This window comes from Lynx rufus, unplaced genomic scaffold (assembly GCF_022079265.1).
Source record: "Lynx rufus isolate CCGP_SWC_20201006 ecotype Redwood Valley unplaced genomic scaffold, mLynRuf1.p SCAF_13, whole genome shotgun sequence".
NCBI classification, from domain to species: Eukaryota; Metazoa; Chordata; class Mammalia; order Carnivora; family Felidae; genus Lynx; species Lynx rufus.
The window spans coordinates 47,599,298-47,671,386 of NW_025814827.1; the positions used below are offsets into that span (position 1 = coordinate 47,599,298).

General features: G+C 39.3%; 1 pseudogene; it reads left to right on the top strand.

The window, feature by feature from the left end:
• Nucleotides 1–20,635: 20,635 nt before the first annotated feature.
• On the top strand, nucleotides 20,636–29,275 carry LOC124508302 (60S ribosomal protein L32-like; annotated as a pseudogene).
• Nucleotides 29,276–72,089: the final 42,814 nt, after the last annotated feature.

Below are 72,089 nucleotides of genomic sequence, written 5' to 3' on the forward strand. Positions count from 1 at the left end.
TCCAAATGTATCCCCGTTTGGATGATAAATTATGCAGCCATTCTAGACAAAGGCAACAGCAAGGATTTTACCAGAGCAGCTAGAGGGATGGGTTTGCCATTAACTGGGATGGAGAAGGTGGTGTTTGGAGCAGTTTGCCTGTACCTTTGTGATATGACTTTGTTTTCCTTTCATCAAAGAGTGAAATGTATCTTCCTGCCTCTTGAATATGCGTTGGTCTTGCAACTTGCTTCAACCAACAGACTGGAGATGATATGGCTTTTGAGGCTAAGTCTGTATAGGCCTTTCAGCTTTCCCTTCTACCCTTTTAAGAACACTTCACTGAAACTAATGCGTAAGGAAGCCCAATGTGGCCAATAAGAGGATGAGAGACTACAAGGAGGAGAACCAAAACACCACGGGTGACAGTCAGAACCAACTGCCACACCTATGTAGGAGGCCATCCTGGATCTTCCAAGCTACCTTCCAGCTGAATGTAGCTGTGTGAATGAATCAGGTGTAACCATCCACAGAACCATGAAAGATAATAAATTATTGCTTTACACCACCAAATTTTGGGGTGATTGGTTACAGAGCGCTAGATAACTGTCAGAATATTTAAACAAAGAGATTCATTACAAAATTCCAAAGAATGATGTACAGAAAAGGAATGAAGATCAATGACTAAGCCTTGGGTGCTCTAATATTTAGCCAATACCTAGATTATATTAATATATATTAATATTGCATTAAATTTTGGCTATCCCATTGGAAAACTATATTTGTAGCTAAAAATAGCTACGGAACTGATTCTCTAGTATTTCAAAAATGTTAAGCCAGTGTGATGATTTACAGTGACAATGTAACCCAATGTTTGCATCTTTTGCTTCACAAATTCTATGTGTTTGCAAATGGGAACATGAAATTTTTATTGTTAGAAATACTATATATATATATATATATATATATATCACAAATTTCACAGTGACTAAAGTCATAGTGTGTGTGTGTGTGTGTGTGTGTGTGTGTGTGTGTGTGAGTGTGTGTGTTTACTGATGGCCTACAAGCTCTGTGTTAGGCAACCATGGATGACAATGACAAACAATGCTTCATGCCATAATGAAATTTAGAATCTAGTGGGGGACACAGACAATTAAATGAACAATTACAAGGCAAAGAGAAGTATGACCTGCTGTGAGACAACAGAATGGACAACCTTGACCTCAGACTTGGGAGAAGAACAAGAAGAGAAATTTTCCGAATAAAGTAATTTCTTAAATAAGCCTTGGAAAATATACAAATGCTAACCAAAAGGCCAAAGTTACAAGACATGAAATCGTGAAGGTCAGAGAAGGAGAGACATCGTTGTACATTCTAAGACTTATAAAAAGCTGTGGTGCATAGTGAATGGGGGAGGGGGAACACTGAGAAAGACATGCAGGGCATCAAAATGCAGGGTCCAATTATTATTATTATTATTATTATTATTATTATTTTAAAGTACATTCATTTATTTTGAGGGGGGTAGGGTCAGAGAGAGAGGGAGAGAGAATCCCAAACAGGCTCCGCATGTCAGTGCGCAGCCCAACGTGGGGCTTGATCTGGTAAACTGTGAGATCACGACCCTGAGACGAAATCAAGAGTCAGATGCCTAACTGACTGAGCCACCCAGGTGCCCCAGGATTCGAAATATTGTTACTCATGCTACAAAGTAAGACTTTATTCTAATATTGAGAGTAACCATTACAGTATATTACAGGAGGGAAGCTAGAATATAGTCTTCGACTTACAATAAATTGACATGAGTTTTTTGACTCCATGATACTGCTAAAGTGATAAGAATTCAGTCGGAACCATACTTTAATTTTTCTTTTTATTTTGATCTTTTCCTGGACTAGTCATATGTGGTCCAATACTCTCTTGTGGTGCTGGGCAGAGGCAGCAAGCCACGCCTCCCAATCAGCCCTGCAGTCACAAGAGTAAACACCCCATGCCATCATACCCTTATGACCATTCTGTGCCCATATGATCATTCTGCTTTTCTCTCTCAGTGTTCAATAAATTACATGAGATATCCAACACTTTCTCATAAAATAGGTTTTGTGCTAGATGATTTTGCCCCCCTGCAGGTTAAGGTAAGTACTCTGAGCACATTAAAGGCAGGCTAGGCTAAGCTATGATGTTTAGTGGATTGGGTTTAGCAAATGCGCTTTTGACCTAGGATATTTTCAATTTGCAATGGGTTTATTGGGACATAACCCACTCAGAAGTCAAGGAAGATCTATACAATGGATTGAAGTACGAGTGGGAAGAGAAGAATAACCACCAAAATGGTTAACGTTTCCAAAGTCTGTAACTAGGAAAGGAAGATGGTAAGAAAGTTGGTGGTTGGAGAATAATGTGCTTCCAGAAAGGGTGTTCTAAAGTTAGGCAACACTTGAGCATAGGAAGTACTAATAGGAAGGAAGCTCAAAATAAGGGTAGAGCTAAAGCTACAGGAGAAAGAATCCTCCTCCACTCATCAAAGGAGAATGCTGGAAGGTGAGAAGGAAGGCAAGCCAGAATGCAGGTGGAGAGATTAGCACTAGACAGTTAATTCATGCATGAAAATGAGGAGAGAAAGGAGGAGAGGGGATAAGTGCAGGTACAAATAAACTGCTTTGGTCACATGAAGTTGAGAACATTGCTAGTAGGTTTCTATTTTCTCCTTGAAGTAGGAGGCTAAGGCATATGCTGAGGGGTGAGCAGCAAACTAGCAGGAACAGAGGTTTAAGGAGAAAGGAGAAGGTTGGAAATAGCTGTTATGAATAAATGAGAATGAGAGCTGATTAGGAAATCAATGGCAGCCCAATTGAAGTTGGATATCATGAATTTAGAACAGCATTAATCTGCTAGGTTGTAAGTCTTTCCCCTCAGTGCTCAGCATTAGGGGCATATATTCAAAGAAGACAGGTAACTCAATTCAGTTAGAATTACCTTTTCCAGGTGGATGTTTTAGAAGGACAATGGAGCTATATTGACAACATGCTTCAATATAAGGCAGGTTAGGATAAATGTTACATGAATGATATAAACAATGACGTCTGTAAGACTAGAGAGAAGAGGCAAGTCAGTATTGGATACATTTGTCAAAGAGAACAGTGAGCATTTTCTAAGATGGGAATTGTCAGGGCATTCAGGGTGAGGAAAACTCATAGGTGATGGCTTAGGCATAAAGAGAGCAGTGTTCTTAGAGACAGGGAAAAATTAAAGAAATGGTGGGTCCTTGGTGAGAAGTGATGCGAACTATATTAGAAAGGTAGCCGTGTCTAAATCTAGAAAGTGTGTGTGTGGGTAGGTTTGGAGCCATTATGAATCTTGAGCAAAGCAGTGATACGTTGTGGGCAGGGGTGATGAATGAAATGTGTGATGAATCAATTCATATGCCCTAGTCAACATCACTATTGAAGTAGACACTGATGCTTGAATTTAATTAATGATAGGTGGATACCTTAGGAGTATGAATGAAAATATGATCCTCATATACAACTTTTAATACTCTGTATCCAGCAAAGGTATTTTTGAAAACTCAGTATATTGTTAAGTTCCTAAAAATTTTCAACCAGTATTGATTAAGTACCAGGTACTCTTCCAGGTGGTAGGACTGCAACATGAAACAAAACAGAAAAAAGCAAAAGCCCTGCTCTTAGTGAGTTCACCTTCTATTAGGAAAGACAGACAACAACAACAACAACAAAATAAATAGGTAACATACTTGGTATGCAATGATGTGGTAAGTTCTCTGGAAAAAAGAATAAAGCTTGGAGATAAATTGGTGGTGCTGGGGCTTGGGAGATGTTTTATTACACTTTGCAACTGACTGGTTAGCAAAGACCTCATTATGGAGTTGACATGAGAAAAGGACCTGAAAGATACAATAAAAAAAAAAAGCCATGGGGCAATCTGAGGTGATTGTGAGGACTTTGGCTTTTACTCTGAGTGAAAGGGCAGGTCATTAGTGGGCTTTAAACTGAGGGGGAAATACGATCTGATGTTAAGTTTTAAAAAGATCACTTTAGCAGCTGTACAGAGAGTAGAGTGGGTGGGGGAGAGTAGAAATGGTAAGGTAATAATGAGACCGTTAGTCATTCGAGGAACAGTGGTGCTGCTTTGCACTGTGGGTAGCAATGTTGTTGCGATGAACCTCTGGAATTTGGACATCTTTTGAAAGTAAGGTCAATAGGATTTGATGAGAGATGTATATAAGGTATGTATCAAAGAGTGAAGTAAAAAATGACTCCAAAATTTTTGACCTGAGCCAAAGGATAGATTTACCATTTACAAAAATAGAGAAGACTACAGATTGGAGATGAAGACCAGGAATTTAGTTTTGGACCTGTAAAGCCTGAGATGCTTACTAGACATCCTAATGGAGAGCTTTAGTAAGCAGCTAGATATATAAATCTGGAGTTAAGGTGCAAGTCCACGGTAGAGATACAAAACTTGGGAGTATAGATATCTTATAGATTGTCTTATAGATGAGTATAGATAGAGCATAGGACTGGGCTCTAGAGCTCTGCAGATTCATGGGAAATTGAGGGAAACGATGGTGAGGTAAGAGGAAATTTACTATAAATATAAAGACCCAGAGGGGTTAAAAGTGCAAGGATAGTAAAAAAAATATAACTCCTAAATGCTAATTGAAATAAAGCTGGATTAGTTATTTTAATCTCAAAGTAGAATTCAGAGCAATGACTATGACCAGGGAGTGAGGGGGGTCATTTTGTAATGATAAAGAGGTCAATTCATCAAGTTGTAAAAATCCTCAACATGTATGCATCTAATAAGCTTCAGAATATAAACAAAAACTGAAACATCAGCAAGGAAAAACAGAGAAAGCCACAATTATAGTTGGGCATTTCAACATTCCATTACTAGTAATATATAGGAGAATTACGCCAAAATTCCATAAGCATATAGAAAACACAAACAGTATTACCAAGAAAGTTGACCTCGTTGGTATTTGTAAAACACACGACCTGCCATTTTCCTCCAGTGCATATAAAGCATTCTCTAAGACAAAGCATACTGTCAAAGTCCTCAAAACAGCTCTCAATAACTTTACAGTGATCAAATTTTACAGGCTATGTTCTCTGGCCACATTCTAATTAATTTGGAAATAACAGAAAGATATCTGAAAACTCCCAAATACATTGTAACCGAAAAACACACTTATAAATGACTTGTGGTTCAAAGAGGAAATCACAAGAGAAATTAGAATATATTTGGAGTTGAATGAAAATGGTAATACAATATACCAAAATTTGGGGTATGCATTTTATTCGGTGCTTAAAGGAAAATCTCTCGCATTCAACATTTATGTTAGTAAAGTAGGAAGGTGTCCAATCAATGTCCTGAGCTTTCTCCTGAAGAAAATAAAAAAGATAACAAAACCCAAAGTAAAACGAAGAAGGAAATAATACAGATAAGAGCAAAAATCCATTGAATAAAAAACTAAAGACAGAGAAGGGGAGAGAGAGTATCAATAAAACAAAAACCGATTCTTTTTAAACATTAGCAAAAATGATAAACCTCTAGCAAGACTGAACAGGAAAAAAGGAGGAAGATGCATAAGTTCCGAACATCTGAATGAAAAAGAAACTATCACTACCGATATTCAAGATACTAAATACATAGATAATGAAAGAATATTCTGAACAATATTATACTAATTAATATGACAATTTAGATGAAAATGAAAAAAATTAAGACAGACTACCAAAGCTCACTCAAGAAGAAACAGATAACCTGAATATCTGTGTACCAGAGAAATTGAATTTCTAGTTAGATCTCTTTCAACAAAGAAAAGTTCAAACCCAGATGGCTTCACAGGTGAATCCTACCAAAAATGTAAAGAATTGGTGATACTACTTTTATACAAACTCTTTTCAAAAATAAAGAGGGAGCACTTTCCAAATCATTTGGTGAAGCTAACATTGCCCTGATACCAAAACAAGACAAAATCATTACAATAAAACAGGTCTACACATTAGTATTCTTCATGAACAGAGATGTACAAATTATTAATAAAATTTTAGCTACTGAATCTAAAAATACATCAAAACAGGAAGGCATTTTGATCACATTGGGCGATGTGGTCTCAGTCACAGATATTCAACATAACACAAAGGCAGCCACGGATGATACATAAATGAATGTGTGGGACTGTGTTTTAATAAAACTTTATTTATAGACACTAAAGTCAAAGTTCTCATAATTCTTACATTTTACAAAATGTTATTGTTCTTCTGATTTTTTTTCCAACCACTTGAAAATGTAAAAAACATTCCTAGCTCATGGGCCATAGAGAAAGAGATGGAAGGCTGATGGGACATAGTTTGTTGATCTCAGGTAAAGAGCAACTGGAACAGTGACACTCTGCTTGTGGGAATTTAAAAAAGTCCAACCATTTTAAAAACAGTTTGGCCGCTTCTTCAAAAGTTAAACATGTACCTACTATATGATCCAGCCACTCACTCCTAGGTATTTATCTGGGCAAAGAGGAAGCATGTAACCTCATAAAGACTTGGGCATGAATATTCATAGCAGTGTTATTTGTAGTAGTCCCAAACTGGAAACTTGAATCTCCATCAGTTGGTGAATGTATAAATAAATGGTGATAGATCCATGCAGTGGAATCTCAGCTTTGTCCTAGCGTCCTAATGCCCCTGCTTTCATTGGGTGAACCCCAAATGGAAACTCAACCATAGCAAGGAATAAACTATCAAGACATACAACAACATAGGTTGCATCTTAAAATACTTATGCGGAGTGAAAGAAACCAATTAAAGAAGAGTATATGTAGTGTATGTAGTATGGTTCCATTTCTATTAAACTATATTAAATTCTATGTAATGCAAGCACATCTATAGTGACAGAAAGGAAAACAGTGGCTTTCGGGGGATAGTTGGGCATGTGAGAAAGGCTTGGACTCCAAAGGGCCACAAGAAAACTTTTAGGAGGCATAGAAATGTCCACTATGTTGATTGTGACGATGGTGTTAGAAGTACATACACATGTCAAACTCTTTACATTGCGTACTTTAAGTTGTATTTTATGTCAACTGTACCTCGATAACATTCTAAGAGATAAATCGAATCCTCAGAAACAATTTTATAAATTTTACATTCTACCCTAAATTTAAATCAATGACTGCCCCTCTGGGGCCATTGCTTTTTAAATCTTGCATCTAATTATAGAACGGTGGGCTTGAATTCCTTGAATACGTCAGCAGGAGTTAGCAAGTAGATGGGGAATACACCTGGAGAATCAAGCCTATCAAAGGCAATTGTCATGTTTTCTGAGTTGAGGAAAGACTATGTTGTAAAACAAATATGCATATATTGAAGCACTCACATTTTTGACTGTGTGTAAAACCAGTCATTGAGGGGAATGGGAGAGTAGGGTGGGCCCTCCGCCTTTCCAACTTGAAGATCAATTTTGATTTTCTCAAGTCTTAAGATTTCAAATGCGACAAAGTAAGTTTTCTGTGAAGTATACCAACTGGTAGGTTGAGAGTGAGGGGTCCAAGTTGCACCACTCAAAAATCTAAGTGCCGGGTGGGAATTTAGAGATAATCGATCCCACTGCCTTCATTTTGTAGATAAGAAAACTGAGGTGTGGAAAGGTAAAGTGACATTGTAACACATTTACATCAGTTTGTGTTACAAGCCAATCAGATATCAGCCAAGGTACTATGGACAGGTAGTAACAGACAAGCTCATTTAGTTATATTAACAAGAAAAACGTGAGATCGTATCGAAGCTGTTAACGGTCAGTGAATCGCCGTCTTCAACGTTTTTCCTTCCTGTATCAGTATTAAAGTTGTTAATATATGCACATCTGAAATGTGCACAGAGTAAAATTTGGCATAATAGATTGGTGTGTATTTCCTGATATAATCCATTAAAAAGAGTTTGGTAGGCACATACATTTTTAAAAATGTTAGGCACAGATAAATTAACACGTTGGCCCTAAACATCAATTACAGTGGTTTTAGGTTTAGGTATGACCTCACTCTGAGAGGTGAGATTGGCTTGGGAAGATAATGCAGTTTTTTCTATTATACATATGATATTCTTTCAACTCAGCACTGATTAAAGACTGAAATAAGTTTAATGTCCCTGCTTTCATTTATATGGGTGAACCCCAAGTGAAAACTCTGAAGCCCAAATTGATGTACAAAGCCCTATTGTTCTCATGTATTTTTTCCTTGTAAAACTTCTAACCCAGCACGGTATTATTTCACAAACAAAAGCTCTGCAAGGTTATCTTTTTTGTCTGATTTGTCTGGTAGCTCCCTTGTCTCCTAGGCCTGCATTACACATTCTGAATAGGACCCTGTGAACATAATTAAGGGTCACACATATGATATAAAGAGTAGGGGATGAGGAATTAATTTCTCAGTTTTTCTTCCCTGGGCTGCAGATTGGTTTGTAGGTTACTATTCAATTCAGCAACACAGAGCTCAGAGGAAAAGACTGAACTGCTACAGATGCTCTGCATTATAAAGCAAGAGAGAGAGAGAGAGAGAAAGATTAGATTTTATTTGCACACAGAATGAACATCCACAGTCTGTACACCCTGTTGGGGAATAGCTCCGTGTTTTAGGTAGGTAGGTTTTTTTAATGGTCTTTTTCTCTTCCTCCCCAATTCCACTCAGTTCATCACTAAAGCTCAGACACAGTACCCTTCTGGGCCTCATTTATGCAAATTGCGGCCCATTCAAAAGAAGAACATAAAGGGGGATACAAAATGGCCAGGAAACTGTACCCCAAGGGTGATTATTAATGCCATGGAGGAATTTGGGGGACAGGATTAAACCATGTCTACACTGAGCCACTGTCGCAAATATTCTGACACCAAAATGTTTTACTGGGAAGTACCTATGACATTCACAGAGAAGACAAGGATTATAATGCTTTCGTAAAGACAAGAAAACATCAAAACGGGTGGAGCTATCTCCTAGTTGAGAAATTACTGGCATTGATACCGGGGAGATTTGGTAATACATTTAAATAGACATTAATTCCTTCATCATAAAGAAGAGGAGACTTTAGTGGAGTTTGTCATACTTGCTGTCTTGCTCCTCTCCATGGTCAATTAGTTAGATCTCCAGGAAATCAAATAAAACTAGCCCAGCATCTTCTACATAAGTGAATGCACTGGTTGGTTCAGACATATTTGCAAGATCTTAATAATACATCAATGGTACTACCTTAACTTGCAAAGCTCCAAATTAACATTTGGACCTATTTGCTATAGGACATTGGTTGAAAATTTATAGACTTTATTTAGGAATGGCATTGCCATTTCCGCCCTCTTCCCCCAACTGTCAAAGGGCTGTTTGATTTAGTTACCCCGTTTCTAGGTGTCTTCACTTCCTCCCATTCTGTCCCAAATGAGGCGCCACAGGAATCCTAGCAGCTTCTTTTTCTCTTTCCCCTCCTCCCATCAACTTTCCCATTGTTCTCTTCCTTATCTACCTGCCCAAGGAAACAGACTGAGGACTTACCTCTATTTCTTTCCTCTGTAAGAAGAAAATGACAGGAACAATATTTGCAAGTAGAAAGAAACCGCAACAGTTGTGGGAAGGCATAGGTGAGGGGAAGAGCAAAAAGAAGGAATAAAAAGAAAACGTAATTGAAGCACAATGTTGAGAACTTACTGAAAGAAAGACAGTATAGAGAAATGGGGTGAAGAAGAAAAAGCAGAAAGAAACCTTTGGAGGAGACAACTGTCATATGAGTGGATCGTCCTGGTGCCCTGAAAAAGCTCCAAAAACTCAAAGTAACAAAATAAGCAGCAACAATTCACTGCAGGTGGATAATAATATTTTTAAGTTCATTTATTTATTTTTGAGAGAGAGAGAAAGAGACAGAGGAAGACAGAATATCCCAAACACGCTCCGTGCTGTCAGCGCAGAGCCCAACGCAGGGCTCAAACTCACCAACTGTGAGATCATGACCTGAGCCGAAGTCACGAGTCTGATGCTTAACCAACGAAGCCACCCAGGTGCCCCAATAAAAATTCCTGTAAGTTAAAAATATGAGGACAAGTTTTTAATCCAATGAAAGGACAAAATGATTAAATGGGAATCACAATAAGAAGTTGCTAAGAAGGTAAAACAGGAAATTTCCCAGGATGAAATGTTAAAGAGAATGAGTCAGAAAGAATAAAGATTCATTAATGATAGACACAGGAAATATAATACCATTCTTTTAGGAATTATAGAAAAAAAGAGAAGAGAAAGCAAGGGAGAAGAAAAAGCAGTAACATCACATATATAGAGAACAATTTCCCAGAGATAAAGAAAATAACAACCTTCTGGTTGAACAAAATCACTAAGTTTCAAGCAGAAGACACTTTAATGATCCACATTTATAGAGATCCTGGTCCATTTTGAGAATTCAAAGATCCGGAGAAAATTCTAAATCTTTGGAGAGTGAGGGTGCAGGTTCCCTGTGAAGGAAGGAGAAATAAACTGCTGTTAGACTCCTCATTAACAATACGGGATGCCAGAAAACAATAGAACGAAGTCTTCAAAGTATTAAGAAAAAAATTAATTGAAACTTATTTAGGTATTTAGATTTCAAATTTTTTTTTGTAATTAGACTGGGGGGTCGGCCTGCTGCCTCTTTTTCTATGGTCTATGAGTTAAGAATGGTTTTAACATGTTAAAATACTTTTTTTTTTTTCAACGTTTATTTATTTTTGGGACAGAGAGAGACAGAGCATGAACGGGCGAGGGGCAGAGAGAGAGGGAGACACAGAATCGGAAACAGGCTCCAGGCTCTGAGCCATCAGCCCAGAGCCCGACACGGGGCTCGAACTCACAGACCGCGAGATCGTGACCTGGCTGAAGTCGGATGCTTAACCGACTGCGCCACCCAGGCGCCCCTAAAATACTTTTTAAGTTTATTTATTTATTTTGAAAGAGAGAGAGCATGAGCAGGGGAGGGGCAGAGAGAGAGGGAGAGAGAGAATCCCATGCAGGCTCCACGCCGTCAGAGCAGGGCCCCACCCTGTGCTTGATCCCACAAACCATGAGATCATGACCAGAGCCAAAACCGAGAGTCGGATGCTAACTGACTGAGCCGCCCAGGCCCCACTTAAAATAATTTTTTAAATTATTTTCACAACACGTAGAGACTATATGAAACTCAAATTTCAGCGTACATGAATAAAGTTTCTGTGGAACGTGGCCTCGCTTCCTTCTTTATGCATCGCCTATGGCTACTTTTATGCCGCGACAGCAGAGTTGTGATAGACTGTATGGTCTCTCAAACCTAAAATATGTACTCTCTGGCCCTTTCTAGTGCCAGTGCCTATTTTAGAACCTTTGCTTTTTAACCACCTTCAGGTTAATCCTTCATCTCCCCTGCCCCCCAAAATAGAATACAAAATAGAAATACAAAATTTCTATCACCCCGTGTCCCATTTTCTCAGGGCTGCCTAAACCTTCCTGGGTAACATGTGTAGCAACAAACACATTAGCAGGAATCAAATAAACAACCTAAAAGGTAATAGAATTTTAGCTCAAATGCACTCTACAACCAATGTGAAGGCAAAATAAAGGCATTTTTTGATATGCATGGACTCTTAAATTACACAGCCTCTCAAGGCAGCATTCCAAAATAGCAAAGGAGCGATATAAGAAAAAGGGTGATGTGGTACAAAACAAACAAGGCCAGCAGAATATGGTCTGGATAAAATAAAGAAAACAGAAGGGAAATTTGAAGGGAATCCACTGGACCCTTGCACATGAACCATTCCCATTTGAGTGGAGATTTCATGACAGAATTATATTTTCTCCTCCATCCATTCAGTCATACTATAAAGACCAAGAGCGAATAATATTTATAAAACAACAAACGGAAAATATTACTTTTATTCTGTTGAAGCTTTTACACCTAACCCGTAGACAAAGAAAACACGATAACTATTTAGATATGTCGGTCAGAATATAAATTTGATATAAGTTCATAAAGAAATGATAGTATCATAGTTAACAAAAATCAGAGATAAGAAAGTAGGGTTATAATGCCCAAGTCTTGATATTTCTAGGAGGTTATAACTGTCTGAAGTTGGTCAAGAAATAGAACATGAAATAGTAACTACCAGAAATATTAGTTGTGGTTAACTCTGGAAAATGTGAGAAAAACCCATTCTTTAATTTCAATTTTAGATACTTTTTTTGTTTTACTATATGCAGGGTACACCCAGAATGACAAGCACTCAATCTTGTCTCCCATTCTCCCAGGGCTGCTTAATATTTTGATGGATAAGAAGCATATCAACAAACACATCTATTCACATTAGCATGCATCAAATAAGTAAGTTAAAAGGCAGGAGTGCTTGGGTGGCTCAGTTGGTTGAGTGTCCAACTCTTGATTTTGGCTCAGGTCATGATCCCAGGGTCTTGGGATCCAGCCCTGCATCAGGGTCATGGGAACCCCATGTCAGGCTCCATGCTGAGCCTGGAGGCTGCTTAAGATTTTCATTCTCTCTCTCTCTCTCTCTCTCTCTCTCTCTCTCCCTTCCCCCCCAACCCCTGCCTCTCTGCCCTGCTCGCATGTACACTCTGTCTCTCTCTTAAAGAAAAAAAAATGTGTGTGGGGGGGGTGGCACCTGGGTGGCTCAGACAGTTAAAGCGTTGACTTTGGCTCAGGTCATGATCTCAAGGTTTGTGGGTTCAAGCCTCGCGTGGGGCTCTGTGCTGACAGCTCAGTGCCTGGAGCCTGCTTCAAGGTTTGTGTCTCCCTCCCTCTCTGCTCCTCCCCTGTTCACACTCTCTCAAAATAAAATAAACATTAAAAACAAAAGGCAATATAATTCCAGCTAAAATGAACTAGCGTCTGTGTATCTCTTGTAGGCTGGAGCTGGGAATAGAGTTTCACCTCCTGTGATGGCCCAGTGGGAGAAAGAAATCCCCGGTCTATATAGCATTTTGCAGCCCTCCAATGGTATTTGGTAAGTAGGAACAGGTTTCTTTGATTCAAGGCTATTCTGGAGTTAAACAATTACAGAAAAACAATCAATGGGAAGCAGAATATGCTTGGGTCAAATGATTATTTCTGGGTTAAGCCTGTGGATTAAATGTGGGTCTGACAACTCAGGTGGGCATGTAGATAAATGGATGACCTTACATTCTGAGGGTGGAAGTGAATTTGGGTCACTTCTAAGAGTCTGATGCAGATTTTGGCCACTAGATAAAGGCCCCTAAACCCCAATTCATTTCAAATATTCTGCGGCCAGCCAAAGATGTCACACAATAACCTACCTCTTCTAAATGGCCACAGAAGGACTCGAAGCCAACCTCTCTCCTTCAGGTTGTACATCAGGCTGAAGTCAAACTAGTTCCTACTGAGCCCAGGGAAATGGCTCACTCAGCATGAAAAAAGTACAACCCAGCAGGCTTCCTGCCTTCAAGTGTTTTTCTCTGACTAAAGCAACATGAAATGGAAAGAGAATAGCAACCAAAAACAAATAGTTCAACCAAATGTCTTTTGCAGATAAATTACCTGGAGAGCCAGGCCGACTTTCCTGGCCACCCTCCTCTCAACTCTGTAATTTCTCATCTTCACCCAAATCTATGCGATAGGGATCTATCCTGCAGGATTCACGCTTTGTTTATTGTCCATACCTCTGAACAATTTCATGAGAAAGTCTAAATCCTTGAGGGGGTTTTCCCCTGCTTGTTTTTATGGACTTTGGCCTTGCAGTGTTTTAAAAGTCATTTTTATTTCCAATTATCACTGTCACTGACTTACTAGATTCTACTTCCTTCTGCTTTTTCCCACTTCCTCTCCTTCCCTTGAGCAGTTTTTTGTGCTTGAGGAATAAAGTTCTGACTCTTTCTCTCTCTCTCTCTCTCCCTCTCTGTCTCTCTCTCTCCCTTTCACCTCTTCACTCCAGTTAGTTTCCCCCTGCTGGTCCCAACTGCTAATCGGACCATTTCTTCTGCACTAAATTACAGAATTATCCTGAGGCAACAAAACTTCAACATGAATGTTTCTTTGCAGTTCAAAAGTATTTTAGGCACTAGGTGAATGCCTAGTGAGAGTTCATCCCAAAATGTACACAGCAGTATTCTTTGGGGTTTAATTTAAGCTATGAAAGCAAAAAAATAAAGAAGTGTTACTTCACCAACGTGTTTCCCCCTCCTTTGCTTAGTGTTTATCAGCGCTTCAAGGTCACCCTCTGACCATGGCAGATTTAGACTCATTCCAGGGCTTCCTCTATTAACAAATGGCCCAATGACTCCCAGCCCTTAGCTTTGCAGGATCCCTCTTTAACCTTCTGTGAGTGGAAAAACAAGTATGCAGCCTTGCTCCTTCTTTCTGCAGTCTCTAAGATTTGCTCCTGAATCTCTGCTGAATTCTATTTGAATAATTCATCCAACTCAATTTTTACTGAGTGACTAATGTGCTAATTAAAAGAGGAGTCATTTTAAGGTTGGATTGGGTGCTCATTACTAAACATCACCATAAAATATTCATATTATATTTGGGGATTTGGCGGGGGGGGGGGGTGGGAGGGGAAATGTGGAAAGGACAGACATGTGTAAGCATGTTAATACCTTTTCAAAAACCATGATCAAAATCACCATCTTTCTGATTCTGGGAGTGTTGGTGTTATAAATCCTGGGCTCTGCCATTTCTTGCTGGGTAAAAATGCATTTAGGTAATGGATGACACAATTTAAAACAAAAGGATCCAAAAACTGCATCTCTGCCTAAATCGCTCAAGTGTCTAAGTAGCAGTTGGATCCAGTAAACAAGGCTATCTTGATTCCAGGAAGGTCTCTTCATTTTTCAAACCATGCCTTGAATATATCAACACATTTCAGCATTTTATTGTGCCTTCATACGTATCTAGAAATGCCCAATCGCTGAAATAATGTCATTTCTGTCTGACAGAGAAATGAGATTTTAGTGACAATTGTTTAAGATACTATGTGACATTCTGCAGGCAAATGGTCTTTTGACCAGAGATCTTTCCCTAAAAGTCATGGTGTAAAAGCTCTAAAAAAATATATTTGAAATCTTTGGTAAGTGACATTCCAATACACTGACTTCTCAGATAGTCTTGATTAGACTTCCTATCTAAAAGTATAGTAAAACCTTGATAAATGGAAATGCTTGAAGAATGGGATGTTCTGACTAATTTAATTCTGTAATGAGACAGACACCTCTTTCTATTTCAATTCTTATTATTGAAAATCTTTCTCAAATACATGGTTCCTCTTTCCTTAATACCATAGAGATCAGAAAGCATTTTTCTTCTATGATTAAAAATTTTGGAATTACCATTGTGAACACCCAGGATCATTACAAATTCCAATAGATACACAAAATTAAGATTATTATATATGTGTTACAAGTTGTGGATTATATATAAAGTCTCCATGAATTCATTAATCTGACTTTTCACTCTTTTTTCCTTAGAGTATATTTCATTTAAATAATTGAGTTGCATTATCTACTTGATCATGATTTACTGTATGCTATTCTTAGAAATTAGTAATAGACTCATTCTCTCCTGATAAGCCAGTCTTTGGAAGCAGGGCAACACTTAAGGAGGCACAAAAGATGCTTTGAACATTGGAACTGTTTTGCATTACTGGAGACACAATCTAAATGTTTAAAAATTATAGGAATAACAGGGCACCTGGGTGGCTCAGTTGGTTGACTGTCCAACTTTGGCTCAGGTCATGATCTCGCGGTTCATCGGTTCGAGCCCGCATCGGGCTCTGTGCCGACAGCTCAGAGCCTGGAACCTGCTTCAGATTCTGTGTCTCCCTCTCTATGCTCCCCCCCTGCTCACACCCTGTCTCTCTCTCAAGAATAAATAAAGATACATTTTTTTTAATTATAGGAATGAAATTATTTAAATGCAGGTAGAGCCTTCACACAGGGGTCATAAAATGGTTAGATAGTCAAATTTCTCATGGCTCTAGGTGAGAGTATCCGATAAAAAGACTTGTATTTCATAACACCGCAGTATATCATGGGAAGTATCAGAGGGCTTCTTTTTGAAGATTAATATTAACCTAGAAGTTGCTTTCTCCCTGCCAAAAACCCAGAGGACTCTCTATCTCCTCCCACCACAATGGAAATTAGAGAGATACCCACACCCAGCTCTACACTAAATTAGACAAATAATGGTCAAATCAAGATATACAGATATAACGGAAGGGATTTTACAGGGAAGGCAAACCTTCTTGGAAATAAAAAAAGAAAATTCTGAATATGGTATAAACTGGAGGGCATTCCAAACTGGGAGACTGAGAATTTTAACATACATATTATTTAAAAGTCCTACCTGTTCATTACGAGAAAGCAAGAGCCCTAAAAAGTGGAATAGCAAAAAAGTAGAACTTTAGAAACTACAGACCAAGAAAACCTAGCACTGCAAAACCATGATAGTGAGAATAAAGTTTTGGGTGAGGACAGAGTTATTGCCCTTAGTCACAACATTCTGAGTGAATTCCACCAATTCTGTCCTGAGGATGCTCTAGAAGGTCACCTGGTGGAGTGGGAGGGACTAAGGCTTGGGTTCCGCTCCAGGTCCAGACCCTTTCTTTTCTTTTTTTTTTTTTAATGTTTATTTATTTTTGAGAGAGAGAAAGACAGAGCACAAGTGGTGATGGGACAGACAGAAAGAGGGAGACAGAGGATCTGAAGTGGGCTCTGTGCTGACAGTCCAATGTGGGGCTCGAACTCATGAAACATGAGATCATGACCTAAACCAGAGTCGGAGCTTAACTGACTGAGCCATCCAGACCCTTTCTAATTAGAAGGTCTTCAGCAAGTCATTTGCTCCCAGGTTCCCACCAAAATAAAGTTACCTATTTTTTGATATTGTTGCTTCAGAATGAAACGAGAGAAGGCATGTACATTGCAATCACATAAGAAACGTTCAAAGCCTATTACCTATGGGACTGCTGCTGTGCTATAATGACTCTGACTACAGGTATAAACAAAGCACCAAGACAGCTCGGAGCTTTCTCTGCCTGAAAAAGACACGAAGATTTCACATAGGAGATGACCTTTGAGCTGGGTCTTGAAGAATGAGTAGGAGCCTACCAGGTGGAAAAAAAAAAAAATTAAAGCCATGATTTCAAGTGGGAGAGATGTGGGCCTACATCTAAAAGGAATAAAAAGCAAGGAAGGAAGTTGAAAAAGAACAAGGTGCAGTGTTGTTATTCTGGAGACTTGCACATCAGACACATAAGACATTTTACAAAGAAGCCTCACAGAAATTATTTCATCAGATTTTCACAGCTGTTTTGATGAAGGATGTTAGCAGTTTTTACAAATGGCAGAGCTATGGTTCAGAGAAAAACTTTCGCAAGGACAAAATATTTAATAAATAATTATCTGATGCACCTTCTCATGTAGCAGGCCATGATTATAGTCAACGTTGTGACCTAGTTCATCTGAGTTTCACACTGAGGCCATATACCACAGAGAGCCCTAATGAGAACCAACTCTGGACAGGTTAAAGGTCAGCTGAAGGTTGGGGCCTCAATATGAAGAGTTCAAAGCTAAGTGAAATTGAAATAACCCTAGGTATTAACTTCAAATAAGGCTGGTATGCAGGACTGGCATTTGTGGGCGGGCACGTGTATGGTATATGGAATGGTCATGCTCATTTCGAGTTCCAAGGAGGAGACTCAAAGTACTTAAGAGGAGCCTAATGATTGGAATACAGAAATAAACCCTCTAGTGAATGACTTGATAGATTTGAAGTTAAGAATCCTGTAGACCAGTTAAAAATAGAAGGGATCTTAACTATCATCCAATTCAACTCCCACATTTTACAAATGAGAAAGCTCATTTGCCAAGAAGTCAAATAATAGGAAACCTGCAATAAAACCCCAGGCTTCCTGTTTCCTAATCCAATGCTCTGTTGTATCTCAGTAGGAATCACAGATTACAGTATTTTTTGCAGCCTGGATTCTGCCAAGGTGCTCTACATGCAGATACATGCCCCTCCCTTTCCTGCCCCGACCCCCATATTTCTAAGAAGTACAGAAAAGTGAAAATCAAAATGGAGGTTAAAGGACTCTGGCAGAGATAAAGATTAAGAGACTTGGTTAAAATTATTTGAGAATGTTCATAGTCTAGAACTAGGTCTTCCATACCGTGGTGCATGCTATCTACCTTTACCCTACACATCCTTCCTCAAATGCCCACAAGTTTAGCAAGCGAAATTCTGTACCTTGGCTTTGCTGGGTTCCCTGGCTAAGGACATTGTTAAATCGTGCTCTGTATCATCCTAACATATGAAACTATTCTGAATCTCTTCTCTAATTAAGGATTAAGAAATTTATTGCATACAGTAAGGCATTTATAAGATGTGGAATTGTCTCAATTTTCTTTCTGGCAGTGCTCCTTCTATTGATATTTTAAGTAGACTAGAGCAGATTTAAATGTATTTGAAGAATGAGGTGTGCAAATATGAAGTGTAAACATCAATGTCTTTTAACACCTTATATTAAAGTCAATGAAGGAAAAATTGCTATTTGGAATAAAAAGAGAGAGATATCAATTAAACATAGGAAAGATACCAGTAGCATAAGGAGAACGTAATATAGCTAGTAAAGGGACTCAGAGAAAACAAGGGCGTTTTACAAATACTGCAGTGAGAAAAGAAGTACCAGAGAGAAAATAGGTCCACTAATAAATGAGGAGCATGAAATTAATGATGAGTCTAAAATGGTAGAGATAATGAACTCATTTGTAAAATCGGTCCTTAACAAGAAAAATGAAGTTAGGAAGTTTGAACAATTAAGAAGTAATGAAAACCTTGCAAAAATAGCTGTTGACAAAGAAACAGAAAAGAAAAGGCCACTTCTATTTTGGGCTGGATCAAAAGAATTACCTCATGGCCATGAGGGAAGAGGAATTCTATTATGTCAGCGAGAACACACCTTGAATCCTATTCTAGGTTTGTGGCCATCTTCTTCAGCTTCAACCTCACATTCAAGGCGGGGGATGAAGAGGCTAGAACTTATGGAGGTGTCACTTCCAGGTGTGCGCACCTGCAGAAGAAACTAGATGTACCGTGGCTAAAAAGATGATAAGTGGTAGGGTGTCTGTGTTATTTCCACTGACATGCTGCACTGTGAGTAGTTTCAAATAGGTTTTACATATAGAATATGTGCACCATATTTTATTGAATTCAAAATGTGTAAATTGGGGCACCTGGGTGGCCCAGGCTTAGTTAAGTGTCTGACTCCTGATTTCGGCTCAGATCATGATCTCATGGTTCTTAAGTTTGAGCCCCATGTTGGCTTCTGCACTGACCGTGAGGAGCCTGCCTGGGATTCTCTTTCTCTCTCTCCTTCTCTTTGCCCCTCCCCTGCTCGTGCTCTCACTCTCAAAATAAAAATATAAACATTAAAAATGTGTAGACTGACTAAATGTTGATCTATAACCTTAAATAGCACAACAGAAATTAAGAGGTTGTCTGCCCCCATGAATACCTGCTTTCTACTTTTTGATGGGCAATGAAGAGGTCACATGACTACGAAAAATACGGAAATACTTAATGTCTCTGCACTTTCAAAGCTTCCCTTCCTCATGATGTATAGTGTTGTCTAATCACTATGTTATACACCTGAAACTAATATAACATTGTGTGTCAACCATACTTCAATTAAAAAAAAAATTAAGCTTCACTCCCTCTTCCTGATCTAGCCATGACTGACCAGGTTATAGCAATGCTCCAAAAATAGTTACATATCTCTTTACCAAACTGTAATACTGAAGGGGTTCAGAACAAGTCTCCCTAGAATGTGCCACTTTGGTATGTGGACTATTTTTGATAGCTGAAGACAATCAAGGCCCAAAAGACTTAGGAAGAGCTTTTCCTCCCCCTTAAGTCCCTAAAAGAATTTAGATAGAGGACCTGGTCCAGGAAGAGAACTATCTCCAGAGAATAATACAGAGAGTATGGGCTAGGTATGGTAAACTGGGGTGGGGGGTGGTGATGGGGAGGCTCAGCCAGGCCTGTTTGTCCCATTGTCCCTGCATAGCACGACAAACGTTCCTTTACCAAATACGTGCTCTGCTCATCTTCCTGTGAATTGCCTTCCTTCTCTTTGAGGCCCCAGAACCCTACCATTTTTTCATTAGCTCAGCATGGCACATAAGCCTCAATTGCCTGTCTTTGAACCTCTCATGTCTAATGTGAGGCTCCTGTAAGTAGGAAGTTAAATTTTTCTCCTGTTAGTCCATCTTATGTCAATTTAAATGAATAGATCAACTAAAGAACCTAGAAGGGCAAAGGGAAACTATTTCCTCCCCCTCTAATCCCATACATGAGGCTGGAGGTTCCCAAAAGCAGAGCAGCAGGGGAAGTGCAGGATCTGATGGAGCCCGGGGACAATACATAGAATGCGGCAGGCCATTTCAGTGGCCTTTACCTACCTCCCATCAGAAACTTTGGACATGTTTTTTTAATATAAACATACATGGGATGGCATCACCAGTGTCAGCAGAAACAGAAGGTATGCTATATAGAAATTAAATTCATTGACAAACTTTAACTGAGCAATTCAACAAGTATGTACTGACTGTATATCACATGCTAGGGAAGACCTGGAAATGGGATTTGAGCTAAGACAAGAAGAGAAGATACGATTGGTAAGAAGTCAGCCTTTCTGAGCTCTCGGAAAAGAAGCTTCCAGGGAGAGGAAACCACTAGCAGGAACAGCAAAGGCCTTAAGGCAAAAGTGAACTTGGTGGGTCTGGGAACTTTAAAGGACAACGTGCTTGGCCCGTATTAAGTGAGAGAGGATTCGCCTAAATGACAGGAGAGGTAGATAGGGCCCCTATCAAGCAGAAACATATGAACCGTGACCAAGAATGTGGATGATAAGCTGAGTGCAATGAAAGCTGTTGGAGTATTTTAAGGTAAATCACAGTGATGTTATTTACAAAACAGGAAAATTAACCCCATTTTAATAAATAATTTGAGGGTAAAAGAGAGTGTCTTAGATGAGAATTGGAAAACATGCCAAACAGGTAACAACTTGAAATACAAAATTAGGAATCACGGCATGTTAGGGAAACCCTATTTCGAGCAGGTGATGGTGTCCAAGAGGCTGAGAGAAGCCATTGAAAGGGGTTCCAGGTTTAGAACTAAAACCACATGCTCAGCTCAAAGTCCAGGCACTTTACTGGAGTGGTAAATGACCAATCACAAGTAGATAAAGGACTAGATGGGTTTCAAGAGAGAAGAGCAGGGTTCACGGTACTAAATACAATATTAATCCTCCCTCCAGAAAGACGTGATCAAATTCTTCCTGCACTTGCCATTTCCGACCACCAGAATTCTTCATCTGTAAAGAATCCTAACAACAAACAAACAGACAGACAGACAAACAAACATTTGGCTATTCCAGAATAATTCTCAGGGTCATCCTCACCTGTCACCCGCGAAGAGCCCATGTTTTGAGAAAGTCAAAGAAGTTTTGGAGCACCAAGGTGACAGAAGAACTTCGATTTCCACAAGGGTAGATTTGAGACCAGATGCGCCAGGTGCAAGGCCACCTTTCCAAGACGATATGATAGGACAGCCCCCAGAACCGTGAGGAACAGAACACTGTAAGACAGAAAAGGTACTCACACACGAAGATCAAACTGGCTGAGATACCAGAACAGTGCATGGAGACAAAAAAACACATGAGGTGGATAAAAAGAGAATCAGAAGCAGGAGAGGGTCAGGCTATTAAAAACGGGACAACCACAGAGACACTAAAGGTGAGAGGAGAGAACAAAATGGGAGGAAGAAAAGAGGGAGAGACTAGAAGAAGAAAGAAAGATGTACATCCTTTCAATGACAGAAGAGCCAACACACCTCTCTCGGTTCTGTTGCTCTCGAATTCTGCTTTAGAAGAAACACCTCCCAAGGACAATGCCCGTTTCTGCAGACTGAGTTAAAAGGCTGCGGCCACACAGATTCAAAAGGGTCTGGCCGTGAAACCACAACAGGCTGAAAGGAAAGGAGTGGTTAGTGTTCACGTAGATTTTGCTCTTTTAAGAAACAGTAATCAGTCTGTGTATGTAATTTGGAGAGTAATGTAAATTTGGATAGGGTTTGTTTATAATTGGGTACTAATGTGGGAGTATTATGCTAATGAAAGAGTCAAGAGGGAGGCAGAGGCTGCTCTTTAATGGATAGTTTGTAATAGTAGTAATTGTAAGATGCAGCAATTTTGCCTAACAATTAGGCCATTGGTTGGTTTGTGAAGGCCTATTACACTTTTCTATGGCATCTTTTTAATCATGGTGCACCGTGGTGAACTGGCTCAGGTTTTAGTTGGGGGATGGATGCACAGAGTAGCTATTTCTTTCCATGGGTAGGATGTCTCAGGAAACAGGTGCCCTAGGTGATGCCAATGTCACCACACAGCACAGTAACAGTAAAGGGTAATTGCCTCTGTAAATGAGAGGCAGTGGGGAGACGGTAACCCTGGGGGCTGCATTACTAAGGCAGCTTCTGTGTGCATGGGGGTCACTGTTTCTTGCTCTGTGCTTTGCCCTTGGCCAGGAGTGTGGAGGCTTGATCTTGAGGAAAATTGAATGAGACGAAAGTTGGAATTCAGTAAAGGTAGGCAGTGCGGTGTAATGGAAAAAGGCTCAGAATCAGAGTTACAAATGCTGTTCTGGAATACCAGCTCTGCTTCCAACTAGCTGGTACCTGATGTGAATAATTGAAACTCTCTGAGTTTCACAATTAACAATAACATATATCGCCGAATTTTATGAAATTAAATAAATTAATGCGTAAAGTGTTCCGTTTCAGTGCCCAGCTCAGAGGACCAAGCTGTTATTTTTCACTAGCACAGTGTGGAAGAACATTTGAGATGTTTTCATTTTCAAATCTAGACACATACATATAAATCTAAAGAACATGAAGTGGAACAACAAGTTGCCAATGGCCGTATAAAGCATGATAGAATGTACATGGAGATCTAAAAATACAAGCCTGCTTCTACACATTAGTAAAGCATTAGAAAAAAATTACAGAGAATGGTAAATCCCAAATTAGAACAGTGGTTGCTTCTACAGGAGGATGAAAGGAAGAGTGGGAGGAAATGTCTGGAACATAAGTATACAGGATGGGGTAGGGCTCGCTCCAACCATCATTGACACATTTTACTTCTTCAGCTGAGTCGTGGGTATATGGATATACATTATTCTACCTCTTCATAGGTCCGGTAAGTTTTACGTTAATTTATTTAATCGTTCGCTGCTATAGCTTCTATGTTAGAGGAAACAAAGTCACAAAAAACACATAGGAAAACTATCACTGAGCATTAATAGTTGGCCAAGATAGTAATTTACAGATATTTTTGTGTACATGATCTCAAAGGACCCACACACATCAACACATTTAAGCAAATGAGTGTGGTAGAAAAATGCAGCTTTAACTTAGACATGGGCTCAAAACTTTGCTCTGGTGAGTCACTCCATGTGATCTTAGTCAATATCCTTGGCCCCAGTGATTTAGTTTCTGAACCTATAAAACCAGAATAACAATGCTTACTTCATTGGGATATTGTGATGATTAAGTATAACAGCACATAAACCTAGCATATAAAAGGCTCTCAACTAATGTAAGTTCACCTAATACCTACCCTACAGAAACCCACAGGGATACTGTGAAAGTCTGCAGTGTGAATTGTGAATCTGAATTTCTAGTTGTTCAAATACGATTCAGTGAAGCAGTTATAGTATTTTTGAACATCACCAGAGCAGAGGTCCCATGCTGCCTACCCAAAAACCTGAAGGGGGAGCTGGATGTGGGGATTGGGAATGAATTGGAAGACTATCACTAACATTTAGGAAGAATTAAGTTGACTATTTGTTTATGTGACACCTATGCCCTATCGCCAACAGAGGCAGGAATAGAGATGTACTGCATCTAATTAAATACGATGGATCAAATGAAGTCACATAAAAAGCCACATCAACTCTAATTCTGGAACACAAAATTCATTTCCTTTTCTCCGAGAAACCTTCCTACCTCAACAGGATGCTAGCACCAGAGACTTTAACAAGCTAGAGAACTAAGCGTCCTTCTCCTAAAGCCCAGTCATATTTGTAATGCCTTTTTCTCAGTCTCTTCCCTCCTTACCTTTCTCTTTCCCAACCCCCTCCCAGCTTGTAAGAGTCCACCTGGTTTTAGTTCTGCATGAGAAGTACATCAGATAAGGAATCATATGAACTTGAAATACTACAACAATTATTAGACAATCTCTATGCTAATGAAAGTATAACCTATGAAAAAAAGCAAAAGAAAAGTAAAGATAAAACCATGAGTCATAAACCAGTTCATTAAAATAGGTGACCTTTAACTATGCCTCACTGGCATTTTCTCCTCACAAAATATGACCACTTATATAAGACACCATGAAATTACATACCTGTTAGTTTTGCTCTTTGCAAATAGAGTTGCTCACACTGGAAATTAGAATAATGTTTTGTATCCAAGCACATACTTTTAAAGGAACCTAAAAGTATGTTTGAAATTGGAGTCGAGGTATGACACTAGACAAAGAGAATTTGCACACACACACACACGCACACAGACGCTTGCGTGCGTTTTTGTCTAAACTTCCTTCGTGAAGAGTTAAAGGAAACTGATACGTTGAAATGTCCCTTTGACTTATATATCAAACAATAATGTAAGAAGCTACATCCTGACACTATTTGTAACAACACTGGTAAAGTCCCTTTAATAATGTACTACTATTTGATTTCTTTTTTCCTGGTCATCTTTTTGCCTTAGCCTCTTCTGCAAACTTTATTACTAAAGTATAGTTGACACACAATATTAGCATTAGTTTCAGGTGTACAACATGGTTATTCAACGAGTCTAGACATTATGCTGTGCTCATCACAAGTGTAGCTACCATCTGTCATTACAGAACACTATCACAATACCATTGACTTATATCCTACGATGTACCTTTTATTCTTGTGACTTACTCCTTCCACAACTCGAAGCCTGTACCTCCCACTCCCCTTTCTTCATTTTTGTCCATTCCCCTAACCCCTTCCCCTCTGGCAACCACCAGTTTGTTCTCTGTACAAATCTACTACTATTTTTAAAAAAGCGAAAATTTTAAGATCAAAACGTTAAATATTATAGCAGTATTGATAAGGGTATAGAGAAACAGGCATTCTCAAATGTTACTAGGAGGTGCACTCTCTTCGGAAAGCAATTTGACAGTAATTATATGTATCACATTTTAATCACACATACCCATTGATACAGCACATCCACTTTTAGGAATGTAGTCTACAAATGTACTCACTCATCCAAAGGGGATTAGTGAAGCAATATTTCAGTAACAAAAGAATAGACGCAACCTATTGATCAATTAATAGGGGACTGGTCAAATACATTAATACAGCTGTAACATGAAATACATTTCTGCCATTAAAAAGAATGAAATAGACCTCAAATGTACTGTATCGAAAGATCACCAAGATAAATGTTTAAGTGAGAGAAGCAAGATTAAGAAACAATTTATATAGATATGCACACACACACACACACACACACACACACAATTATATATAGAATATTTCTCAAAAAGAAAAAGAAATAACTACAAATAGATTTTGACTCTGGGAAGGCTGATTAGAACCAGAAGAGGGAACTATACTAACTCTTCATTGTATACTTTTTTATATTATTTCATTTTTTATCATATCATGTATTATTTTTTCCCAATTAAAAATACTACTGTTGGTGTTGGGAAAGGAAATGTATATATAATATTATTTGCCTGCCTGAGTTTGAAACAAAATAATAACAAGACAAATAGAAAACTTAGATTTAGGATTATGGACAAACTGTCTTGAGGTCACTCTACTTCTGCAATAGACATACTAAACTATTCAATCACAGACTACCATGGACAGTCATAGGTCTACCTTGCAGAAGCCTGACAACAGAGAAGCCTATACTCTACAGATAGGATGTTTGAAATAGACAAAGATCCCAATAGGGACTGAGCCAGATGGGGTTAGTTCTTTATCCTACATGCTTATTTGAGAAGTCACTCTTCCCACCTACCTGCAGTAAGTTTTCTCCCAATGGAGTTCCCATTAATTACTGATGGAAATGCAACACGGTATAGCCACTTTGGACGATAGTACGGCAGCTTCTTACAAAATAAAAACAACAACAACAAAAACACATTTATTATATAATCCAGCAATCACACTCCTATATATTTACCCAAACAAATGGAAATAAATGAAAACTTGGGTTCAAAAATCAGGGCATGGTGTTTACAGCAACTTTACTTATAATTGCTCAAACTCAGAAGCAACCAAGATGTCCTTCAGTAGAGGAGTGGATAAATAAACTGTGGTGTATTCAGACAATGGACTATTATTCAGCACTAAAAATAAATGGGCTACCAAAAGACATGGAGGAAAACGTTAACACATATTACTAAGTGAAAGAAGCCAATGTGAAAAGGTAACATACTGTAAGATTCCAACTGTATGACATGCTCAAACAGGCAAAAATAAGGAGACAGTAAAAAGATTAATGGTTGCCCGGTGTCAGGAGGGAGTAAGGGGTGAATAGGCAGAGCACAGAGGATTTTTATGGAAAGGAGATTATTCTGCCTGACATTACAATAGTAGATACATATCATTAAACATTTGTGCAAACCTACAGATTATACAACACCAAGAATGAGCCCTACTGTAAACTATGGATGTTAGGTGATAATTATATGTCGGTGAAAGTTCATCACTTGCTTTAAATGTACAATTTTGTTGGAGGATGTTGATGGTGGGAAGACTGTGCATGTGTGGGAACAGGGGTATATGAAAATTCTCTGTACTTTCATTTGGGCTGTGAACCTAAAACTACTCTGAAAATAAAGCTTATTAGCAATAATAGGGGGAAAAAACAACGTTTTCTCCATTAATTATCTGTCTAGCTATAGATACTATTTCACAGATAAAATGAGAACAGTAAATTTTTGCCTATTGATATTTATGACTATTTTATTTTTTAAGTCTAGCACAAAGACAAGTTTCTCAATAACCATTGAATCACCAGCCTAAAAAGAACCATTTATGGTAATTCAGTAAAGAAGGTACAGGGGCATCAGGGTGGCTCAGTTGGTTAAGCATCCTACTCTTCATTTTGGCTCAGGCCATGATCCCAGGGTTGTGATATCGAGCCCCACATCAGGCTCTATGCGTGGAGTCTAAGAGTCTCTCTCCCCTTCTCCCTCTGCCCCTCCCCCACTCATTTGTGTGTGTGCATGCTCTCTCTCTTTCAAAAAAAAAAGTACAAAGAGAACATGGCAAGAGAATACTATAGTTATGTACCATCATTATACTGTCATGTCACTGCTTCAACCTCAATATTGTCTGATAATTGAAAACCTTCAGCATTGAAATCATTCTAGATTATTCGTTTCTTCCTTCTGGTGGTTCAATATGAAGCCTTCTTAAATGCCATCAACTTTCAAGTAATAGGAAAAAATTGTAGTTATGAAAGCAAAAACCATTCCTCTCAACTTGGGTTAATTTTTTAACAAGATGAACATTTAATAAAATGTCACATCACAATAGAAGTGATATAGAGTATAGAAACCCAATGCTGTTGGGCTTTGTTTTGGTGACAGATTGTGTAGGAGAGCATTACCATTTAGATCTTTGCAAGATATTGGTGTAACCTAACACTAACAAATAAACATTGGTGCTTATTACGGTTATTGTTATTTCAAGGTTTCCTGACCTTGAAACAGCAGAGAATACTACTGACTTGGAAACATGACTGCTTATGACTCACCACACTGGGAACCAGAAGGATTTACAAGGTTAGGATGACAGGCATGTCATGTATTTGCATCATGCTTGAAATGTTAGTAGCATATCACACACATGGCCGGCATATTCATTTCACAATATTCATCTCAGTTCTTCCTGTCAAGCATGGGAAGTATAGGCAATATGACTCTCAGATATAGCTGGTAAAAGGGCTTTCCTTTCCAACTCCTCTGCTCAGGGACCATGAATCCATGCTTCCAGAATCCATGACTCTAAAACTTTCAGTGATTCACTGTTATAGCTCAACATACTTTTCCTTCTCCATTTATTGAAACCAGTGGCCATGTTGAAGAGTGAATATAAGCAGGGGTCCCATTGGTCCCCTGCCCTATGTGGTCACATTTCAAGGGTTCATATCTTAAGATTATTTATTATCTCCTAAATCTCTTACTCTTACACATCAGTTAAGAGGAATATATTATATTTTTTTATAAGATAGCTCTTAAATTCTTCAGCTTAGCTAGTTTGGGTAATATGACTTCAGAGGGATCCAAGAAAACAGGGTACAGGTCAGGTAAATTTTCTATTTGGGGAAAGGGAGCATTCTGGAATATAAAATACAGTCCTATAGTATATCTTCAGTCTCATTGATAGCAATAAAAAAGAAGGTGTTGTCTTTTCCTTATCTTAGATTAAGGAAAACAAAGAAATGGTGCCACTCTTCCTCAGTGCTACCTGTAGAAGTGACAGCCATCTCCTACTTGGCATCACGGCCACCCTCAGACCTCTGGTGAAGCCCAAGATTATGAAAAAGGGAACCAAGAAGGGGCACCTGTGTGGCTCAGACAGTTGAGCATCCAACTTTGACTCAGGTCATGATTTCAAGTTCATGAGTTTGAGCCCCACATCAGGCTCTGTGCTGTCAGCACAGAGCCCGCTTCAGATCCTCTGTCCCCCCACCTCTACCCCTCTCCTGCTGGCACTATCTCTCTCAAAAATAAATAAACATTAAACAAAAAGGAACCAGGAAGTTTATCTAGAACCAATCGGACCGATATGTCAAAATTAAGTGCAACTGGAAAAATCCAAGGGTATTGACAATAAGGTGTGCAGAAGATTCAGGGGCCAGATCTTGATGCCCCACATCGGTTATGGGAGCAACAAGAAAGCAAAGCACATGCTGCCCAGTGGCTTCCAGAAGTTCCTAGTCCACAACATCAAGGGGCTGGAAGTGCTGCTGATGTGCAACAAATCTTACTGTGCAGAAATTGCTTATGTCTCCCCCAAGAACTGCAAAGCCACTGTGGAAAGAGCAGCGCAGCTGGCCATCAGAGTCACTGATCCCAATGCCAGGCTGTGTAGTACAGAAAATGAATAGACAGCTTATGTGCATGTCATATTTGTGTTAATAAAACCATAAAACTACCATCTGGCATTTCAAAAAAAGAAAGAAATAGTGCTAAAAATGGGTGAAGAAAGTGAAAAAATTTTTCCTTCTTTTATAATTTTGCTATTTTTTCCAAGGGCTACTCAATACAATGTCAGTGCAAGAATTCTTCAGTTATTTATTTTCCTTTTTTTTTTTTAATGTTTATTTATTTATTTTGAGAGAGTGAGAGAACGAGAAAGCACATGAGCATGGGACGGGCAGAGAGAGAGAGAATCCCAAGCAGGCTCTGCACTGTCAGCACTGAGCCCAACATAGGGCTCAAACTCACGTGCTGTGAAATCATGACCTGAGGTAAAACCAAGAGTTAGACACTCAACCAACTGAGCCACCCAGGCGCCCCAAAGAATCTTATGTTTTAAATATGTCACATCACTCAGTGAAAGACTGGGCATGTAACAGTTATCTGATAAATATTATTTGCCTTGCAACCTGATCAAACTCATTTCTCTTGTCATAGAGAGGAGTCCTAGAAAGCATGCAACAGTCACACGGAAGAAACACAGGGATAGGTGAGGGAGAGAAAACCTGCTTATATTCTTAATTAGTACCACGAGTAACTTGCTTATATGTTATGCTCTTACATATTTATTACAGCAAATTGAACAATTGTAAAACAAATAAAATTGGGAAGAAAGTAATGGGGAAAGAAAATCAGAACAACACCCAGCCTGGGGGAAGGATGATGCCAGCAACATCCCTGTAGTGGGAACAGCAAGTAGTTTTATTCCCTGTGCCAACGAGGATGGGAGGCAGGTGCCTGGCATTTAGGGCAGAAAGAGACTTGGGACTCCTTAAGAAATAAAACTAATACTAATGCTCATGAGTATTAACTAAGATAATGTTGTCTATTACAGATAAATTTCAAATTTTCAGTGGCCTGACACAATTGAAGTTTCTGTACTGCCACTGTAAAGTCTTAAAAATGGGTGTTTCTGCTTGATGGGATCAGGAGAATAGGGCATTCCCTGCTCCATGAAGTCACTCAAGGACCTAGATGGATGGCGATTTATCCATTTTCACTAGGTTTCTTCCAAGGCCGTTCCTGGGTATCAACTGCATTCTGGTTCGTGGGAAGGAGAAAAAAACATGGAGGATCACGCAGAGACGATTTTCCTGTGGTAGGAATGGGAGTAGACTACATCACCTCCAAGTACATCCCATGTGTTCTAGACTTAGCCACGTGGCCTAACAAAGAAATGTAGGAAATGTGATCTAGCTGACCCCAAGAAAGAAAGGGAAATAATTTTGTGATCAGCTAGTCATACTTGCTACAATATGGCTAATCCGTGATGTCACCATGGAGCAAAGAACTCGGTTGTGATAACGTAAGGTATGTATTTGCTGATCCGCAGTGACACAAAAGTAGTCCTTATATGGAGACATCACAGATTCAATGTTGGGTCTTTTGTGCTTGTAGTGTGAGGATTATAAACTAGAGAATCTGGAGAATCTGAGGGTACCTGACCTTCAGGTTTTGACTAAAGTAGATAGAATTTGAGAAGCTCAGAGAGAGAAGAGTATCTTTTGCTTAGAGACTATCTAGCTCTTTTAAAGTAGAGTTCCAGGATGGAATAGGAATAGAAATAGCAAAGAAATTTAAAAAAAAATACTTTTCAGGACTGGCTTCAGACCCAGGAGATACAGCAAAGTAGAAAGTTGAGGTTTCCTTCTAGGTTATGACCTCAATGGAAAATAAAAAGAGTAAAATTGTGTATTGGTCTAGAATGTCAGTTTTTGCTTGTTTCCTTCTCTTAGATGCCTTCACTGTGGAGGTTAGTATGGAAGATTCTTTACCTTTGGTTGCAGGCTCATAAATTAGCCTTAAATAAAGTCTTAAAATATTATTGACTCTGGAATACTTCTAGTCCCTCCACAAAATTTATTTAGCTTACTATTAAAGGAATCATTTTCATTCCTTTTTGGCATTGGTCCAAGCAGGCCAATGAAACAGACGTTTCCTGCCTTGGAAATATTATGAAAGTAATTCCCTTGCATCTGTCCATCCAGTTCACTTACTCCTCCCAAAGGAAAAGACATTGCTTATCTGACTGGTAAGATTAGGAAAAGAGTCTGCTAACACATGGCCTTGGCTTCAAACTCTTATATAGGGTAATCTATTATTATAGTTTCCAACATTGGGGAATAAAATTGGGGTAGGGATGATAAGGCCTGTGGTCCTGACTGTGACTTGGAGAGTTAATTAGTTCCGAGAGAAATGTATCAATAAATCCTATTATGATCATATTTTCAATCCACCTTTTCTGATTCAACTCTTTCATCAACAAAGCTTGTATTTTGGTATTTATTTGTCTAACTCTTGTGCATTTTTCTCAAATAATTCTTCAACACACAGGAAGAAGATGCCATTTACTGGCAGCCAACTCCAATAATGACCAGTATCGCTATTTCTTTTTCAAATTATTTCCGGCTTATTGTATTGCTTCCATGGCTCCTAATAATAATAATAGTAATCCAAACACTGTCAGCAATTTTCAAACTCATCTCACATGTTCTCAGAGAAATGTATAGGGAATATGGGGAAAAGGAGAGTATTGAATATTTCATTTCTGTGAGGTCTTCTATCTTCTAGCTAGATTTCCCCATAGACCTCATTTCTTTCAAACACAGCATATTAGTGCCAGCAGAGTTGAGGTGACAAGAAGATATATTCACATACAGAAAGCCATGATCTACTCAGTGAACATTTCTGGGCAGCTCACCTTCTACCTCCTCCTGCATAAATAAACAAAAGAGGGTTTTGATGAAGTATATATTTCCAACTTAAATTTTTGGTCCCTAGAATGCAACTTGACCCTCCGGCCTACTTCATCAGGGCTATGTCATCATGGCCAGAATGCAAGAAACAGTAATAAAGCTGTAAGAATGAATGAGATGTCTGCTCCAAATAGTCCAATTTGTTGTACGGTTAAAGACAAGTAGCGATTTCATTGATAAAATTACTTGGATGGACAATATTGCAGCTCAGATTGATTCCAACTATTCTATCTTTTTCATATGTGATAAACATAGATCCAAATTTGCAATATGAGGGTTAACCGGCCTTTCTTAAAAGTAATCTTTGGAGGAAAAACATTCTGCCCACACTTATTGTGTAAACTAGCAATCCCATCAACTGAGAACTTCATTTATATCCTTGCTTTGCTTCTCTTCATTAAGCTGTAAATGATCTCACGTGATCTCACAGGCAGAACAAATGGCATAATCTAAGAGTTTCAGGTTATGCTGAAAACAAACCAAGTAAGCATAAATAATTCAATCAGATATTTACATTCTAATGGATTGCAAAATCCAGAGCCTGTCTGTTTCAGCTACAATTTCCCTCAAGGTGGTTGTTGTATTCCAGTTTGACTTAAAAGAGACAAGAGGTACCTGCCTGGGTGTGCGGGGGGAGGGGTGGATTTCTTCCACTGCGGAAGCTAGTCTCCCACTCTACAAGAAGGAAGGAGGGAGGAGAAAATGGCCCTTTTCTATGTGAGTAGCTGCACCCGTTACGTAGATGCTGGTCTAAAGAAAGCTTGTGCCTCTTCAGCTACTGCTTTCCCTAATCCTCTAAAATTTATTTTAAGAATAATTAAACCTAATTAAAACTATCTGCTTTACTGCCAGTGTGGTCCTTCGATGCCCTAGAAAGACACACAGACGGCTCAGAAAGGAACTGGGAAGCAGAAGGAAACGTGGAGCTCCACAGCTCTTCATATGCAAGCAAATAAGCAGGAAGAAAGGTTAATGTTATTGGGGGGAAAAAACAAACAACCCAGAGACTGGAGACAGGTGTTAGGACCTGAGGCAAGATTCGAGACTGTGGGAGATGATGTGCCTGGAATGAGGGTATACGCCGGTCTCCGAAGATCCAGCCAGCAGTCCTGACCTATTTGCTCCACAGGAGTGACCGTGTTATTACTTGCGGTTTAGTGTGTCAGCCTCCATGCTTACTGGACCCTGGATGCTGAAGGGTATTGGCTACGTGGCAAACCTGGCTTACTTAGATTGGTGGTTTAATTTTCCTGCTGCTCTCCAGAGAGACTATTTCTATACTGTAGTGTATTTATTATGAATATTAAGCGATAAAACCAGCCGTATTTGAGAAAAGAGTCATGCCCACTGCAAACTCCATGTTAATTAGCTGCAAACAAAACCCAAACATCTCCAGAAAACATAATGCTTTATATTCTAATTCTCTCAGCTGTTAGGTTTCTGTGTCTCCCTCGCTACAGAACACAGGGGGAAGAGATTTCTCTTTTAATGTATGTAGTCCTATTTTCAAACAGCCTCTTGGTGCCACTACATTCCTCACCTTAAAAACATTTAGGGATGTTCTAGCCATGATGAGGAAATAGGAGCCACAGGAGCACGTTCATCATGAAATTTTGTGGAGGCCCCAAATTTCATTTTAAACCAGAATTTTGATATTTCCCCTCCCAACCAAAACCTCGACATCAGCTTATTAATAAAAAGAAAAATCTTTCCTGTGATTTCGGCTCAATCACAAAAGCCCAGATGATCAAAAGGAAAATAGCAAAGGATGTGATGTGTGCACGTGTGTGTTTCTGGTGGGGGTGCAGGGAGTTTACAAGACGCAAGAGGAAGGGAGGAATATTGGAAGGAGAGAGAAAGAAATGTACTGGGAAACCCACCACCCAGAAATATTGCCTTTGAGTAATAGTAGGCATAAAAATACTGACAAAAGGATTTCACTAACAAGATTTTCCCCTTGAGATCATTTTTCTCTAGAACGTAACATCCTTAAATTAGAGAAGGTAAGAGTATTATAAAAGAGAATACCCAATTGAAAGAGTGAAAACAGGGTAAAAAACAGGCAAAATCAAAACTCTAAAAGAATTCTAATTTGTGTGTCAGCCCTTTTAGAAATCCAGAGACATGGTTAAAACTTCTTGACTCACAAAAACTTTCAGCATAAAATGTTTAATAAGACTTACTTGAGAGCCTCAGAAGTCTGGATTTCCCTGGCTATTATGTGCAAAGTTATAAAGGAGTCCATTTTTCAGTTAGTCAAGTGCAAGTTTGAAAACTCATTTACTGCACACACTCTCCTGAAAGAAATTGCTAAAAATAACTAGTCCCTGTTGCTCAGGTAGTGACAACCTGACAGGTAAAGGCATAGTCAAGTGGTTCTCTTCATCTTCTGGACAATGTCTTTGGTCGTTTGGCCAGTGGGTTGGGTTTTTTTGGTTAAGTTGCTCTCACGTCTTGCTATGCCATATGAAAATAAACATAATCTAAATGGCTGCTGGGCTTCAACTGTTTGTAGGTCCAAATGAAATTCCACTGCTAGAAAAATGGAAGTTCTCTTAGTACCTACCACCCTTGGGCAAGCCAGAAGAGCCCAGATTCTCTTTAACATTCCTTTCCAATCTCAGAACTCCCTGTGTGCCCCAGCCTGGGCCTCTCTTCTCTGTCCTGGGGGTGTTAGGAAGTTTCTTGCTTCCGATCACATCTCTGGCAGCAGGCCAGACCTCCCACCCCCACCCTGGCAAGAGCGTCCTATGGATCGGGACCATAAGAGCTCCCCTGGGCCCGAGCTGTGATGCCATGCCTTGCTCAGGAGCCACTGCTCTTTATTATGTCCCTAGCACTCCCGGCCAAGCTTCTCCTCCTTTCTCCCATATGCACGAGGGACACTATGACTTTTCACAAGACCTGAGCAAAGACCCAGGTATGGGAAGGGAAGGACACACTGAAGTTAATCCGCAGCAGCTACTAGGGATGGCTGTTCTGAGAGGCCCTCGGTTGTGATGTTCCTCAAAGGCTGCCTCCTTGCCTCTCCTTGGGAGGGAGGGAAGTTTTCTCTCCTAGCGTCTCTTCAAGATGCCAGAGGAGAAAAAGACAAGGTGTCAGAGAGAAGACCCAAGCAAATAAATCCTAAGAAGATGAAAATATTCCCTCCTCTCCTTCAGACTAAGCATTCTAGTCTCAAAATCGACTTTGTCTTAGAGTGACTGACACTAGAAAACTTCATTCCCTGGAGAACTGGTCCTCACCTTTCAGTCTCAATGAAACTACCACCTCATAATACAGCCACCCTGCCTACAACGAGGTGCACACAGAAGGTAGAGAGGGCAGGAGACTGGGAAGCAGGAGATATTGCTTTTTTAAATCCCTGCTTCCAAATTACTAAGCATGGATAGCAACTTTGAGTTTTAAAGGTTCACAGATTCTGGGCTCTCAGTCTTGAATCTACCATGTATAGGACTGTTTTCTGGCTCTTTCTCTAGGGTGAAGTGAAAGTGATTCCTACCTATCCTTTCCCAAAGTCTCTGGGTCTCAGAGCCTGACCAAGTCCGAGAAGTCCCTCGATGCAAGACTCCGGATATATTTCCACAACAGCAAACAGCAGTTTGTAGGTATCCATACCCATACTTGGAAAAGAAACTTTTTTTTTTTCCAGAACAAGCAGCCTACAGATTCACTATTCTGCTTGCCACATAGATGACCTTCCCCGTGATCACCCAGAACAGTTTAGCTCCTCCTAGCTACAGCTTCTCAAACACCTCCTTTGCATATTATGACCTGTGATTTAGATTTGCATAACTGAAAGGCCCATGCAATGAGTTTCTTCAACATAGAGAAATCGTCTGCATCAACACTGTATGCAAGGCCCAGCTTTTAGCAAAAAAGAAAAACTGCTTGCAGACTTAAAATGATCTTGTCTCCACCCCAAATTCTGTCACTTCCACCAATGTTTCCAATAGCTTAGGGGCAGCTGCCCACAGACCTCAAGCTCAAAGCACCATGTGCTTTTCAACATTCCCTTGAGCAGTCTCTGCGAGGAGCCAGACCAAGAAAGGGAAGTCAGCCCTGAGGTGATGGCAGTGGAATCACTTTCATATCTTTTTTTCAGAAATTGTTTCTTTTTCTCTATGTAGTCAGCAACTGACCCTCCTAGAAAGAAAGTGCCCAATCTAATGTCAGTTGAATGATAATAAAAGCAAACACCTAATAACAGTTACAATGCAGCATGCACTGTTCCAAATGCCCTACACAGTTTGGGTCTCCAGAACATCTCTACTGCATATGCACTATATGTGTACACACACACACACACACACACACACACACACACTCACCAGCTCTCTGCCCATCTTATGGGCCAGAGAGAGAGTAAATGGTTTGCCCAGATCATACAGAATAAAAGTGGCTTAACAGACATTTGACAACATGGCTCCAGACTCATTTTCTTAACCACTCCACTCCACTGCCTCGTGAGACTGGATATCCTACTACGTTTCATAAATTCCCGATTTAAAAAGTGGCCACACTAACTTGGAGTATTTCAGCCACTATCCCACTGCACCTATTTACTACAGACAGCTTCAGAGACATCCTAACACGCCGATGTAAGAGGAACACGGACACTGCCTGTGTCCTCTTTGCTGGTATCATCATCACCAGTCGGGTCCATAGCAACACTGTTCATGGAGCTTTTACTGTGTCCTAGGTACCCAGCTAACTGCATATGATGAACGGCATCATTTGATTTTTACAAACCCACAGGTGCCATTATTGCTCCCCATTTTGCAGAATATGAAACTGAGTCTCTGAGAGGTTAAGTAACTTGCCAAGGGTCACACGGCTATTGAGTTTGAGAATCAAAATTTAAACCAGGTCCTTAGATCTCAGACTCCATGCTTTTTGACCACTATGCTGTAGTACCGCCTGGGTATAACTGTTATTCCAGAAATATGGGATTTGTCGTGAATCACTGTGATATAGTGAGGCCACTCAAATTATTTTTACATGTGAAAATTCGCTTTCTCTCATTCATGAGAGATGGCCTCAGATTTGTCTTCTTTGATTTATTTTCATACCATTTAGTACATCATGTCTAAAATTAAGAAGCTAGGTTTATAGAGAAGAAGAAGTGAGATACTTTGACTTACGTTATCTGAAGTATAAGAACGCTGTTATTAGTTTTTCCATTTTTCGATTCATCTCATGAAACCTGAGATTGTATTCATTACCTCCTTGGCGCGAGCCCCAATTTACATGCATGCAGCCAGTCTGGTATGAAAACTGTTGTTCTTTGTTGTATAATTACTTTGACCTGGGATTCAATAAATAGAAACATGTTTATAAGATTGTGATGCTAATTTACATGAAACTGGAAAACTACCAGTGTTAAAAAATTAACAAAGGAAGTATGATATCAAGAATAGTTGGAGGAGTCAAAATAACATCAATTCTGCTATTGTGTTTATATTCCTTTCTTTTCTCCAGGTTTTCTTATCTAAAGAATTCAAAACCTTTTTTACATTCCAGTACATTACAGTGTGAAGGACTGTAACATAAGGTAATAGAGTTGTGTAGGAGAAAGTGCTGTGTACAGTGAAATAGCCCAGTAGAGTGAGAAGGGCATCGGCTTCAGAGGCAAGACATTTGGGTGACATTTACAGAAAGCAAGCGTATCAAAATCTTACAGTTATTTTTGTCACAACAGGATTGCAGTACTTGGTTTTGCTTGCCTAAATTGGCTGCAAGAAGGCAGTGAGAATGAACCAACGGTTTCAAAGAGCCACTTCTTCCAAATGGTCTATTGACACATGCGTTTTCCACAACTGATGCTGTTTCCCTGGATCCATAAGGGTAGCACCATTACTCATTAGGACATATTTTAGCCACCTAATGACTGGGATGAGTGTGAAACTAGGCCTCTGTTCTTCCTCCTTCCTAACTAGGTTCGTACTCAACATAGGAGTTTTGAGCTTGGGAAATACATACATAATACACATACATGTACATACTTGCACGTCCGCATAAAATGGCTGGACTGGATCTTTAAAAATAAATCATGGAAGGCTCATATGTGACTAGTGGGAATGTAAATTGATACAACCGCCTTGGGAAACTGTTTAACAACGTTGGCTAAGGCTGGATGTTTGTATAACGTGTATCCAGCAATCCCACTTCCAGGAGTATGCCCCCCCAAAATGCGTATATTTCCACAACATTACACATACAATAGCTTCCGAGCACTATTTTTAATAGAGAACAACTAAAAACCATTTGGGTAACCTTCAATAGTTGAATGAATAAATAAAGGGAATACTACACAACAGTCAGAATGAACACATTGCTGCTACACAGCAACATACATGAACCATAAAAATGCACAGGTGAAGAGAAGGCAGATGCAAAAAGCACATGCTCTATGATTCACTTTCCACAAAATTATAAAAGAGAACAGGGAAAGCTAATCTGTGATATTAGACTCTATAAGAGTGATTGTCTATAATGAGAAGGGGTGACTGGACCAGGTCATGAGAGGGCTTCTTAGATAATAGAGATGCTCTATTTCCGGAGTTGCTGCTTTGTCACACAGATATGCTAACTTTGTGAAGATATTAATTGTAGCCTTAAGACTTTTGTACTTCTCTGCTCATGTACTATACGTTATAAGTTTATATTAAAATAATTCTACATATGCGTATTTAGACTTCTAAAATTCTGTATATTCTTTAAAAATTTTTTTTTTCAACGTTTATTTATTTTTGGGACAGAGAGAGACAGAGCATGAACGGGGGAGGGGCAGAGAGAGAGGGAGACACAGAATCGGAAACGGGCTCCAGGCTCTGAGCCATCAGCCCAGAGCCTGACGCGGGGCTCGAACTCACGGAGCGCGAGATCGTGACCTGGCTGAAGTCGGACGCTTAACCGACTGCGCCACCCAGGCGCCCCTAAAATTCTGTATATTCTTAATCATATTACCTTAGAGTAGGGTTTCTTCAATTTGAACACTGTTGAAATTTGGAGGCATGGTAATTCTTTGTCGTGGGAGGCCATCCTGTACACTGTGGGGTGTTTAGTAGCTTCCCGGACCATTACGTACTAGGTGCCAGTAGCACACCCTCTCCCCCCAAACCATAATCATCAAAAATGTTGCCAAATGTCCCCTGGGAGGTGAAGTTGCCCCCAGTTGAGAACCACTGCCTTAAAGTAACTTAAACAAAAGGTCACATTTTACCAAGTTTACTGATCAATTACGCCACCTACGTTCATTTCATGACCATTAATTAAATGCCAAGAAGTAGTTTAGTCACTGTCACGTGGGATCAGCCTGGAAACTCAGAGAGAGAGTCATTCACACCCAGTAACAGAATTATTCATGTTACGTGTTGTGCAGATGCAATCGGAACAAAAGAAGATATAAAAAATAACTCAAAATTCCTGAGACAGCTACTCCGTGATAATCAGAAAACAACAGATCACATCTTGACCTAACTCAAACTCTGGACCTTTCCATAATTTGGAAAGATGAATATTGGAGGGCAATGGGGACAGTAGAGCAGATGATGAACACTCCTCTTGGGATCTCTTTAGTTACTACAGAGTAAGAGGAGGCAAAGAGGTCCAAGGGACCTCATTAAACAAAAAGTTATGGCATGGAGTCTCCCTAACACCGTGGTTCACCCCTTACATGAAAAAGGCCAGAAATCAAAACTGCTCCCAGTCACTCCAGCCTTAAGAAGCAGTAACACAAGGACAAGGTTTCCCTGCCAGAACTGGTCTTGGCCCCAATGTCTCACCTCCACAGTAAACTGCTCTATCACTAATGAGCTTTTTAACTTAAGATGGCAGAGAACAGTCGAGAAGGGCATTATCCAGGAGAGATAGAATACAAATCATGTGTGCTTTTGTATATTCTAGTTACCACATTTAAAAAGTAAAAATAATAGGTAAATTTAATTTTGAGAACATGTTTTATTTGAACCACAAATCCAAATGATCATCATTTCAATATATAATAGAAAAAACGTTATGAGGTATTTTTCTTTTTTTCATGCTAAGTCTTTAAAATCTAATGTATGATTTATAGTAGTATCATAGTTCAAACTAGTCACAATTTCAAATGCTCAATAGTCACATTTGGCTATTGGCTGCCATATTGAATAGTGCAGGTTTAGAAGTAACAGTGACAAGGTGGACAGTGAGGCTGTCTGGAGTGAATCTATCCATTTTTTTAGGAGGCACATGGTGGCCATAAATACTTTGTCATAAAGAGAGATTCAGTAAATAGAAAACAAGGTTGATATGCATTCATTTCATTATAGTTTTCAGTTGAAACTTTTGTGATTTCCATTATAACTTGTTCTTTGATCCATGAATTATGTGGATGAGCATTTTAAAATTTCCGCATTTATTTGGAAAGGGAAGGGGAGAGGATGTTCCTGCTTTCTATTCGATTTTTAATTTTATTTAATGATGGTTTATATTATATAAATTTTTGCTCTTTTATGAGGCCTCCTCCTTGGACGTGACCAATCTAGCACACGTGTTGTTACTACAACTATTCCATTCTATTCCATCTACGCTTTCAGTGTGTGAAAGATCAAGACTATGAACAATATTGTTCAGCTCTATAGTGTATACTTAGTAAATTTTGCTTGATATAAAGAGGTTTTTTTTTTAATTTTTTTAACATTTATTTGTTGTTAAGAGAGAGATAGAATGCGAGCAGGGGAGGGGCAGAGAGAGGGGGAGACACAGAATCTGAAGCAGGCTCTAGGCTCTGAGCTGTCAGCACAGAGCCCAACGTGGGGCCCCAAATCACGAACCACAAGATCATGACTTGAGTCAAATCAGACGCTTAACCGACTGAGCCACCCAGGTGCCCCGATATAAAGAGGTTTGTTACAAATCTTCTACCATAATTATTGATTTATCCAAGTTTAGTAATTTTGTTAGTATTTTCTTCACATATAGGCTGAATTATATGAAACTGCCAGTAGTTGATCATTTTTAATGCATTTTTTGTGACAGAGAGAGAGAGTGAGCAATCTGGGGAGGGGCAGAGGCAGAGGGAGAAGTAATCTTAAGCAGGCTCCTTGCCCAGCACGAAGCCTGATGAGGGGCTTGATCTCACCACTGTGAGATCATCACCTGCGCTGAAACCAAGAGTAGGATGCTTAACTGAATTAGCCACCCAGGTGCCCCCCAAATTGCAATTTTATATAATTCAGTCTAATTATTTGAATTATTGCATACACCAAAATTTAGAATCCTTTAAATTTCTCTGGTGATTTGTTCCTTTTATAATAATATATCAACCCACTTTATTTTTAATTATTTATTTATTTCGAGAGACTGAGTGAGTGGGGGAGGGACAGAGAAAGAGAGGGAGAGTGAGAATCCCAAGCAGGCTCTGCACTGCCAGAGCAGAGTCCGACGTGGGGCTCGAACTCACGAACCATGAGATCATGACCTGAGCCGGAACCAATAGTCAGACACTTAACTGACTGAGCCATCCTGGTGCCCCTCAACCCAATTTATAATAACATTTTTTTCATGAAAATCCTTTTGCTTGATAATATTGCAGTTATTAACCTTTTTGAGTAGTATTTAGATATTATTTAGATTTCCAATAGGCAATATATAGCTAAATGATTTTAATCTGAAAGTTTGTATTTTAACTATAAGGCCTCTTAAAATTATAGTTGGTGTGATTAATATCTTTGGATTTATTTTTGCAATATTCAGTTATGCTTTTCTAATTGTCATGAGATTTTTTCTTTTTAAGATTGCTTTCTTCATTTCTTGCCTTCTGTAGGACTGTCTTTACGTTATTCACTTCTTTCTACTGATTACAAAATTACATTTATTTCTGTATGTGTGGTGATTATACTTAAACTGCTGTCATTTGATTTCAAATGTAAAGTTAATTAATAATTGTGGCTTCCTTTGTAAAATAAACATCCCCCATACAGTTTGCCTCTAATTATAACCCTCCTATCTTAATTCTATTACTTTATTTTATACCTAGTTTTTTCTTATAACTCCCAAATTCATCATTATTATACTGGTGGTAGTTGTTTTAAACATTAAATACTCTGCTGGTTTACTGATTTAAATGACTTAATGATTTTTTGTTTACCAGAGCTTATTGTACTGCACTTCTTCCCCTGACATCAATTTTCTTGTTTCTTAACATCAGTATTCTCTAAAATAGAAGTTCCTTCTGTGAAATACCACAGTCTTCAATACCTTTATTTCTCCTTTTTTTTTTTTAAAGTATGTACTTTATCCCTGTATGTAATTCTACATTGACTGCTTTTTGTTTGGTTTGTTTTGTTTTGTTAGCACTTTGAAGACAAAATTTCTGTCATTTTTCTGTCCTCTATTGTAGGCTCTGTCAGTTTCATTCTGGTCCTTTTGTAAGAGATCTGCCTTTTCTCTCTAGTTGCTTTAAATGTTCTCCTCTCTGGCTTTAGTGTTCTGCAATTTCACCAACTTGGGCCTGGGTATTGATTTGTCTTTATTAATTCTGCTTATTTTTTAAACACCAATTCTGGGAAATTTATAGCCATATTGTCTTGGAATAATACCTTGCAATGCTTCTGTATATTCTCTTGAGTTTCTCCCACTTTCTTATTCTCTTGCTGGGTAAATTAATCAATCATCAAGTTTATATATTATTTAGTTGTATTATTTGTCTAATATATTAATTTTGTTTTTAATCTGTTATTAACATTTTCATTTTCTAAATCTGTTCTTTGTTTCATTATTCTCATTGGATTTTAATTCTTAATTTAATGTCTTAATCATCATTAATATAATTTTATTTTTATTATCACCTCAAGTTCTTTGGGCTATAATAATTATATTATCCATTAGCTAACAGAAAACTGATCATTTAAAATAATGTTTTGTAGTTTGTATCATGACATTACCTCTGCACAATTTTAATTTTTCATTGGAAGTCCATGTGGTGTGCATGGTAGGGGTGCCCATTGATCTTAGTTATATTTGCTTCTACCAAGTACCTCAATAGCATTGCCGGCCAAGGATCAAGTTTTATACTAATATTTTGGTTTCTTATTCATGGTCTATGTGGGTAAAATAAATTTAAACCTCAAACCCATGTTTCATTTCTGAACTCTGAGTGGAATGTGCAACCCTTCTCCTGATCCCTGTCTTTTCCTTGTCCCATTGGCTAGATGTTAACTAATCTGAGGATGAAGCTGTTCTTGGGTCTCAACTTTATGAAGACAAAAGGATTGGATCTCTGACTATCCAATACCTAGCTCAAAACAAACAAACAAACAAACAAACAAACAAACAAAAAACCAAAACCCAATGCTTTACCTCAATCCCTCAAGTGAGGTCAAACTGAGGTTACTTTTTCTCTGATGACAATCCATTCAAAGGCCCCCAATTCCAGGTGGGGATTTTGGTACCAAATGCCTAGCTTGAAAGGGGCTAAGGCTTTAGCTCTGTCCCTCTAGTGAAATGAAAGCTTAGCTGACTAGCCTGCAGCTGACAACTCCCACTTGACCTCTTGCTTCGGCACAGCCACAGATTCAACATGTGCCTACAATTCTGCTTTTCAGTTTCACCTATGTCCCTAAGCACCTGGAGATTTCTCTTTCTTTTTGAAAGTTCAGCTATGCATTAAAGAAACGTTGTTTTTACATTTTAGCCAAGAATTCCAGTTGCCAGGTTATCTTGGTGTGCCATCTTATTAGAATCTCAAAGGCTCTTTGAACCCTTTCCCTACCACAGCATTCAGGAGGCTAAGACACACTCCTATCCATAATAGTTACTGATTATACAATGAATTGTGTTAATATAGGGAATATATATTTGCAAAGACTCCTAGGGTAGTAGCTCTCAATCTTTAATTGGCTGGTAAGTCATCTGGGGAATCTCCTTAAAATGCAAACTCTGATTCAGTAGGTGAATCATGTGATGCACAGGCTGCTGGAGGCTCCGCTTGGAGGAGCAAAGGCCCAAGGAAATTCTAATATGCACTTTCTAAGGAGGTATCTCCCCACCAACTGCCTGTCTCTTCCCGGTCATTATTTACAGCAAACTATTTGCAGGTACATTTAGTGTTGATGACCTGATCAGACCACCAAAATATTATATATCTCTTTAGTAACATAGTTTGACTCTTCAAGCTTTTGATGTTGTTTTCTCATTATTTTATATTTTAAAATTCCCCCTTCTAACTTAGCAACATTGGCTATTTCACTGATATGCTGTGTGCCTCGGTTTCCCAAAATTTGGGGGTTTAAATAAATTCTTCAATTTTGGAGACAATATCTACTCTTACAGCATCCTCAATATTGCCTAGAGAGGGCTACATAGAAGACACTCAATACATGATTGCCAATTACCAAAAATAAGATAATGTACATTACCCAGAGATGGACTCACCGTCCTTGGCTTTGTTCTGAAGTTTTATGAAAAGAGAACTGCTTACCTCCACAACACTGTTGCCTGTCCATTACCTATGCTGGGCACTTTAAAAATGAGGCACAGTCTGGAAAGGAGAGACCGTGGGGAGTGAGTCTACTGTCCTCAAGGATTCTCTGTCTTAAATTCCTCAAGGTAAACATCATGGCCCAGAGGGGAGCACAATAAATTGCTTCCCCAGCTGTGATGTTGCTTAAGGACACAGTTTCTGAGTCTACTGGCTTCATTACTCTCTAACCTGGGGTGAAAAGAGACCTCAAAAGGGATTTCAGTGGAACTCTCTTTGCCATCTTCTAACCCTAATGTCCATTACTGACCATCCCTAACAGAAGATAAAAAGAAAGAAATAGGTTTGGTACACACAGCTGAATGTGAGTACCCAAGAACCATGTTGGTGTTTATCCACACAGTAGTATTTGAATAGTCTCTCTTATCCTTTCATCATTTCATCACTGAGCTCATCTTATCATTATAGAATATTTGTTTAAAGTGTATGTGTGTATACTCCTTATTTATACACACACACACACACACACACACACACACACACACACAGGTGTTTAAAGAGATTAAGATTCTTGGCCCTCATTCCCTTCCCTTATTCATTTAAATTCTGGCTTATTTGTATGTATGAGAAAATGCCTTAGATCTCACACACACATACCCATAAAACTCACTAGAAAAGCCCAACCAATTTAGTGCCACATGCTACAGAAAGAACTTGGGATAGAATATAACTGATCAAGTAAGCAACTGTCAGAAAAGCTGAAGCTGGGTTCTCGGATTCTCAGTGGGCCATAGTTGGATCTCAGCCATCCAGGGGTAGTTCTCTAAGCAGCATACTTTACACTCAGTGTTTCCCCATACTGTGTTTCTCTAGGCCGTATCTAACTCAATGATATCTTAAAGAAACTACAAGAATAGGCCAGCTTATTCCTATAGGTCTAGGGGAATCAGTCTAAGAGGATTTCACTCACCACAGGGGTGCTCTGAGCTATACTGGACATGCGATTCAGTGGTACAGAATGTGCTCAAAGATGTCCACTTTTTAACTCATCTAGAAGTGTGCTATAATGCGTAGTTACTGTCTCTTCAGGCGGCATTGTAACTCTTTTTCTGTTTCCCTATCACCGATGATATACATATAACTGACTTCTCAAAAAAGCAGAAAAGCAAGAGGAATTTTAATCGGTGCATCATTTTTCAAATAAAACTGCCCTGGCTAAAATTAACAAAAATATTAGTTCTTTTAACCAAAGCATTAATTCATTGACCTTTATGACTTTATCTTCGCACACAGCCAATTCCATGTACCTGGAGACAAGAAGAAAATGGAGCATTAGCATAGAGACAGTTCTCAAATCTGACCTTAGTCAAAAATTCCTACCAAAGCTTTAACAGAAGAAAGTCAAGGTGACTGGGGGAATGTAATCTCTTCTCCATGTGGTGCAAAATCTGGGGGAGCAGAAGTTCCAAGAGGTAGGCAGCCCCAAGAATAAGGTATCTGAATCTACAGAAAGAATAAATGGCTGCCATGTTAACAAGAACAGAACGAACTCTGTGTGCTGTAAAGTTTGAAGTCCTGGGAGCAGTCAGCCTACAAGAAAACACACTTGGCAGAAAGCTCCATAGGGGAAATCCTACCGGACCATGCATTCCAGAGGGCAGGAATGTGTCTCTTTTTATTTTACCCCAGCTACCTAACACATTGTCAGACACATGATAGGTACTCAAGATATACTCAACGTAGTTTTACAGAAGGAAGGAGAGGAAAGGAGGGAAAAGAAATGAGACATATTTATCTGGTTTTACAGTAGATTTTGTTGCTTCTTATTGATGGAGCAGCATGGTGACCTCTATTTTTAATTTCACAGAGCTGCTGGCATTTATTGAGCATTACAGTGTACTCTTGACTGATCCTTTATCACCATATGCCCCAGTCACCCATTGAGGTCTGAATTGGCAGTTACTCAGTGTGCCCCAAGTATAACTTTGTGACCACAGGAGCCAGTGTTTTCTGTAATTATGCTCCTGGGCGGTGAAATCTGTTCCCTGTTGAGATTAAGAGAGAAACGTCTGTCATAGAAATTAGGTTAAAGTAAAGGAGGTACATGTATTTGCTGATCTCTTTAATCTTTACTATTGTTTTAATTTGATTTTCATTTGATTTTCTTATTCACTGCATCACCATTTGATAAAGTGGTAGTAATCATAACGACAACCAACACTTATATTTTACCAAGTACCAGATGTTATTTAATCCTCAAATAAGCTTTATTGGAGGTACCATAACTGGCTTTATTTTACAGATAAAAACAAAACAAAACAAAACAAAACTGAAGGACAGAGAGGTTAAGCAATGCACGTAGCAGAACCAGGATTCAATCCAGTTCGTCTCTAACACTATGATAAATATATTTTAACTACATATAAATATGTGTTGTGGTTATGTGTATGTATGTGGGAATGTATAATGCATGTATTTTAAAGTAGATAACACTGTAAGTTTGAACGGTGGATATTCTTGGGAACTGTGTATTTTAGCAATATGTGAGCAATTATGGAGCAACCACCACCTACGTGTTCCAACCACTATGCTACCTGCTTTATACATTGTGTCTTAATACATACAAGTAAGATCCTATTTGGCAGAGTAGATAGTTGGTTTGTATGATACCCTCCTCCCAAGGTATTTTCTACTAAATGGCGTTATAAATTAAACCCAGCCTGAATCCAAAGCCACACTCTTAAAAACACAATGATGTATAAAAGACTTCTGTCATATAATATTTAAAACGTAAGACCAATTCATTAGGAATATGAGTTAAATATTTACAACTGGGATATATTTTGGCAAACAGATTGTAAATTTGGAGTCTGGTTTCAGATCCCTTTGCCTCTTTCTTCATCTTTACAACCAGAGTCTGCAATCGTCTCCACATATGTGGTTAAAATACTGCACATGCTATACACACACACACACACACACACACACACACACACACACACAGAGAGAGAGAGAGAGAGAGAGAGAGAGAGAAAGAGAGAGAGAGAGAGAAAGAGAATCAAGTAAAACAAACTTCAGAGACTTAAAGGATTTAACCTCCTAAAAGGAACAGACGAGGAGAGGCTTTGGCAAAGAGCATTGGCAGGGTCATCTCAACCAATGAGACCTATTGGATATCACAATTTATCTTTTCTTTCTTTCAAAAATGTGCCTTGTCTAAAGAAGGACTCCTCAATAGTCTGAAGAAAAGGGCTCCAGAGTACCATCCACCCTGGCCAGATATTGTTCAGGAGCCCCAAGACCTTGCTGATGTGAGTTTGGTTCAATAACAAAGAAAGCCCACCATTTATAAATATTTGTTTCAATATAGATCCGGGGGTTGTTATTCTAAGTTCTTCTAAAATGGAGATATAGGGGCGCCTGGGTGGCGCAGTCGGTTAAGCATCCGACTTCAGCCAGGTCACGATCGCGCGCTCCGTGAGTTCGAGCCCCGCGTCAGGCTCTGGGCTGATGGCTCAGAGCCTGGAGCCTGTTTCTGATTCTGTGTCTCCCTCTCTCTCTGCCCCTCCCCCGTTCATGCTCTGTCTCTCTCTGTCCCAAAAATAAATAAACGTTGAAAAAAAAATTTAAAATGGAGATATAGAACTAGGTTAGAAGGGTAGTGGTCAGAAATAACTGAACTGTCTATGTCAGTCCTGAAAGAAAGTATACCAATTTCACTAGCATCTGGGTGTCCTCAGTAAGAACTCTAGAAGGCAAAAGAAGGTATGCTGAATATAGAGCAACTGTGTCTACTCTAGGCCCTCTCACTGCCAACTTCATATCCTTAAATTAAATTCTGGAACTACTAATAAGTCAGCATTCCAGAGGAAGTGTGTGTGTGTGTGTGTGTGTGTGTGTGTGTGTGTGTGTGTGCACGTGCACACGCGTGCCTATTTCCATCAGACAGAAGAAACAAAAGTTTAAGGGCTCTGAGGAGTGGGAATATTTGGCTACTTTGAGAAATGGGAGGTTGTGTGAGTAGGCTAGGATAGGCAACTAGGAGAATGTGGTTGATGAGATTAGACAGGTTAAGACGAAACAAGAAGGCCCCAAAGACATGCCAACACTGCTTGGCTTGTAGAGACTAATTTAACTTTTCTACTTTTCTGGAAAGTGGAAATTGGCTCTATGATGCTCCATTCTCATAAAGAGGAATCTCAGGTACCCAGCCCTCACCATGAACGAGGAGCTGCATAAAGGAGTGCTGGGCTTATTAATGTGTCTCCTCCATGCTTCTGGTCAGAAAACCATCAAAAGAGAACACTGGCTGGCTTTTTCACCTGTGCTATCAGAAAGGCCAGTCATCATACCAGTGGAGGTGGGGAAAGAGCAGTTGAAAGGAGTCCTAAAGGCCTAATACTATGAGGAGATCAGGAGGAGGAGTCCAGGAGATACCCAGGTGAGTTTAAGGTGGTTCTTGCTTTCCAGGAGTTCCCTGATTTGGAAGAGAGACTAGCAGAGTCTCAGAGGCCCAATTCCCAGGGAAGACAAAGACTAGAGAGGAGTCAGAGGAGGGAGCCGGAGAGTCTCTCCTGGGTGGGGCAGGTCTTCCTGGTACAGGTGTTATCTCAGCTGTACCCCTGTTTTTGTTTTTTAATCTGTATAGCATCCTCTATGACCAAAGCATGGTGATTGGATCAGAGAAATAGTCTAAATAAATAAATAAATAAATAAACAAAATCAATAAACAAATCAATAAATTTGACATGTGTGTGTACGTCATAAAACATCACAATCAAGATAACAGACATATTTATCACCCACAAACATCTCATGTGCTCTTTGGCAATCCCCTTCTCTCTCACCCTTCCCATCCTCCCAACCCCCATTGCTAGTATACCACCAATCAGCTTTCTGTCACTACAGAGTACTTTGCATTTTCTAGAAATATTGCCAGTAAGATTGCCTATAAGTGACTCAACATGACATGGACATCTTTATTAGCTTCCTGTCTCCTTTCACAACATCATTTCCATAGACTCTCCCAACTGCCCCTAGGTTCCAGCCACATGTTAAACCACTTAATAGTTCCCCGTTCTTTCACAATTCTTGAGATTGTTCATATGCTGAACCCTCTACCAGAAAAAGTCCTTCCTCCCTTCATCAATTTCATGAGGTCTTAATGACTCAAGAACAAGATCAAATGTAGGAAACCCTCAAGCAGCTTGGATGACTTTATGCATTGTGTGAGGGATTTATCTGGCATATTGTTATATTAATGACTTATAGTCTTCATATTAATTTGTCTACTTCCCATGCTCAACCACGAGTTCCTTGAAGGCAGATACTAGAGCTTATTAATCAGTGGTTCCCCAGTACATGGCATTTATTTGGTACTCATGAATGTTTGTTGAATAAATGAATGAATCAGCGAGAGAACCAGTGAATCAATGTGACTTTCTTCCTCTTCCCTTCCCTAAATGTACTCTGTGCCCCCATGAGATCTTTATGTAAATAGAAACAGTTTCACAGGCAGCCAAATACATTGTCTTTCAAAATATCTTTCTCCAGGTTTGCTCCTACAATGATAACTTAACCTTTTTTTGCTTCTTCATTTTTCTTTTCCTTCCAGCTCCTACTGGCCTTTACAACACATATATAAGTTAATAGACCAAGGAAATAGTTAACAGGCAAATTAGTAAGAATGAGGTCAAGAAGAGAAAAAACTCTCATTGCTAATGCCGACTACATCACTGCAAATCTTAAATACCACCACACTTGTAAAAATCAGTAAAGCAGGCAAAAATGCATTTTCCAAATGCGTTTCATCATCCAAGGATAACCACAATTTTCCCCTTCATACAGTTTCTTCTTGTCTTTACATGTACGCACATTTATTTATTTTTACGAACTGTGGATCATCCTATGCGTAAAGTTCTATGTCCTGCAATTTTATTTACCATTTTATCGTGACCATTTCCTCATATCTTTCCTAACATGAATTTTAATGAATACATAATTTTCCTTTGTGGAGTTGATATAATCAACTCTTGATTTCCTAAGCTAATGGAGGCAAATTATACTGAAAATGAGATGGCTATCTAATACCTACTAGGATAACTAGAGTTTGTCAAATATTGCCTGCAATACAGAGCAGTTAAAGGGAAAGAGAAATGTTGAATCTAAACAGATAGTTGTTGAGTTTTTTTCTTTCCACACACACACACAAAATGTATTGCTTAGCATTTCTTTGATATTAAAAAGTGAAGAAGATTTTAGCAAGTTACCTAAAGGTCTTAAATTAAGAATTGATTGATTAATATTCTATATCACTTTCCCCATTTCATTTCATCAATATGGCACTTTAGGCCTTTTCTCTCTTGCATCATTATGCACTGACCTTTCCATTGTTAATGCTTCTATTCTATGCCTGAGTAGAGAGAATTTTTTCCCTCTTTTCAGAGATTAGCTGCAAAGAAAATTTATGTGACATTCAAAAGAATTATTTCCAACCTACCCTTTCAAATGCCTTTCTGACATCTAATGATGTAATTGAGCTACATTAATTTTAGGGAGCATCTATATTTGCATAATAAAAAATTTGATTTTAATGTACTTCAAAATATGCATCGCTTCAAAATTAATGCAGTATTTTTTGCAAAAGATACAAGCCACATTTAGTTTTGTTACTCTATTATGGCATACTTTGCATTTCATGGTTGTTATAAAATGAGTCAATTTCAGTATTGTAAGGTTTATTCACTCTATCATGTTACCAATATGCAGATTTTCTCACTAAGGGCCATTTGTTGATGTCCAGGGCACCCCACAATACCAGAAATATTTTTGATACAGATTATAGGCACAATAACACTGTTTAAGCCCAAGCTTCTCCGTATCTGTTCTATGTAATTCTACTTCTTTAGGATACTAAAGTGAATTACATAAAATTGTGATTTTTGACTATATAACTTAGGATAAAGCTAGATTTAACAAATTATGTGTTTCTTCACTAATAGTACTTCTTGGAGCCACTAAAGGAATATGAAAATAAGAATAAATAAGAGTAAAATAAGATTCATCGAAATCTCAAAAAGGACACAATATTCCCTCTTCTTCAGCCAATCACCAGGGAACTCTTAACCTCATATCAAAGGACTGATTATTCTGGGAATACACTGGTCTAAGTACATTTTTACTATTTTAAATTTTTTTTAATGTTTCATTTATTCTTAGACAGAGCATGAGCGGGGGAGGGGCAGAGTGAGAGAGGGACACAGAATCAGAAACAGGCTCCAGGCTCTGAGCTGTCAGCACAGAGCCCGATGTGGGGCTCGAACTCACAAGCCGTGAGATCATGACGTGAGCCGAAGTCGGATGCTTTACCAACTGAGACACCCAGGCACCCCTTTCTTTACTATTTCAAGGAACGTTTCTGTTTTCCAGTTTTCTGTCTGATTTGGGGGGTTCCAACTGATGTAGTAAGAATATCGTGAGTTGTAGGAGAGAGCAATGGACTGAGGAACACTCAGAGTGATGGTTCAGATGTGTCACAGGGAGGAGCTCTTGGCCAAGAGTGCACACAATGACCATGTCTCTATGCCTTTGTCCCATGACTCATTCAGCAGGTTTCTGCCCAGGTCTAGTTTGAGACATTTCCCAGTTTAAAGCCGTTTAAGATTAAGATTTGTTTTTCTCTTCTTTGAAGGACTGACCTTCACAATATATCCTGAATCAGATCATTTCTTGCTATCTTCATCACTGTAGTTCTAGGTCAAGCCACCACCATTCCTGTAAGGACCATGATAGTGGTCATGTCATAGATTTCTAGATTCCCATCCTTGCTCCCTGGCATCTATTCTTGACTCCGAGTTGAAACCAAAATAGCTTTGTACTATAGCCAAAACATCTACCATGGCCGACAAATGCGTATAGGACCCAGCCCTTGCCCTTCCCCAAAACTTATCTCCACAAACATGCCTTCTCAGGCTGATCTCCCTACTTTTCTGCAAATACACCAAGCATGTTCCCATTTCTGTCTCCACACTTGCAGATCTCTGCCTGTGATGTTCTCTCCACCAGATATCTGCATCATTTGTTAAGTTACTGTTTTCAGAGTAAATGAATGAATAACTTTAAAAGATTGTATAGTTTTGGGGGTGCCTGTGTGGTTCAGTCTCTTAAGTGTCTGGCTTTTGACTTTGGCTCAGGTCATGATCTCGTGATTCACGGGTTCCAGCCCTGTATGGGGCTCTGCACTGGCAGTGTGGAGCCTGCTTAGGATTCTCTCTCCCTCTCTCTGCCCCTCCCCTGCTCATGTGCTCTGTCTCTCTTTCTTTTTTTTTTTTTAAATTTTTTTTTTTCAACGTTTATTTATTTTTGGGACAGAGAGAGACAGAGCATGAACGGGGGAGGGGCAGAGAGAGAGGGAGACACAGAATTGGAAACAGGCTCCAGGCTCTGAGCCATCAGCCCAGAGCCTGACGCGGGGCTCGAACTCACAGACCGCGAGATCGTGACCTGGCTGAAGTCGGACGTTTAACCGACTGCGCCACCCAGGCGCCCTCTGTCTCTCTTTCAAAATAAATAAATAAACTTAAAAAAAAGTATACAGTTGTAGTTTTCCATAATGGAAGCTGACCTATGTGATAGAGTAGACTACACCAGCCTGCTTGGCATTAATTCTGTATGATGGTATAAATTTAAGTTTTTTTTTAAGATGCTAGTGTGAATATGAAAAATATTTAGGGAAACAAAATTAGAGAGAAAAAATTATAAATTTCCTATGCAGCCTAAGAATAGCCTAAAAATCATTGTTTCATTTGTGGGAGAATATTGCTGAGTTTCCTTTCAATGGTGTCATTCGCTTTCCATTTTCTCTATATATTCTATATAACCCACTTAGGATTGTAGAGATCACAACAGACTGAGAGACAAATATACATGATGTCCTTCTATTTATCTATTTCTTTTTTTCTTTTGATTCATAGAATCAACGGTGGCAGAGCTAGAAATGATTCTGGGGATCTTCTACCGTAACTCCCCATTTTCTTCTGTGCTGACAGTGCAGAGCCTGCAATTCTCTCTCTCAAAATAAGTAAACTTGAAAAAATTAACTTCCCCATTTTCAAAGTAAAATGAGACAAAGACAATGAAGTGATTTCCCCCAAATCCATAGCTGCTTTTAGAAGAATCATGAGTAGGATGTTTATTTTCTACTGCCCAATTCACTTTGTTTCCACTACCCCAGGCATTTTACACTTTGTGCTATATAGTGAGTTATCCAGAAGCAAAGGCACTGGCCATGGGGCCATAATTATATCTTCAGGGTAGAAATGAAAAAGTAATTTGGCTGCCTTTCTTTGTTTAGGGCTGAAAAGGAAAATCTGCTAAGCTGGGTATTTTCCCTTCCTACAACTTAAGGAACGTCTTCCAAAATGGCTTCCAGCTTTGCCTCACTTTCTGCAAAAAAAAAAAAAAAAAAAAAAAAAAAAAATTAAGCTCCAGTAGAAATGCATATGAAACTTCTGAAGAGGCTTACAGTTAGTTGTACCCTTTCCCATATCAATATTCTTTATGGAAGTTAAACAGTTTTAGTAAAAAGTCTATACATCCCTTTGGCAGAGAATACCCAAACCTTGAAGCCACCTTTTATGAATTACTTCTGAACATAAAGCAGAATATTTTCATGTGTGATATACTCCTTCAAGCAACAGACAGTGTTTAAGATCAGAAAGAAAAACATTTTGTTTCTGAGCAAATACGAGGAGCAAATACTCCTCTTTCCTACTTCCATCAACTTTTGGTGATTTGATACTGTAGCTTTTAAGAAAACATTCTGACACATATTTATAAATGTCCTTGATTTTTTAAAGAAGACAGACTGTACCCAATCATACGGTATATAAACCAACTGTGAGTTCCCTTTCTTCTCTCAGAATGCTTTTAAGTGCCATTGTCAAGTACATGGGCCACCTCATGCCCTCCCGCTAATGCGGGACAGAACAGTAGCAGAAATGTGGACTTGAATAACTCTTGTCAGAGGCATTTATAAATGAAAACAAACTTGAAGGCATAATATATTCTTATGAAAGAAATTTTGGTGAATTCCAAGACTAGCCTAAGAATAATCCTGTTTCATTTGTGGGAGAATATTACTGGGTTTCCTTTCAGGGGTGTCATTCGCTTTCCATTTTCTTTCAATCTACTCTGCAGGATTACAACGAGGAGGAATAAATTTTAAAGTAATTTCAGAAGAGGGGACATGCTGTATACACACCTCTCTGTACTGATCAACTTGCACATAAGCAGGCTAATTTCTATTTTCAGAGATCTTTATTAATATCGGTTTTTCTATAAAACTTTTATGAGAGTGGGAAGTCATTCAGCATTATCAGCATTTCCATCCACACACCAAGTAAGCTGAAGTAGCTGCTTATACGGAACATCAGTTGCAGTTTGAATGAGGTACATGCCCATATCCCTCCCTGCCAGGTTGAGGTATCCCCTTCCTTACTATTTCTGTACTTCTTAAACCTACTGGCCATCGTGCAGTTTATTTTTCTCTCAGATCTGCTATACTGTTATTCTTCCCTGTCATATTTGTAAAATCCACTTAGTTCCATTATAACACCATTGCTTTTTAAATATTTATTTGTAATAAATGTAGATGGAATAACTGCTTTGTACCCAATAAACACCCAAAATTATCACCAGGAGAACTAGATAAATCAAGATGATTGTTTGCACACACACACACACACACACACACACACACACACACCCCACCCTCTAACAAATGTGTGTATATACCATGATCTGGTCATACCCCTTGGAGGTTTCAAAGATAGTAGGGGTGATGACATCCTTCCTAGAAGCGAGAAACCTGGAAGAAGGCATAAACCGCCCGCTGAGAGTGATTTTGTTTGTGATTAACTACAAACTCTATAGATTTCAGTATTCACAATCTCGGCTGGGGAGCTAGCACTAAAATGGGACATTGAGGTAGGGGCCAAATCCTTTAATTTTCTTTCTCAATAATAATTTTGGCAAAAGATACTGCTTAGTATTAAAATTTAAAGAATAAAAGAAAAGAGGATCAGCATCTGGGAAAGGGTCCTATGAGGCAGAATGAAACCATTTATATGTCAGTATAAACGTGGTCTTTGTGGTATATGTTTCCATTTTCTCCTGTCTCTGTTCTTTCCTTCTTCCCCATTTTCTTGGTCTGTTAATGAGAGTTTTCCACTTTTCTTGAATGAGAAAAAATGTGCTTGTCTCTTATTTTCATTTCCAATTTAGCCAGAAAGGTCACAGAGACCTTTGAAAATAGTACTTCTTGGCAATATTTTAAGGCTGTTAAAACCTCTTCATTCCCAGAGGCCCTACCAGAATCACCACACTTTTACTTGATGACTGTCCCCAAGAAGAAATACCAAATACCATTTGCTTCTTTCCCCTGCCTTGCATGCAAAGGGGGAAAATGTGTCAGAGAGAAGAAACAGGTTCTAAGCAGTCTAGGTCAGGACTTGGCCGAGGCCACACACAACTGACACGTGATAACACTTGATCTTCTGTTTCGGTTATCAGATCAAATTCAGAAAAGGGTCACACAGTTCAAAAAAGCTCTCACAATTAAATCAGAAGGTTGTTCCCATTTCAATACTTTCGGAGAAGAATTATATTGTATCCCAGATGCATGTTGATCTATCCAGTCTTTCAAAGCTGCTTCGTTCTCCCTTCAGAGGCTCCATGGCTGCAGAGGCTAGGCATTTCTCGCTCACCCCTGAAATCCATTCTTGGGCTTCGGATCTGTGGATGGGCATACTTAATAGGGTAAGGTTAATTGGAGTGAGGCTTTTCAACATCTTCCCCAAAGATCTTTAAATCCTCAAACTATACTACAAATAGGTGATTAATTTCTGTTTTTGCGAGCTCACCATCTGGATGGCTTACAACTTTGGGCTCCACTGTGAGTTTAAAGAGGGAAGTATCCAGGTGTCATCGTTGCTTCTGTTTGGTTTTGTTTTTGCTTGTTTTCCTCAATAAAAAATATATCATCGCCTTTCCTTCATGCTACCGTCCTCCACCCTATCACTTTCTGGTGACACAAATGCTGAAGACTCTTGACAGCACGATGTAAGAAGGATCATGATGGCACCACTTCCTGCATCACTAGACTGACACTGGAGACAGTCATCATACATCAGTCAGCTGCACACAGCCTCCCTCTGGGGGCAGAGAGAGTGGAAGCAAAGGGAAAAGTGAGGACTGTCTGTTGAGGTCCTACTGTGGGTTAGGCATCATGATCCTTGTTTTATACCCACTATGGTATGTAATCATTTTACAACAGTGCTGTAAGTTGGATTCTCCTCAGATTATAGGTGACTAAATTGAAGATCAGACAGGTCTGTGTGATACCTGTAGTATGTACCAATTATTTCCAGCTCAGAAACAGGATTTTATGGGCTAAATATTTGTATGTCCAACCCCTCAAATTTATATGTTGAAGACCTCACCTTCAATGTAATGGTATTCGGAGATGGGGCCTTTGGGAGGCAATGAGGATTAGGTGAAACTATGAGGCTGGGGTCCTCATGATGAGATTAGTGCCCTTATAGAAGAAACACCAAAAGTTTGTACTCTCTTATCTCTCCCTCTCCCTCTCTCTCCTTCCCACTCCTTGCCTCTCATGTTCCCACAAAGAGATCACGTGAGCACACAGTGAGAAGGCACCATATGCGACTCAAAGGGAGAGGCCTCATCAGAAGCCAATCATGTTGGTATCTTGATCTCAGATTTCTAGCCTCCAGAACTGTGAAAAAATAATTTTCAGTTATTTAGCCACCCAGTCTATGGTATTTTGTTATGGCAGCCTGCACAGACTGAAACAGAAGATTTTCTTGGCATTATATTTAGAAAGAGTTGGAAATAATCTGTGAGACTGGAATTCTATTCCCCAAAATATGGAAGATGGTACAGAATAGCAAAAAAAAAAAAAAAAAAAAAAAAATGTGGAAGAAAAAAAAGTATATATAAAAAATGTTTTAAAATGCTTTCATTTGATGCCAGAATGTTAAGAGAAATGCTTAGATACCAGAAATCTGACAGAGAGAATCCACAGAGGTGTGAAAACACTGAAGCAGGCTTTTGCCCTCAGGCATCTGCTGATTCTTGATGGCCCAGAGAATTTTAACTGACTGAAAAAAGTGAGGTGTAGACCAGGGTCCATCCAGAAGGAAGGTCAGATCAGAGACTTGAAAATAAAGTCAAGACTCTAGAAAGGAAATAGCTACAGAAGCTAAACTTAACGTGTACACACACACACACACACACACACACACACACACACACACAAATGGAGACTATGGGGGTAAATACATACCTTTCCCTTGGCTCTAGGCAAAATGGAAAAAAACAAAAATTGTCTCCTCTAAGATTTCCTAACTACTGTTGTGCACATGAAGGCCAGAAATCATATTACCTGTATATTTTTCACCTCCCCACATCCAATAAAACACAAAGTAGAAACTGACCTTAATGTGAGTCTGAATCAAACTTTAGTTAACTTGTATGGCTACCAGGGTTCAGCCTAACAGCCTCGGCAAGCTGAGATAAGGGCAAAGAAATATCCCGGGCATCTGAGAGAATGAGAGGGAAGAAAATATGGAATGGAAGTAAAACTTAATGCTCTCAATCATGTGCTAGAGGCTCTATTCTCACTCCTCTATTTGACTCTCACAGCCTGGGAGATAGGCATTGTTTTCTCCATTTATTGTATTTAAAACATTTTTTTAAGTATTTATTTATTTTGAGAGAGACAGAGTGGGGAAGGGGCAGAGAGAGCGAGAGAGAGGGAGAGAGAGAATCCCAAGCAGGCTCTGCACTGCCAGCACGGAGCCCGATGTGGGGCTCAAACTCACAAACTAAGATCATGACCTGACCCAAAACCAAGAGTCAAATGCTTAACCCACTGAGCCACTCAGGTGTCCATGATGTCTCCATTTACAGATTAGGTTACAGACATTCAGAGAGGGAAGGTAACTTGTTAAGGTACACACAGCAAGGCCATGGTGGAGCCACAGTAGTCCAGTTCTGTGATCTCCAAAGTCCTTTGTTATTTACAATAAAAGCCATGTCCCATGATAACAGCTATAATGTACAAACGAAAGCTTGATGAATGAAGAGTGTATACTTCACATGGATATCATTAAAATCTAAGTGGGCTTATGTTTGTTTGTTTTACTGCCATTTTGTCCTCAGGCGACACTGGAAAAATCCTTTAGAATTCCAGGTCCTCAGGAGGTCATTTTAGTGGTCCTGGAAATTGTAAAACAAATTGGTGTTGAACAGGCTTTTTAAATTGTTTCTTGGCAGGAATGGAATAATCAAGTGCAATGATTTTAATTGATTACAGAAGAATGTTCCTTTGAGCTGATGCAGCAACTGTTTTTGGTCTGTTTGTAGCTTGAAACGTGAATTGATGCAATGACTACCGATGTTAGATTTTGCTCTTGGAGAAGTCTTCAGTGGGAAAAATCAGAAATGCGTAAAGTAATGTGACTTGTGTCTTAAAGGATACCTTTCCAGTATCCTTGAAGAATCACAGGTGATTGCTTCTCCGTAGCCTCTCTGCTTAAATCTTACTTTGATTCCTTTTGTTCAGTCTCAGAATTTAATTCTCTGAGTAGAGACATATGAATACCATACAGGTGTACGTTCTCAGCTCTGCCACTAACCAGCTGGGTGGGTTTGCCCAAGTTGTCAAACCTTCTGGCCTCCATGCTCTCATTTCCGAAGTGAAGGAGACAGTAAAGATTGGTACCTCGTACCTGCAATGTTATGATGATCAAAGAAGTGAATATCTTAATATGTTATCTGAAACAGGACAGGCAGTCAATGAATGCCAGCTGATAGTAGTGGTAAGAGTAAAGTAGGAGTAGAAAACATAACTTTCGCTATCTCGGGATATGAGAATAACATCTGATATTACTGAAAGTTTGTGGATACAATCCTTACACTGGAGGTTGGTAATTCTTTGAGATTTATAGAAAATGAGAGAGATGATGAAAACTGAAGATGATGAAAAAAAAGCGGCACAGAAAACGGTATTCTAGCAAGCTGCCTGTTTATGTGTAGAACATGTCTACAGCAGGGACTAGGTTTTATATGCCATTTGTCTGTTCCATGTTCCAGAGCAGGTAGGTTGAGGCCTGGCCACCTATGTTAGTTTGCTGTATGGAACTGTTATACGGTACCACAAACTGTGTGGTTTACACAACAGAAATTTCTTGTCTCACAGTTCTGAAGGCTGAAGTGCAAAATCAAGGTGTTGGTAGGGTTGGTTCCTTCTGAGTTCTGTGAAGGAAGTACCTGTTCTAGTGCTCTCTTCTTGGCTTATAGATGACTGTATTCATGTTCACATGGTGTTCCCTCTGTGTCTTCACATTGTTTGCCCCTGTACATGTCTCTGTGCCCCAATTTTTCCTTTTTATAAGGACAGTGTCAGATAGGAGTAAGGCCAACCCTAATGACCTTATTTTAGCTTGATTACTTCTATAAAGACTATATCTCCAAACAGAATCATGTCCAAAAGTCCTGGAGGTTAGGACTTTAACATATGGATTTGAGGTGGACACAATTCAACTCATAACACTCTGCCCTTGGTCTTTCTCATGTGCAAAATATAACCACCCATCTCAACATCCCTCAAAATCTTAACCCATTCCAGCACCAACTCTGAGTCCAATATCTCACTTGATGTCATCTAAATCAGAGAAGGGTGATATTCAAGGTATTCATTCAGAGGCAAAATTCCTCTCCAGCTGTGAACCTGTAAGGCAGATACCAAGTTATATATGGCCAGGGGTCAGAGAGTACATGGACAGAGATTAATAGGTGCAGGCATTCGCCTATAATTAAGTCATGTGGTCTGATTTCTAGCTTAGGTTTGGGGGAATGTCATGAATATTTTACTTTTTCCCTCTCATTTTTTAGGAAACACTGAAGATAGGGGGAGAACAGAGAGATACAGAAAACTGTACACACACTGAAAAGCCTGATATACAGATCTAGAAAAAATGTTCCTGCTGTGGAATGTGGAATCGTAAAGAGAAGTGACTTTCCAATCAAAGGCTGGGTGACAAAACTATGCAGGGTTGCAAATGCAGGGTATATTTCTGCATTGAATAGAGGCAGTGATCATGTAATTGTAAAGTACCTAAAACCACAAAACCTAACTCACAGCCCTTCTTTCTAAACAACACAATTTCTTATAAAAAGCACCAAAACTACCTAATATACAATTTTGCCCACATAATCACCCTGAAAGCATTTATGTAATCAAAAGCAACCTCTGGGAATGGAAACTGGAATCTGGAAGTGAAACTCAAGAAAGATTCCATCATTGCACAAACAATTTCAAATTAAGCACTAATCAGAGGGGAAAATTAGGTTTATTCACAGGGGCCACTCAAAATAACCCTCTTAATAATGTAGAAATTGGCTGTAGCTAAAGTCCCACAAGTCTAGACACAAATACATTTAAAATACAGCAAAGCCAGTCAATATAGAATGTAGCAAATACAAGAAGTCAATGTAAAATAGATTTCCCAGATATGAGGAACATGGTTCCAGGATTGTAAGCAGACTGCTCAAGAAAAAATCTGTGATTTAGCAGAATTTTAGACTTACAAGAAATGTCTTTGCTTTTATTAGTGTCTTGGTCTTAAAATGCCACTTCCTATTTTCCTTTCGCTAATCAGGACAGAGACTGACCAAAAACAAAAGGGTCACTAGGCACTGAGGACATGGTTATTAAGATAGATAGATAGATAGATAGATAGATAGATAGATAGATAGATAACGTAAAATAAAGGGAAAAAGAGAAGAGAAAGAAGGACAGAAGACAGTAGCCAGTCTACCTTGGGACCTTGGGTACCATTAAACCCACTTGGAGTTGAATTCAGAGTCTCTAAGAGTGTACATAGAATTCACCAGCTAACCCCCTACCCTTCCTGGTTGCTCCCAAGCCCATGTCCCAAGCATCTGTGGCTGAGTCGGGGATTATTCTGGTAAGAGGGCCTGGCTTCCTGAGAGGAGATCAGAGGCAGAGTTGCAGCTAAGATCACTGTAACAATCCCACTTTTAGTATGTGTCCTCCTCCTGCTTATCTTCCTTCTTCTTCCCCACTAACTCTTTTTTTTTCTCCTTCTTCACCTTCTCTTATGCCTCCCTGGCTCAAGACCCTTGCTCCAACATTGTTTATTTCTGCAGATGGCCAAAGAGGTTGCTGACCTCTGCCTTCACTCATGAAATTTTCAAACAAATCTGCTCCCATGCCTTGCCAATGAGTCCTATCTGGACCCACAATCACACCTGGGTGCCCCACATTCCTAGCCGGAGAATATCTGGTCTCCCGGAAATCAGGGAGGAACACTCTGTCTTCAAAAAAGATACTAAGTGCTCTCTTTCTCTGAAAGGGTTTTAAAGTTGAAGTACAGTTTACAAGAGATTGGAACCAAATTTTGTAATCTGGACCAACTTTCCCAGTGATGAGTGATTTTAAAAGTAGAAGAGTGGCCAAAGAGGTTTACAACTCTTGTCACAAACACATGAATGATAGAGATAATGTCAGAGATACAAAAAAAAATTGATCTAAAGTTGCGCTAACCAATTTGATGACCATTAGTCACAAATGGCTATTCAAACTTAAAAATGCTTAAATTAATTAAAGTTTCATTTCTCAGTCACAATAGCTACACTGCAAGTTTCCAGTAGCCACAGATAGCTGGCGGCTACAGAACTAAATGGTATAAATATAGAAAGTCCCCAGCACTGAAGAAAGCACTATTAGACAGCGCTGGAAAGGCCCACAGAGGCAAAGAAAGCAAGACAGAGACAGAGAGACAAAGAAGGAAAAAAGAGAGAGAAGAAATAAGGAGACAAAGAAACATAAATACAGAGAACAAGCTGGGGGTTTCTAGAGGGAAGTAGGTGAGGGGATGGGCTAAATGGGTGATGGGCATTAAGGAGGGCACCTGTTGGGGTGAGGACTGGGTGTTCTATAGAAGTGATAAGTCACTGGGTTCTACCCATACTACACTGCATGTTAACTAACTTGAATTTAAAAAAAATAATTTAAAAATAGACAAAGAGAAAAGTAACAAAATAGTATTTGAAAGAGAGCAAAACTACAGGCCTGAGATCCAGACTTTTTCCTCCAGGCTCCACAAACCGTCATGTGAGTAATACATTAAGAGGAGCACACTTTCCGAAGCACTTGATTTTAAGAGGCTGTCTTGGGTCTAACAAAACGAGCCTGGAGACTTACCTATATGAGAGGTTAAAGTTCTTGAAACCAATTAGTTGCTTTGACCTGAATCTACTCATTTTCATTTAGATGTGGGGTTTTTTTGTTTTGTTGTTGTTGTTTTGTTTTGTTTTGTTTTTTTTAATCAGCCTTCCAGTGAGCATCCTGCATCCCACCTCCACCTGTCCCTTCCTCTAAATCTGGGAATGACTACGGCAATGAGACTGGAACAGCACATGCATTAGAAGTGAAGAGCATCACTGAGAATTTAGAGACTGTGTCTAGTTTGGAAGAACCCAAGGGAACTTGAAGAAAAGTAATCAGAGTGAGTAGGAAAGGATACATAATGCAAAGTGTTCCCTCCAGGAACTTTACTTCAACAAGAACAAGGGCATTTCCCTGAAGGGCATGAGTAATGTCAAATGTAACCGTTCACCATGCTTCTCTAAGGCACCAAATGGGCTTTTAAGCTACACATTCCTGGGGGTTTAACAATGGATTCAAAATAGGAACTGTAAATTTGTTCTCTGCCTTTCTAAGTTTGCAATGAAAAGCAGACAGTATTGGGGTTGCTGTGTGCCCTGACAGAGACATCTGCTTATAATTCAGTAAGAGGGCTAGAAAAAATGGATCAGCGACACTTCTGAGGTTTCAGCATTTTTTACCCCTTCTTTATGTGGTAAACCATAGGACTGACCCAGAGCAAAGTTCTAGCAGCCTCTGAAAGTGTTGGTAAAAGACATTTGTGGAAGGTAGGCTTCCCTTATGAATAAACAACAACACAAAGATATGATTTTCATTTATAATCCCTTGGAATAAACGAGACTACATCTTAACCATTTCTTTGAAAGGGAGAACGGGTCAAAGTATGAACACTGCGTGAAGACAGAGAAAACCACCCCTATCATCCCTGGACACTGCTGTAAGGAGAACTAACGTGAAAACTTCCATCCTGCACCTCAGTACCTACACTTCCAAAACACCATTTTTGTATCCATCTATCTCTGTGGCTTTCTAAGAAAGAGCCCTAGGACCACCAATTGCTAGAAGAAACACCTTGCTACAGACATTCCTATTATTTCTAGTCAACATGATTTATCCTCTTTCCACTGTTTTCCAATCTTCATGTCTTAATACCTTAAAGGAAGGTTGCCCCAATGTTGAACATCCAGTCCAGGATGGTGAGATTAGAGTACGGACTTGGCAGCCACACTTTCTGGGTAAGAATTCTTTGCTCTGCCTTTTCATGTGTGTGACCTTGAGTAAATTATTTAATCTCTCTGAACTTCGGTTTCCATCTCACCTATGTACATATAGACAAAGAGATAGATAATTGGGGAGTATAATCAAAGTCTGGCATTTATCCTTCATTCATTCATCTACATGAAAGTCACTAAGGACACAAAGATTGGTAAAACATAATCCATGCACTTAGGCAACTCAAAGTTCAGTGGGAGACAGGTACTTGTAACACATTGTAATGGTTGTGATAGAGTCAGATACTAATTGCTTTAGGAAGACAGAAAAAGTAATTAATTCCCTCTGAGGGTTTAGGGGGGAGATTCATGCACAAACCTGTGCTGCCTTGCAATTGCTTCCTCCCTCCTTCTTTCTTTCTTTCTTTCTTTCTTTCTTTCTTTCTTTCTTTCTTTCTTCTTCCCTCCACCTCTTTCTTCTCTTTTTTCTTTCTTTTTTTTCTTTCCTTCTTTTCTTCTCTCCTTTCTTCCTTCCTTCCTCCTTCCCTCTCTCTCTTCTTTTCTTTCCTTCCTTCCTTTCTTTTTTCTTTTCTCTTCTCTTCTCTCTTCTCTTCTCTTCTCTTCTCTTCTCTTCTCTTCTCTTCTCTTTTCTTTTCTTTTCTTTTCTTTTCTTTTCTTTTCTTTTCTTTTCTTTTCTTTCCAATTTCACTACGTATCCAGAAGCCACTGAGAGTGAAGTGAAGGGCAAGGTGAGTGAGGACCACTTTATACATGCCTGCAGATAACCCCTCTTCTAGTGTAGCCCCCTATCGCCCTGGACAAGATTATCTATACACATATCTTCCCCAGCTGCACCAACCCTTTGCCTTGCTGTTGCCATCAACACTTGAAGAGTTACAGCTGCTCTTCAGTACTATTGCTTTCAAAGAAGCCTTCATTCCTCTATTGAGCAGTCATTAGAGCCACGAGGAGCCAACCATTTAGGTATAGACACACATATACATAACGTGTATATACGTATGCATGTGTGTATGCATACATATATGCATATTAATGACATATATAACATGTAATAACATATACATATATATTAAGTAAATATACATGTGTACGTATTAAGCATCTGAGTTGGTTGCTCTTTGTTAGGGTTCAAAGAAAATAAAAATAAGTCTGAGACACTTGCCCATAAAAAATTTTTATAATTTTTTAAAATATCTATTTGTTTTTGAGAGAGAGAGAGAGAGAGAGAGAGAGAGAGAGAAAGCATGAGTAGGTAGAGGGGCAGAGAGGGAGACAGTGGATCTGAAGCGAGCTCTGTGCTGACAGCAGAGAACCCTATGTGGGGCTCAAACTCACACCCTGTGAGATAATGACCTGACACTTAGCCAACTGAGCCACCCAGGCATCCATCCATAAAGTTTTTAATAGAGTGAAAGATGCCATACCACAGGCACTGATTGCACAGAAGGGAAAAGAGTAGGTATTTGTAACACCGTCTTTAGCTCAAGCCATTACTAAGAAAGCCGGGAAATATACTATAAGCTACCCCAGTATCCCCCACTTGCAAGCATTGTTTCCATCAGTAGCAAATAAAAAGGTATACAGAAAAAGAAACAAGTATTAGATATTGTATATTCAATACGTACATCCTATGACAATCTGGAAGCCACATTCTCTCAGTAATGTCTCACCAAAGATCATTCTGTCTCCCCCAGCTACATCCTATTCTAAGAGGGAATAGTTTCTCCCTCCTTTAGGGTGCATGAGCATGGAAGAGGAGTACTCATTTGGGGATCAGAAAACCCACATTTTAAACCAAACACAGATACAAAATTAGTTAAGTGCCTTTGGCCATCTCACATCTTTTTATTTCCCCACCTAAAAATGAAGAGACTAGACTAAATGATCAGTCAAATGACCTCCAATTTTGATATTATCCTAAAGACAGAGACATCCATTCCTGAGACTGGCACCCAACTTGCACCTTCTTTGTTTCTTTCCTACCTTTTGCTCCTCTTTTCCCCCACAAAGTACCCTCCTTTCATTGCATAGCCAAAGAATTCAAACCACAGATCCCTTGGGAATGCAGAGAGTCATCTTGGACTTCTAAATGTTGACCAATTCCAAATCTCTTCATGTGTTTATTTTCAAATGTATTTTCCCTGTGAGAAGGACATGAATTTGGGAGATCCAGAGTATAGAACGTAATACACTGAATGATGTCCCTCCCAAATTCCTATGTTGAAGTCCCAGCCCCCAGTACTTCATAAAGTAACCATAGTTGAAGATAAGGTCTTTAAAGGTGTAATTAAGTAAAAATGTGGGACAGTGATCCAATATGGCCGTCTCTATGAGCATAGGGAGAGACACCATTGAACGCACAAGCTTGGGGAAAAGGCGATGTGATGAAACAATGAGAAGGTGGCTACCTGCAAGCCAGAGAGAGGGGCCTCGGGAGAAACCAAACCTGCAGACACCTTGATCTTGTACTTTCTGCCTCCAGCACAGTAAGAAAATTTCTATTGTTTAAGCCATCCAGCCTATGGTATTTTGTAATGACATCACTAGCAAACTGAAATAGTAGGAACTCAAACAATAAAAATGAATTAGCATCTTTTGAACCATAGATTCTTTACACAGCATGATTCTGTATATCTACACATTTCGACAATTACCAAGAAGCCCAAGAAGTAGGAATTCCCCCCAAAATGATGCTGGAATAGAGTGGTCCATCCACCTGCCAATGTATTTGAAATTATTTTCTTGCCTTTGTAGAAGCAGATACCATGTGATAAATTCTAACGATCACTTTTGGGAGGCCAAAATATCTGAACAAGTAGGCCTACGTAGACATATCCCAAAGGTGTAAATTCTCCTGGATGTGTGAACTAGTGACTTTGTAAGCTACTCTGAACTAAATACTGTATCAGAAGGTGATCTGATTCAGTGTGCTCTGAAACCTCCCAAGAAAAGCTGCCCTTCACAAGTACAACTTTTCTTTTTTCCTTCCGGCAAACTTTGTCTTTGCAAGTTGTATTCAGACCATCTGAGGTAAAGCACAGTTGTGACTTGGTAGATACTTGCTTCCATGTGGAAAACACTGCAAAGTTTCTTTTGCATTGATTAGTGTCTTCCAGCTGCCTAAAAACCCACAATGAATTCACAATGCATTAGGGATCACATCAGGGGGTTATTTATGGGTGAGGAGCATGCTTATCTCCACCTCTGTTGTGCTATCTATTTGCCAAAAGGATCAGAGACTTATTACAGAGAACTTCTTGGGCATTATTACCACCCAGAGCGAATGACAGTTTCTGAGTAGTCTTAAATTAGCTTATTTGCAATTTATTTTTTACATAGGAAGTATTCATTTGCTTTCTCCTAACTAAGAGTCTATACTTATCAATCACCATGTCTTGCCATGAATCTGAACAGAACGGCCTGTGGGCCTGAACTATAGTTTACTCACCAGCATTAATAGGTCACCCAATATGCTTATCACTGAGGTGTGAACTCAATCAGTCTCTTATCTGATTCCACCACTAAAGTAAATAAATAAGCAATGCTAAAATTAAATGGAGCCGTATCTTATTCAAAATGTTATCTGTATCTGCTGAGAAAGAATCCAAGGGAATCCGCTCTTATGGAGTTGTTCAGTGGTGTTAAAAATTGTAGGGCACTATGCCTGAGGACACAGGGCAGCACCTAACCAAGACCAGCATCTGATAAGCACCTAACCTATCCAGCATCTGATAAGAATTTACACAACATGAAGTAAATGGTGAATTATGGATTCTTAGCTAGGCAACAGGCCTAGGTTTTATCATGGGCATGGTGATTTTTAATGAATGGAAATGGACAGGTGAAATCAAAACACAGGGAAAAACATAAAGCTGAGTGAAATTGAATTTCTCTTCTCTGAAAAAAAAGTTACTCTATTTCTCCCTATTCAACAAATGGAGCTTGGTCTATGAGCGCTACTGAGTAATCAATAATCAAAGGGAGAAATGCTTTCAATGCCAAAAACTTCTGAAATAACCAAGAGAGAAGAGGATGGATAGGAGAAAATAAATGAAGAAATAGAGGGGCCAATTCTATTTTTAAATGATTCTTATAATGCAGCCTTACCTAATGGGGCCTGACTGCCATGCCAAAAGAAAAATAAATGGAAGAAAGAGAAGAGTCACAACAAAATAATAATAATAATAATAATAATAATAATAATAATAATAATTCTTTGGATTACATTTTCTAAAACATACAGTTTTTCCAGCTACCTTCTCTTTGAAACAGCTATGGTGAAGTGTGTTTGAGTGTACATATGTAATCCAGTGCTGGCATTTTAGTGAGTCTGTGTCTTTTGTTTCTGTTGGACTTGGGGCTTGTGCAGATATCCCTCTAGGTTAATATCGCATTGTCAAGGATGGTTTCCCATAGGGAAGTTCAGTCATCTCCTTCAGAAGTTCTTTCAGATCTTACCCCTCACTGTCAAAAATTCTGGCATCTTCTATTGGTTTTTCATTCCCTTTTATGTATCTTCTTTTTATTATTATTTTTTTTTCTTCCTCTCTCTATGTTTTCCCTCTATCTCCTCCTGCTGTTCTTATTATCTCTAGCCCCACAGGTTCTCAGCTGCAATTTTCTTTGTTTTCTGTGTTTGACTGGTCGCTTCTTTGACTCCATCTCAGTAACTCTAGGATTCTCTTTCGGCATTTGCTTTCCCTCTAATCAATGCCTTTCTTGTTTAAAGCTACCGTGGTCTTTGGTTTGTCCCGGGGGCTATTTGCCTTATTGTGACAAGAAGGATGAATTGTCCTCCGCTTTTCCAGCGGACCCAAAGTGCTGCCATCCATCAACCTGCAGATGATTTCATATATTGAGGAAGTCAGGGGCCAGAATGATACTAAATAAACAGTACTTGACTGAAAATTATTCTCTGTGGAGCCCCTATTCCTGGCTCGCGGTATCTGCCAGCAGAGGAATCAGGTATTGATCAACTTTATTGTCATTAACTTAAACTCTCCAGTAGTCATGGAGAATGTGGATCTGCCAATATGTTTCAAAGTATCAACAGGAAAAAAATGCATACATTCACTTTCATCTAAACTAGTTGAACTATAATTCATGTGTATGTTTGTAACTGGTGGGGAATGAGAATTCTCTACATAGACACACAGGACATGAATGGGCTTTATTCTCAGAACTATACAATACTGTTATGACCCTTGAACATTCAAATTGCTAACATGAGATATTTTATTTATTTGGTCAATTCCCAAATAAATACTCATCTAGGTTGCAAGAAACAAAATTGAACTGGATAAATTTGAAGATCTAATTGGCTTCATTCAATGATTTATGAATTGAGCAGCATCCGATCTAGCAAGTAAAACGTTGCTCTAAGGAGCTGTGCAAAACAGAAGACTTTTATAGGCAATAGAAACTGGGCAGTGCAAAGAAATTATGAGCAAAAGAAAGGATCCTTTCTGGCAATGTCATCGTTTTTTAGGGGAAGGGGAAGGGAGGAGGGGGTGTATCAAATAGATAACGTCACTGGCGTTGATCAGGAAATTCCAGACTGACTGGTTTAGAATTCTACTCCTGGAATTAGGTTAGGTATTCAGGCCTGGTTTGCTGTCATGGAGCTTAGCGTAAGTGACTACATTTGGGGCCTGTTGTTCCTTTTTTGAACAATGTTAAAACACTTCTGTTTGTTTTTCTCCTTTTACCATTCCTTTGTCACAGGGGCTTCAGTCAAGAACTGAGAAGGGTAGAGGGAAACGGATTGGTTTTTTTCTCTCCTATAGTTGCCATCCACTACTGACATCCAAGGATAATAAACTCTTGTCCGGCTTGCATTGGTCAGGGCCAAATGACCCGCCATGCTGATTTAGCCTTTCCTATTGTCTTGTGGCCTCCACAAACCCCTCTGAGTCTCCTTTGTGTCATCTACCTGGCACAAGGACCAGCCTGTCTACCTCACAGACTCTGCCATGGAGTGACTTCACTTTTCCACACACACTCATCCTGTTGGCCCCAAACAAGTCTCCTGGCTCTTGTCTTAAAGTCCACACTACCTAGAAGCCATGTTTGACACAGATATGTAAGATGGATTATCTTTCCATCATGCCTCTGTACTCCTCTCCCCTTACTATACTGGGTTGCCATACACAGCAGTCACGTTCCCAAGTCTCAAACTTGGGAGGCCCAGACCTGGAAAGCGAAAATCAGAATGTACATATGACTATGCCCTTCCGTTCCTCTTTATCTATTTTTGTCTCCTAAACTTAGGACTCAAAAAGGTGGTCTGCCTCCTTTCTTTTTCCTTTTCCTTACTACTTATGGAGATGGCATCTGCTTCTCACTTGCCCCTGAGACTATCGTGGTAACCAGAGAGTGTGGGGAGAATCTGGCTTACCAAATAACAACAAACCACCAGGCATTTCAAATGTACCCAAGATAAAGACTGAGCAGTTAGTTTTAAAAGCAAATTTCATTAATTCATACCATCCGAGTTCAAAGAAAAGTTAGTCCATGATTTGACATTCTCAACCCAAAACTAGTCACATGGCTGACTTCCTGGAGTCTTCTCATAAAACGTACATACAATGATAGGAATAGGGCATGCTTCATCTTTGGGAGGTGATAGGCACAAAATGAAGCCAGACCAAGACTGAGATCCTTGCCCACCACCAATGAGCTGTTAGTCATGCAAGTAGAATCTCTCCTTCCTGCTTCCCTTGCTTCCGGGGGAATGGGAGCAAGTAAGGCCACTTGAGGGTTTTAGTGTCAGTGACAAGAGGGGAAATTTAGAAAGAGATCATGGCTTGGACTATTAGTGTTGACTGATAAGTGATTGTGATTTAATCTGACTGAATACTTACTCAGAAAAACTGAGATATTCAGAGCCCAATTGTATTACAGAAATCAGTGACCATGTTAAAAAAAGAAAGACCCAAAATGGAGTCACTTGTGCTAAGCCCCACAACAGTAAACCAAGACTTAATACCTAATCTAATTGTAGTTTCAGGCTTTCCTGGGAGTGGAATTTTAAATCAATCAAGCTGTAATTTCTCTATCAACATTAGCAGAGATAATCTGCACGAAAGACCCATGCCCTTCCCTCAAAGGAAGGTGATCTTGCCGGAAACAATCCTTTCTTTTCCTTTGGTAATAACTCTCTTGTCTCATCCTGTTTTTGCCTATAAAAGTCTTCCATTTTGTACAGCTCCCTGGATCTCCTTTTTACTTACTAGATGGGATGCTGCCTGATCCATGAATCTGTGAATAAAAAGCTAACTAGATCTTCAAATCTACTCACATTTTGTCTTTAAACAACCTGTATACCTTATACATACAGGAGAGAAACCCAAGAAAAAACAACTAACTCCCTGAGGTAGCCTCGACCACCAGTTTAAATACCATCTGTGGTTAAAAACAGGAAACTCAAACAAAGTAAGTTGTAAGGAGGCCAGTTGTGGGGAAGTGCTCAGAAAAACTACTGTAAACAAAAGTAGGGTTTGTTATGCATATTTAGGCTTGAGCTTTTTCCCTTGATAAGATTCTCTTGTGGTTTAGAGTCATCCTTCTCTTCCTGAAAGGGAGACACCCTTACTTACAAATGGAATTTTCCTTTATAAATGTAAGTATCCCTTACAAAGGGGTAACTTCTATTCTCAGAACTTCTTCAGTGTGTTCTGTCTCTCAAAATAACCAGCTTAGCATAATCCTTCTGCTAAAGAGTCATATTTTGGGGTGGCATATTCTACCACCTTCACAACTGTGCCCATATATTGGATAAGGTTACTCCTCTCGGTGGGGACAGCCAATACTGTATCCCAGGACCAGTACCAGGTCATAGGGCAAACTTTGGCTACTTCTACAAACTCATATAGTCTTTTTCCTCATGAACTCAGATGCTGTTTTTGCAAACAGAAGGAAGTCAATATGTGAGACACTCACTGTGCATTCTGCCTAAAGAAACAGGTATCCAGAGGACATACACTGGAGTAGCCCTGATAGACAGTTAAACATTAAACAGGTTAAATGCTGAAATGAACAGAAAG